General features: G+C 34.1%; 7 protein-coding genes across 18 annotated transcripts in view; 2 read left to right on the plus strand and 5 right to left on the minus strand.

The window, feature by feature from the left end:
* Window positions 1-575: 575 nt before the first annotated feature.
* LOC116340011 (guanine nucleotide-binding protein G(s) subunit alpha) lies at window positions 576-21,044 on the minus strand. 5 transcript variants are annotated; one of them, XM_031766127.1, is made up of 10 exons: window positions 20,797-21,044; window positions 5,591-7,315; window positions 5,418-5,514; window positions 5,212-5,332; window positions 4,930-5,058; window positions 4,678-4,857; window positions 4,474-4,598; window positions 4,237-4,310; window positions 3,984-4,130; window positions 576-3,742 (listed from the first exon to the last, which is right to left on the minus strand). In XM_031766127.1, exons 2-9 carry the CDS (start codon window positions 5,870-5,872, stop codon window positions 3,984-3,986), a joined length of 1,155 nt encoding a protein of 384 aa, XP_031621987.1. In that variant the 5' UTR covers window positions 5,873-7,315; window positions 20,797-21,044; the 3' UTR covers window positions 576-3,742. The 5 variants fall into 5 exon arrangements, with proteins under 5 accessions (XP_031621987.1, XP_031621985.1, XP_031621986.1 ...); XM_031766125.1 differs by having other exon boundaries at window positions 20,660-21,044; XM_031766126.1 differs by having other exon boundaries at window positions 20,605-21,044.
* Window positions 21,045-23,719: 2,675 nt separating this feature from the next.
* Window positions 23,720-26,688, minus strand: LOC116340216 (malonate--CoA ligase ACSF3, mitochondrial). Its single transcript, XM_031766569.1, has 5 exons — window positions 26,525-26,688; window positions 25,759-26,174; window positions 25,564-25,656; window positions 24,066-25,493; window positions 23,720-23,987 (listed from the first exon to the last, which is right to left on the minus strand). The coding sequence occupies exons 2-5, from the start codon at window positions 26,117-26,119 to the stop codon at window positions 23,935-23,937; spliced, it is 1,935 nt and encodes a 644-aa protein (XP_031622429.1). The 5' UTR covers window positions 26,120-26,174; window positions 26,525-26,688; the 3' UTR covers window positions 23,720-23,934.
* A 348-nt stretch (window positions 26,689-27,036) lies between these two features.
* LOC116340084 (THO complex subunit 5 homolog) lies at window positions 27,037-29,982 on the minus strand. The gene is made up of 8 exons (XM_031766297.1): window positions 29,732-29,982; window positions 28,749-29,601; window positions 28,622-28,656; window positions 28,448-28,552; window positions 28,230-28,354; window positions 28,054-28,144; window positions 27,438-27,983; window positions 27,037-27,350 (listed from the first exon to the last, which is right to left on the minus strand). Exons 1-8 carry the CDS (start codon window positions 29,852-29,854, stop codon window positions 27,102-27,104), a joined length of 2,127 nt encoding a protein of 708 aa, XP_031622157.1. The 5' UTR covers window positions 29,855-29,982; the 3' UTR covers window positions 27,037-27,101.
* A 369-nt stretch (window positions 29,983-30,351) lies between these two features.
* Window positions 30,352-33,728, plus strand: LOC116340074 (BRCA2-interacting transcriptional repressor EMSY-like). 2 transcript variants are annotated; one of them, XR_004201056.1, is made up of 6 exons: window positions 30,352-30,842; window positions 30,911-31,085; window positions 31,361-31,598; window positions 31,712-33,012; window positions 33,160-33,259; window positions 33,323-33,347. XR_004201056.1 is itself a non-coding variant. In XM_031766266.1 (6 exons), the coding sequence occupies exons 1-6, from the start codon at window positions 30,782-30,784 to the stop codon at window positions 33,652-33,654; spliced, it is 2,211 nt and encodes a 736-aa protein (XP_031622126.1). In that variant the 5' UTR covers window positions 30,352-30,781; the 3' UTR covers window positions 33,655-33,728. The 2 variants fall into 2 exon arrangements, 1 of the variants encoding a protein (XP_031622126.1); XM_031766266.1 differs by having other exon boundaries at window positions 33,156-33,259; window positions 33,323-33,728.
* A 136-nt stretch (window positions 33,729-33,864) lies between these two features.
* On the minus strand, window positions 33,865-35,750 carry LOC116340141 (WASH complex subunit 1-like). The gene is made up of 3 exons (XM_031766412.1): window positions 34,900-35,750; window positions 34,307-34,821; window positions 33,865-34,241 (listed from the first exon to the last, which is right to left on the minus strand). Exons 1-3 carry the CDS (start codon window positions 35,633-35,635, stop codon window positions 33,978-33,980), a joined length of 1,515 nt encoding a protein of 504 aa, XP_031622272.1. The 5' UTR covers window positions 35,636-35,750; the 3' UTR covers window positions 33,865-33,977.
* A 1,326-nt stretch (window positions 35,751-37,076) lies between these two features.
* Window positions 37,077-59,245, minus strand: LOC116340018 (receptor-type guanylate cyclase Gyc76C-like). Of its 5 annotated transcripts, none has more exons than XM_031766152.1 (20): window positions 59,094-59,245; window positions 53,587-54,627; window positions 44,909-45,156; window positions 44,539-44,813; window positions 44,221-44,418; window positions 43,971-44,036; window positions 43,683-43,892; window positions 43,045-43,199; window positions 42,336-42,552; window positions 41,803-41,983; window positions 41,458-41,615; window positions 40,988-41,156; window positions 40,446-40,903; window positions 39,872-40,347; window positions 39,574-39,802; window positions 39,362-39,480; window positions 39,242-39,287; window positions 39,036-39,168; window positions 38,575-38,943; window positions 37,077-38,478 (listed from the first exon to the last, which is right to left on the minus strand). In XM_031766152.1, the coding sequence occupies exons 4-20, from the start codon at window positions 44,761-44,763 to the stop codon at window positions 37,457-37,459; spliced, it is 4,431 nt and encodes a 1,476-aa protein (XP_031622012.1). In that variant the 5' UTR covers window positions 44,764-44,813; window positions 44,909-45,156; window positions 53,587-54,627; window positions 59,094-59,245; the 3' UTR covers window positions 37,077-37,456. The 5 variants fall into 5 exon arrangements, with proteins under 5 accessions (XP_031622012.1, XP_031622011.1, XP_031622010.1 ...); XM_031766151.1 differs by having other exon boundaries at window positions 58,898-59,245; XM_031766150.1 differs by having other exon boundaries at window positions 58,779-59,245.
* A 7,611-nt stretch (window positions 59,246-66,856) lies between these two features.
* Window positions 66,857-71,278, plus strand: part of LOC116340064 (guanylate cyclase 32E) — a 20,873-nt gene continuing 16,451 nt past the window's right edge. For all 3 annotated transcript variants that reach the window (XM_031766245.1, XM_031766246.1, XM_031766248.1), the window contains exons 1-2: window positions 66,857-67,017; window positions 68,336-68,876. The gene's annotated coding sequence lies outside the window, so the exon portion shown is untranslated. The remainder of the gene's footprint in view (window positions 67,018-68,335; window positions 68,877-71,278) is intronic.

Genomic DNA, 71,278 nt, shown 5'->3' on the forward strand with positions numbered 1-71,278 from the left:
TCACAACAACAACAATAACTGAAAATAATAATAATAATAATAAGAATAATAATAAAACATCGTTCATGTGCTTTCGGCTAAAATAAAATGCTTCCCAATTCATTTTCATTTCGGTTTGAGTTTCTATTATTTATTTCTATTTTGTATATAGTATATTATCTCTCTTTCGCACTCTCTCTCTCTCATTCAATAATAATCAGCGTTAATAGATCGTCTAATTTCCGTTTAAATGTTGTGTGTGAAGTGATATTTATATATTTGTGCTGTTTGAGCAGCATGTAATATGATTGTTTAACTGTCGTTCGTTTGAATATGTCGTTTGTTGAAGGTTCCTCTCTATTAGTTTTTTTTAACGCATCTCTGTCTCATCCACAGTGGTGATTGAGTGAGCGAATGAATGAATGAGTTTGTATATTTGGTGTGTGTCATTTGAAGGGGGAGAGTGTACGATGGATATTACGACTGGAGTTTATTTGTGTTTTTTTTTCTGGTCTTGTTGTTGAGGAAATTATACCGAAATTCACTTTTAAATTTGATCTGACATTGTTTAAAGCAAACGGAACAAACATGATTCATATTTCACTTGCTTCTGTTTCATGTTTTTTTTTTTTAAACCAATTTGAATTGAATGACTCTTTTTCTCTCTCTATTTATTCGATTGAGACAGCTTTTTAATATTCACACCCATCTATTATCAAAATATGCACACCAAGTGCATCAAAATTAATTCATATATATTTGACTCATACTTTTGGAGAAAATTAAAATCGTAGAGCAAACATAAAAAAGAACGACCGACAGATAAAATTTCATTTAAAAATAAAATGGACATTTTGAATTTGGCTATCGTTGAAATGAATGTTGGCCAGAACGATTGAATAATTTCTTATTGGTTCTTTTATGTGCGCACGTTTTTGTGTGAAATTTCAAAAAAATGTCAACGAACTTTTCGGAATTTAAGCGAAAACACATGCCAAAAGTATCTAAAAAAAGAATTGCATAATGTTTGTGTGGTGGTGATGATGATGATGATGGCTGTAAATTCTAGCATTGTTTTCTTTTTTATTATTTCATTGTGCATAGTTAGATTTGTTGTGCGGCATGGACACATTTTATCGGATCTTGAATAGAAAATCAAAACTGGTTCAAGTATACGAGAGATGTATAGGTATAAATTCAAATAAAATTTCACTTCACATTGGCGTCAATGAGAGGTAAATGCTGAATTTTTTTCTTTTAGCAAACCCTCTGACTCGGTTTATATCACATTTTACACACACACCCACACACACACAAGGTGTACAAGCTTGGATATTCTTGTTTTTGTCTTATAATTCCGTGACGACTATTTAAACATCTTTTTTCGACGAGAAAGAAAAGAAAAATTTATACATAAATCAATCAATTGGTTTGGTTAATGATTGAATTAGATTGACGAATGAAACAAAATATATGAAATAGACGATTTGATTGGGGGATACAATTTCGTTTGAAGTATATACGTATGAGTGCATTGAATTTTTTCAAATAACAAATTTTTGAAACGGTTTTTTAAATGGACTAGAATGCATCTATTTTCAATGTCACTGCTAAAACTAAAACGAATAAACAAATTTAATGGCAACGCAACAAGGCATTGAACTTTTTAACATCTTTTATATTTTTACCAGCTCACATTCAATTTGAACCACTTAATACATGCCGTGTCTGGAGGATTCCATTTTGTCAAATGGCCGGCGGGTTTATAGATAATCTGTTAAGTTCCATTGTTTATGGTTTGTGTTGTTTTCGTGGACTATTTGCAATGCTTGTTTAATGGAAACGAAAAAGAAAACTGATGTTAAATCAACGTGAAATGAATTCATTTTTTTTTTACTTTTGAATGAACATTTTCAATGAATTTCACATGAACGGTATGAATTCAGTTTTATAAAATTGACCTTTCTTTGGCGCAATTTAATCGTTGAGTGTCAACTAATTAAATATTTTCGATCATTTTTTTTTACACTGAGCTTGACTTTTCTTGTACGTTTTTGAGTTTTTCACTCCGATGTACAACATGAGTTTTCCGTTCATTTGTGTGTATGTTTTTTTTTCATTATTTTTGCTTTGAATGTGGTTCAATTTGCTGCTCAAACATAAATAAATCTGTCTAAGTGGTTGTGTATCGTTGATTCATATTTTTTTTCTCTTTCTCTTTTTCAAATTCCACATTAAATAATTTTCATGCAAACACTTTTTTTCTGCCTATAAATGTTTGTGAAATCAATATACAAATCGATTATTATAAAATATTGTTTTTCATCTGGATACACCATTCGATGGGTATCAATTGTTGCACATGTAACGTAAAACAATATGATGTTGGTACGGTATTTCACACACACACACACACAAACAAACAAACAAACACACACACAAACTGGAACTCGGAATAGATCGAGAACATTGAAAGTAACGCAAATGGTTCATCATCGTCATCAATTCGGGCACTTTTTACACTAAACATATTTACGAAATCATATAATAATAATAATAATTTAAACAAAAATAAAATTTGAACAAACAAACAAACAAATATTTCTTTTCATTTCTCGTCTGTCTTTGTTTTCTCAATGTATAATTCAATGCGTATGGTAATGCTGTGTATGTGTGAGTGTTTTGTGTGCTTTCTTATGAAATTGAATGCAACTGTTTCTTTCTTATATTTTGTTTTGTGCACTGTGCGCATGGAAGGTCAAGAAATGAAAGATGAAGACTGATTATTTATCGGCGTCTTGTTTAACAATTGATTAACAGCCCGTGTGTATATGTGTGTGTATGTTGTAGGTGTTGGTGTGTTTGTGTCACGGATCAATCAAATGAAAACTGATGAAGAAACTGATTCTTGGTTGCTTTTACTTTTTGTTTTGTTTTATTGCATGCATTTGGTGATTTAAATCTTCTGGTATTTGTTACTACAGCATTTGTCGATGAAAATCTCTTAATTGGTTTGATTTCTTTGATTGACACATTTGCTTTATATTTTATTTTAAATATTTTTTATTCCATTTTCTTTTTCTTGTTATGTTGGTTTTTTTTTCCTTATTGATTTGCAACTTTTGAAGTGGTTGTATATGTTATTTCTCTTTTTTTGATACACCCTGCATTTGTTTTTTTTTTAAATAATTTTTTTTCTCTTAAATTTCTTTAAATATATCTTTTTTGTGTATTTTATTTCTATTTTCAGTAATAATTAAAATTAAATATTATATTGCAATGAAAATTTGTCGTTGAGCGATTACTATCGAAAGCTGTTCCCGAGCCAAATGAGTTTAAATTCAAAACAACACACTCAAGCCGCACATCGAATCCCAAACAAAATCAATTTTTTAATCACACACACGCACAACATTCAAACGTGTCAAATACAATAAAAATTTTCCTAATATTTTTTTCTCTTAAATTTTCGTCCATTCTTGTTTTCCTTTCTGTTTGTATGTGCAAATCAATGTGATTCGTTGGACTCTATCTATCTCTTGGTGTGTGCGAGTGTGGTTTTTGGCAACTCATTTGACGTGAACGTCCTAGAGCATATGCTCAATAGCAATTTTTCACTCAATAACATTCAATGATAATTATAATTTTTATTTATATATTTTTTATTCATTTATTTATAAATTAATTACGATTTTATTTCTTCATCATCTTCATTTTTTTTTCTTTTTTGTTAGTTAAGTTTAGTTTAATGATGTACTTCTATCTGAAATGAAAGGAAAGACCACATTTTACTCTTTTTTTTTACATTGAAATTGGATAAAATAAATTGAATCCAGCCGATTCGAGCATAATTCATTCGATCAAAAACTGTTTTGTTTAAATTTTGAATAGAAAAATTTATGATTCGCTGATATAACAATATCAAACTAAATATTTAGACAGATTCATTCTCTGGATAAAAACCGACATCATTAATTCACATTTTTTTTGAAAATTCAATTTACCTATAAAAGTTCATATTGACGAAGATGCATTCTTTGAATAATATCTCGACAATCATTGAACACCCTTTTTATATTTTCCGTATCAACGGCACATGTAAAGTGTGGGTAACAATAATGTTTTCCATCACCACTGGCTGTCGATATACGCTGAAAGAAACATTGAATTTTATGAGCATTTATTTTTTGTTCGAATACTGAAGAATTTAATTAGGAGCAAAAAAATAAAAATTGTTCATTTTTTTCATTGACTCACCAGAAATTCATCCCGAATGAAATATTTTGCGCGTATTACTTCTGGATCTTCGCCTGGCTCGATCAGTGCATCACCTGTAATAAATGAAATAAAAAAAATTCGTAAGAAAAAACTCCAATTGCACTTTTATTATTTGTTTTAACTATGGATTTTGCTGGATAGCAGACCTAGTATACTCCCCGTATAAATCCAATATTATTTTTAAATAAATATACAAAAAAACTCTCAATGACTTACCGGGAGTTTGATATCTATTAAATTCAGCAAAGTAATCTGATAATTTGCTTTTAGCTGCTTTTATTTTTTCGGCTAATAAATCCTGTTTGTTCAGGAAGAGAATGACCGATATTGTACGTAACCATCTGAAAAACGAAAAAAAGACATTTTGATGAACGATTGCTGGAATTTTGAATGTTTTTGAATTGTGCAAATTTTAATTACCTATTATTCCAAATGCTTTTAAATAAATCAAGGGACTCCCGGAGTCGATTTTGTGTTGGATCTTCACGAAGAACCATGTTATAGCTAGAGCAGGCAGTTACGAATATAATTGCTGTGACATCGTTGAAACACTGAATCCATTTGCGACGCTCATCACGCTGACCGCCGACGTCGAACATACTACACAAGACAAATGGTCATCAATATTTATTTTGCAACCATGAGAAAACTACACAATTGTATCACACTTACTGAAAATTAACTTTATCCACTTGAAATCTAGTTTCGAATATTCCTGATGTTAAAACACGACATCGCAGGATGTCTTGCTCGGAAGGAGTGTAATTTGGCTTTTTCACGACACTGACACGATCTAAGAAGCTGTTTACATCGAAACGAAAAAAAGTCATTAGTTCATTTGTTTTATTTTTTAATGATTATATTATGAAGAATTGACGTGTCCAGTAATTTTGTACTGAATTGCATGAATACATTTTTGCGGTGTATGAACAGTACACAAAACAAAGTACTCACTATTTTGCGCAGTCAATTAATTGATACTCGTTTGATCGTTCGAACGTTTGTTGAACGCCACGATCTTTCCACAGTTCTTCTGTGTGCTCATAAAATTCTGGTGGATAGTTGAAGTCAGGCCCTGTTGTCAAATATACAATGTAATAATGTTTAAAATGATTGTCTCTGTTGCTGGCGAAATAGAAATTGAATTGAAAATACAGTACCTGACGCATAATCCTGAATGTAATCGACTCTCGCTTGATTTTCTGGTTTTTCAAGAGCTATAGGTGGATTGAGTGTGCTCATAGCACCGGTAATTGTCTGTAAGGCGATAATGGAGAAAATGTTATGGATAAAATTCGTCCGCTTTCGATGAATTGATTGAATGTGCACTCACCAAAATGGCATCACGAATATTCTTTTTAATATCTTCTATTTTTTGCTTTCGTTCTGTGTCCGAAAAACCGTTAACGTGCAATATTCGCATTTGCTTGACAATGGTCGATTTGCCCGATTCACCAGCGCCGAGCAGCAATAAACGATGTGTGGCTCGATACACTTGTTTGTCTTTCTGTAATTGTTTTGTGATTGCATCGCTGCGACGTTTTTGACTTTTTGTATCTTCTGTACTACTATTGGTTTCGGTTTGCTTTGATCCGGCTGAACCAAAGCAACCCATAGCAACAAATGGTGTCCACCAACAGGTGGCCGCGTTTTCAGGTGATGTGTCGGGAGACTCGGTCCCCCTCGTTTCACCGTTACGAGCCAGCCTAATGTTGCTTTATTGCGAACCAAATCCTGGGGTGTTAGTTGATGTGGAGTTATCCCTTGTTACCTTCACTCTCACTCAATGTCTCTCTCTTCCTTTCTCAATGCAACACTCTCGCTCGCTCTCCTCGGCAAAAACACTGAACACGTAATCGAATCAATGCGACGGAAATCGTTGGAAACCGATTCAATGATATAAGTTAAACGTGTTTCTCCTTCTCTTTTTTTATCCCGTACAATTTGTCGTTTTCCAAAAATCCAATCACATTCAACTGTTGTTTCACTTGATCACTTGGTCCGGGAACAACGAGTTGCCAAACAATTAAAATGTAAATATATAAACGCACGTGCGTACACTGTAAATGTGCATAACACACACCAAGGAAGATCCAAAAGAAACGTTATTATATTGACTTATTTTACTGTGATGATGACGACAAGTGTGAAACGCAATTGTAATTTTGAGCTATCGTTTTTCAGCTAGTTTTACTAATAATTTCTTTTTCTTTTTGTATTTCTTGTTCTCGTTTCTGCCTATTGTTGTCGATATTTGTAGTTCGCCCGTTCGTCGATTGGTTGAAATTGGTTATTTTCTTAAGTAGATTTGTACATTCATTTAGTTATTGGTTTGTTTTATATATATATACTTTTTGTTTTAAATTCCATTTGGGCTTCAGTTAGCACTTGTGATTTGTTTTTAGCTGCAGAGCTTGTTCCATTTAATCATATATCACTTTGTATATTTTTTATGTTTCGATTCTTTTGTTGTCTGTGTTTTACTCGATCTCAAATTTGAATTTTCCTTATTTTTCTATCTTGAACACACGCACGCACACACACACAGAGCTTTCCGTCTTGTTCGCAGTAGCCCGTCGTCAATCGATCTTCTGCTGATATACTGCCACTGATCTTCGATGACCACGTTTGCTTACTTTCGATTCATTGTGTTTCTTATGTAATTTATTTTTGTTTGTTCCGTGTTCTATATGTGCCGTTGTTAGTTAATCGTGGCCGTACGGCGGTTAATGTGTATCTATAATTTGTTATATATGTCTGTTGTTGTTGTTGTTGCTATCTTCGTGTTTCGCCGCGCACTGTGTGTGTCTCGACAAATAGTAGATGTGCGTATGCGTTAATTATTCAATGAAAACGCAACAATATTTGCCGATATTCTCCAAACTCGTGTTTCTAGTTTTTTTTTTTTCTATGTATATAAACCAAGACTCAAGCTGATTCTAGTGCCAAATAATTCATAGTTTCAAATGTCAATCCAATCATTTGCCGCATAAAAATCAATGTCAATTTATTTCTCCCGTCTTGTTGTTGCTTTTTCTATTCCAATTGCTTATCTGCCCTGAAATGGAAAATTGCAATAAAAAATGGTGTGAAATTATTGCTTTTTTTTCTTCGTCGTTTGAAATTACTCATAAATGAATGTCGATTCATTTTTCTATAAATGTTAACATCATGAAGCAACAGAAGGAAAAGAAGCATTTGGTGTAGGTGTCAATGTCAATTTTTTTTTCATCTAAGGTTTTGATATCGTAAGTCATTTGAGAGTAAAAAAACCGCTATCTTCCTCTTTATTTAAATAAGAAGATATTTTGCCAACATTTTTTGAGTATATTTTATACGAGATTTTCGTTCCTGATCACTGTATCTAATTGAAACTGTTTATAATCGGTGTGTTTCTAATTGGAATTTGTTTTTACGTTGTCTCCCTATATTTTCACGAAAATGTCACACAGATATACATACAATCAAGTCAAAAACATCGTTGTTCACACAGAATAAAAATTTCTTTAAAATGCCGAGAGGAAAAAATGAGTTGAAACCAAACAAAACGCGGACGTGTGTACAGAGTTGTGCGTGTTTCACTCAATATGATGAATGCACTATTGAAAGCGAAAAAATGAGAGGGAAGAACCACACAGTCGAAAATGTAATATGTCGAAAGATCCTCTTTCGCTTCTAACTGTAATATGTGTACAAACAGCAGCTTTTTTTCATTTTCACCTCAACTCACGCTCATTATTCGTTTTGTTGTATTTCTCACATTCGCGCACTCTTTTTCTCTTGTGCTATTGATTTCGATATACAGTCTTTCCATTCTCGTCTTTTTTACTTTATTTACTGTAAACAGGGCACAAACACACAATCAAACATTTTACGGTGTTTTTTTATGTACTATATAAATTGATTCAAAATTCAATGTATCTATACTCCTGTTATTGAGACAATGTGTCAATAGCGCACAACGCTATTTGGAGTATTTTATTTTTGTGGCAAATCAGAATGAAAGGAAAAAAAATCCACACGGCTTTTCTTTCAATGAGATCGCAAAGTGGACATTTGATTTTACAACGTTTATATTCCTTTAAGCAATGATTTATGCAACAAGACGACATTCTTGGTAAAAATTGTCGAATCTCTTCAGAAAGTTCGCTAAGTACATTTGCTGATAGTTGTTGTGACAGGATCAATAAATTCGATCTTCTGTTTGAGTTTGCTTTGAAAAATGGCAAATGTTTCAATAACTTATTCGAGCTTATGATGCGAGCTAAAATAAACTCTTTCAAGATATATATATAAATCGATGAGTAGCATTCCCACAAACTGTCATAATCGAGAGTATATTCCACCATAACTAATTTATATTGTCAAACGTGACTGTTTTATCTCGTCTCGACCGCTTCTTTTTTCGCTTATTGTATTTTTGTTCAAATTTGCCTATTGTTTTCATTTGTCAGTTGATTTTTGATCTCTCTGTCGTTTCAGTTTGAAATGTTTCAAGTAACAAATTACTTTGGCAAAACGAAGGAAATTTGCAGCTTTTGATTCAAATCAAACAACCAAATGTCAAACAGACGTGCACACAAATACGCACACACATTAAACATTCAATTTTATGGCTGGCATCGTATGCGATATACGATTTTCTAGTCAAAATATTGTGCTTTTTCATTAAATCATTTCGATATTTTTGTAGTGTAAAGAAAAGTTTCATTCGGATGTCATGTCATCATCCTTAACATTCATTCTATCCGAGCGAGTGTTACATGTTCTCTGTGTGCGTTTTCCCTCTCTCTCTCTATCTCGTTTTATTCATATTCATCTATATGGATTTTCATTTTTGTTGTTGTATTCTGCGGTGTGCGTACAGCCGTCATTTGCACACATAAAAATAGAAAGCCACACCGAACGATTTTGACGTGATGCTCTTCTGATTCATTATACCGAACAGAAGAAGGCGAGAAAAACAAAAAAAAAATTGAAGGAAGTTGACACAAGTCAATCCTTTCAAGTCAGTTTCTCAAACCAATTCCAAAAATAATACGCTATGTACAACTTAATAGATGCGAAAGATGGCCCTTTTTCAATTTTCGTTGAATTTTGCTTTTGTCATACACGCATCAAACGATTTGATCACGCATCAAACGTCAGCACCAGTACAATGATCCTGAAGTGTGTGTGTGGGGCGAAACATTTCGAATCTCAGCACTTGGTTGTGTGTCACAATTGACAAAAAATATGCGTATCGATCAATGGAATGATCAACAAGGAAATGATTGAGATGAATTCAAAAAAGAAAAACACATAAAAATTAAATGTTATTTTCAAATCCATTACGTTGCCCGCTTTATTTATTATTATTTTTCGTTCGTTTGCTCGTTCATCAAAATGAATGTGGCCTTTTGTTTTAATCAACACAAATCGATACTCATTCAGAATACATTTGAGAAGCAACAACAAATGGAAACCACCAATGCGAAGCAAAAAAAAAAAGAGAACTATTATTATTATCGACGATATTCGATGATGTCGATATAATATTGTGACTGAGAATGAGTATGAATTGTGTCGCCCAATATGTTGGCATAAAATTTGCCACTTTACACACATTTGTTTCGCGAAATAATAACATTTTTGTCGTTGCTGTTATTGGTGCGCGAAGTCTTGAAATCGCTTCGGTACGCCAAACAGAAAGGAACACACGAGAAAAAAAAACATGACACATATCAACCATTCATGTTATATTGTACGATATGTGTGAATAATTTGAAATATATATTCGATTCATATGTTTACGAATAATTGGAATTTTTTTTTTTGATGAACAATAGGTTTGGTTCATTTAAATTTTAATTTACCATTGCAAACGGTTCGCTTAGTGATACGCAAACATTTTTGTATGCTTCTCATTTCCATCGTACTGTGTATGCGTTGTGTGTATTTTTTTCGCTCTGTTCTCTTTTCTTATTTCATTTTCATTTACCGCATTTTTCCACAATACGCTTTTTTCAACATATATATATATATTTACTCTCTCAATTCATTGGCGCGCGAAACTTTTTTTCTTTCGAATCTCTCTTTCTCTCACTCTCACTCTCTTTCTGTCATCTTTTAACTTATAGCAAAAATATTTTTCACATGAATTGTTTTGCAAAGTTTCAAGGAAAATACAACAACAATTTATACGCCGAAATGAGAAAAGAAAGAAAGAGAAAATGTGTTTTATGAATATTTTGTGTGTGATATATAGAGATATAAGCGTATGACATATGCCATATGAGCGATCAAGAGAGAAAGAGTGTGAGAGAGATAAAGAAAGGGAGATACACAGAGAGAGAAAGGAAAAAAACTCAACTCAAAACAGTGGAAGCCACAGCAACAGAAATTGTTTTGTGTGTGTGTGCTTATTTTTTGTCGAATGATCAAGCAGATCGTGGACGTTTTAGACAATTGAGCGATGTTCGCGCGCACTCGCTCCCATTTGATCAACTCAGACATTTTCTATATTGAGCTATTCAACGTTCCGAAGCACCGTTATCGTAATACATTACACACAATATTTCAACCAAACAAGACGCCAATAAATAATATGAATTATTATCGATATACATACGTACACAAATAGCGAACGAACGACAACAAATGACAATATGTATGTATCGATTACATTGCATGAAATTATCAAATGAATGCGGGCGTATTTCTTTTATATATATGCTCAGTGTGCAATATTACCATTTATTTTTTTATTTTTAATTACTATTTATCAGGGATTGTTCCTCTGAGGAGGAGGAATGGTGAGGAGGAAAATGAGGAGGAGGAGGAGAGCGAGGAGGATCCTCCTCCTCAACTGAGGAGGAAAATGTTTTTAGCTAAAAATGATATTTTTGTGATAAAAATAGCCCTTTGAGCAAAAAAAACTTTTCCTCCTCAGTTGAGGAGGAGGATCCTCCTCGCTCTCCTCCTCCTCCTCATTTTCCTCCTCACCATTCCTCCTCCTCAGAGGAACAATCCCTGCTATTTATCAATCGATTCGAAATGACAACACACATCTCGACGAAGAAGGGGGAGGCAAAGAGCAGTGAATTGTTGTTACTCTTTTTCTATTGATATGAAATTTTTCGTCCGCCAATGTGTGTATGGGGCCCGATTCATTTTTGCATTTAGTACATTCCAAACTGATTTATTTCCCATTTATATTTAGCCATTTTAGTTAGCGACAAGGATACAACACTGCATATACGGTTAGTGTGTGTATTTTTTTTCTCCCGCAATCGCTCTGTGTTCTTTCACCTAATCGCATCAATTCACTGAATCGCAATTCATTTCGGGCCAAAAGAGTCACATACATACACACACACGTACATAATCAATTATGAATTCCAAATGGTTAATTTTCCACTTTAGGATATTCTATACAGACATATAAGTGTGTGTGTGTCTGTATTTTTGAGTGCGGATGAAGTGCTTTCAAAGTCGAGATAGTAAAGCCTATCAAATGGAAGAAAATTTTAATTTGCAACTTGGACAAATGTGCATTGCATAAAGCGGTTGTAATATATGCAAGTGTAAATGATATGAATGGTATCCGAGTGCATAACAAATTTTTGTATGTATGTGATAATGGTCGTGTTGCGATGCGTACTGTTAGGCCGGTACATTGAAAATCAAATAAAAAAATTGAATTCGGTAAGTTTCAATCAGTATTGAAAACCTGATTAAAAAACCGTTTCAAAAAATATCAAATCTCATTGTCAACACCCTCTATCGACACCATTGCTATGTTTGTGTACAAAAAAAAATTGTGTTATTTTGAGTAATCACAAAATGTTTCTGGTTCATCGTGATATGAGCTTACCACCAACGCTTTTAAATGAATGTATTTTGATTGAAGTGAGGCAACAAAATGGAAAATCCAATCGAGAAAAAAAAATGAAACATGGAAAAAATATATATGATGCAACAATATCGATGGATACATGAATAGTAAGAATATTTTGTATGATGCCTATGTGGCATTGCTAGAATAGAATTTTACTGGAATCGCTGACCCTGTTTCATTTCATATGCTAGACAAAGTGATATCGATTGAAAGCTCTTGAATTCCTTATTTGATGGATACGACCGCTGTTGCTGCTGCTGCTTCGATTCATGATCGGACACTGCATGTATATTATGTGCACATCTCAAATCGATTGCCGTATGCAATTCCAGTTTGTCATGGATTTCGGCAGCTAATTAGAAGCTAACCAATATACGTACATAACAACACATGTCAAGTGTCTTCATTACATTTTACTTGCACAAGAATTTCATTGTATGTGTCTTTTGTAATTTACTAAACCATGCATGAAATGCAATGTCTAGGCAGAATTTTTATGAAATTCTTGGAGACATTTTTTGAATGTTATTAAATCGCCATTTGGTTACAGTGACAGCTATCATCAGCGATGCAACAGCGAAAATAGTGAAATCGAAGTGAATCTTAACAATTGTCATTTGCTTTGAATTTTTTTTTTCAGAAATAAATTCAGGCATCGAACGAAACTCCACAGAAGAAAAGAAACTCATAGAATCTTTGTATGGTAATGAAATTAGTTGCCATAGATCAGCTTACAAATTCATATCGATCAATACAATGTTGCTAAAATGTTCAATGTATGATATTCCAAAAAGTATTTAGAATGGCAAATCAATTAAAATTAAATATCAAATTCGAGCAGACTCAGCATTGTTCAAACTCTTTTTAAAAGAGTTCAGAAAAAATCTACATCACCAATTGATAAACAGTGATGCAAAATTCTGTTCGCTAATATTATGTTTTCATTCGAATTGAAGGGTAAAACCGTTCGATAATAGAAAAAGGCAACAATGTAAAAACATTTGAGTCCGTAAGAATAAATATGGCAATACAAAAACGGAATCTGAAGAGCGTTACATAATTTTTTTTTGTATGGAGTTGTACTATGTAAAAAAAAATTATGTAACGTTCTTCAGATTCCGTTTTTATATTGCCACTTTTATTCCCATGGACACATTTTTAGCCTAGTATAATTAAAATGAAGCAACAAAAAAGAAGAAGAAGAAGAAGAAGAGGCGAAAAACAGGCTAGTTGTAAAGGGAAAAGCCAGTTGTAATAAGAGAGGCCCCATATTAGATAGATGGATATATGTTTATGAGTATATGTCGATGATTCACTTATTGATCGAACGGTGTTTGCAAGTATATTTCAACGACGATGGTCGTTGTGCTATCGCACAGGGTATTTCTAAGCCCTTTTACCATTAGCTGCGGTTTTCCCAAAAGTGTGAACACTCCGAGCCATGGGGAAAGAGCCATTGTTAGACGCGTACATGGAGCACATCGAATATCCATGTCTTACCCGAAAACTGATTGAGACTCTCGCACCGAATAAAGAGCAGCACAGTAGTAGAATAACAAAACTGGAATTGCGAGAGAGATGAAGAGAGTGTCCATTGCTATCGCAGATTAAATAAAGCAAAATTTACTATCAATCTATGTCTACCTGAATATTGTACATTGTACAGCATTGTGTGTATTGAATGCTATACTATCGAGAAGAGAACATAGGGAAAAAATTGTCACTTTGCGTGTATATTTAAAAAAAAATGTTTTCTTCACAGACTTAGTGACTCTTTTTTTAGACACTTTCGTACCGCAACCGATTCTCCAAGAATCTGTGACTTAAATGTGCTCTCGTGTGTGGTGGCTGCAGTAGCAACAAAACGTATATGAAAACGCGACGGAGAAAGTGTGATACACACAACAGCCGCAGAGAGAATGAAAAGAGAGCTCATTTGTATGTGCGCGTTTTAGCCTTTGTAGTCGTATTGGTGAGACATAAAAAACTTGACTGTCAAATTGATAAAAGTGCCTATTCGTACCATTTTGGAATGTTCGTAATATATGACGACAAGCATTGGTAATTCCAATACATTTGTGTTACAATAGACACAATACCTTATAATTCTGCACGTTCCGTGACAACAAATCCCCGTCGAAAATCGCTCAGTACACATGTATTTCGTTCGATTCGGTTCGGTTCAGTACAGGGTGTTGGTCATGGTTACGTGATTGTATTTACAATATCACCTTAGCGAAATCGGTTTTTAGCTTCGTTTTGCGGGCGGATGGATTATGCTACAATTTGAAGTGAATGTGAATGTGAACCAGCTGCGGGCATCATTGATGAGAATATGAATTTGTGGATGATTATTATATCAAAACACCCTATAGCATTTAACGTTCTCAACCATACTCATTCGAACACCACATACAAGCACACACAACACACACTTATTTATATATAATATTTCGAACTTGATTCTTATATTATCGCACATACGGCGCGCACTGAAAAGCAACCGATTGCCAAGAATTGTTAGAAAAAGAGATGGAGAGCAGGCAGTCTAAACTAGAGAGCGTAGCGTGAAAGAGAAAAAACATTTGGCTCATTAACATTTTATGTATATTTCTTCTTCTTTTTTCTTCCTTTCAGTTTATTCACTAATTTTTTCCCAATTTCATTCGTTTGCTTTGGCCATTCAAATGCCGCAGAAAGCACCAAACTTTTCACATTTCTTTTTCTTTCTTTCTTTTTCACGCGAAAGAAGTAGAATAGGACGATGCGCAAGTGTTTATATAGCTACTGCTCATTTGAATTTCTCTCTCTCTCAATTAGAATTTTTATGTTCGGATGATAAGAGTGAGAGAGAAAGAGAGAATTTTTTTCAGAGAAAAAAAAAACTTTGCAAAACAAATCATATGCGGGAGTTCGAGCGAGCGCCAACTGTAATATGAACCGTAATATGTCAAAATATTTACATGTTTGCGAAATACAGCAGAACTGTGCAAAAGAGACCGCACGATACGTGCCGTGTTAAGGAAGTACAAACAGGCACCACCAAGTACTAACTAGTACGCCGAATATGATGACAACCATTATGATGGCATTTATTCAACTGTTTTAATATTGCTACGGTTGTTGCTATACATTGCTTTTGTGTTTTTTTTTTGCTGCTGCAATTGCCCTTTTTCATACCATTCATTTTGAACATCTTTTTTTGTGGTCATCTCTCTGGTGTAGCCGAGCAATGATACATTTTCCTTCTCTCTCGCACACACACACCTGATTTCTGAATCATTCAGTTCATTTGCTCAAAATTCGCTGTCACTTTTGTGATCTGAAACGTTTAGTTACGCTCCTGTTGCTTAATTCTTGTTCATTAATTGCTTATTATTCCTTCATTCCATTTTCTTTGTTTACACAATTTCGTATTTGTTTTATGAAATACTATGAACATCAGCTTAAATATAAACACGAGCAAAAAGATGAGGTAAAGATAGCAAGGAGAGAACGACCAAGAAAGAGAGAAAAAAAACTTTTTGAAGATAGCGAAAGTGAGTAAGAGCAAACAAATTAAACTGGCTTACCACCTCAATTCATCTCTCAATCCATATTTAACACATTCATTGTCTTTTAAAGGAAATAGTAGAGAAAAAAAAAGACGGATGCAAAATGACTTTTCATTTTCATTGCACTTTTGAATCATTCTAAATAAATATGCGCTCCTCTCACTTCTTCCTATCTCTTGCTTAGTCATTTACTTTCTTTTACATTCTATCGTTTGTCTATTTATCATCAATGAAATTGTTCGTGACATTTCGAATGAATGAATTCGGTCGATCGATTGAACGACAGTTCTCCAGTTACATATGCACATATACAGTGTTCATTGCTGAAATGTCATGCATCGCATCGTGCATATGTCTATCTCATTATCTAAATTGCAACATGTTTCATTGAAATCTGTTCAACTATCATTCTGTGACGCGCTGTCGCACTTCCTCTCTTTCTCTTAATTCAAAATTCCACAAAATATCTCTTTTTTTTCCTTCTCCTTCTTCAGCAAGATGATTTGGTGACTGTGCACCGGCATGAATAAAAAAAAATGAGTGAAACTAATTGGCAGCCATTATTCACCTCATGTGACGAACTGAATTAACAATTCTTCAATTTTACATTTTCAAGACTATTTATGAATCGAAAATCGGTGTTTATAATTCAAATCACTTTTATTTCAATCATCTTCTTATGTCAATAAATTATTTATAACACAACAGCCATTATACAAATGCGCACACATCAGCATATGTGATTAAACGAGCGTAGGAGTGAATTAGAAAAATAGAGAAGGACAGAAAGAGAAGACGCAAGTAAAAAAATTCCAAAATCGTGCAAATTTGAGCAGCATGCAAAAAAGATGATAGTTCATTGCTCTACACGCCGCGCTAATGTTAAACTGGACCTAGAATTATAGTTAGTTGGTCGTCTTTTTTTTTCGATTGAATTAAACTATAAACTGCATAAATTGAGCCTATAAAATGAACAATAATGAAATAAACGATAACAATCAACAACAAAGTTGGGCCAACTCGGTTGGCATTAATGGATTAGATTACGTGTATGTCTTGAGATATGAACAAAAAAAAAATAAATTTATAAAACACCAAAAAAACGACCAATCATCTCTCTTTCTCTGTTACTCATTCTTGGTTATATCGTAATGAACTCTGAATGCGCCAACATGAGAAACGAGCACAGCACTCGATTCTGGGCCAAAGCGCAAATCTCTTTGGATTGATTCACGTTGAGGGACAGAATCATTCACGTTTCCAGTCAACAATTTAATGAGCTGCGGTCGGCTTGAAATAGCGCAACAACGTCTTTTTGCATTTCACCTAATTACATATGGTCAACCACAAACAACGACGGATGCAACAAAGTCTTCCTCTATTCACACGATTTTCCCGCACAATTTGAACTGCATGAAATCGTCAACGATTCTGTGAATGGATCACGATGTAATGGCAAATCAGCATTTTTGTTTGGAATTCTTTTTTTTCTTCTAGCTCAGCTCAATCTAAGCATCTTAAATAATACCAGAAAACACCACGCAATGTGTATGTGTGTGGTGTGAGTGAAAGTGAAAAAAAAAGAAGATACCAATAGTACCGATAGCGCACAGAAATGTCACGCAAATATTAAACATAGACGATAAAATGGATTTTCTTCGGTCAGATTTATGGGTAGTTTGCTGTTGCCAGCACACGCTATTGTTGATCTGTTTAAAAGATTTATTTATGTTGCGTTACAGGCAGTTTCGCTCTCTATCTCTCTTTCCTTCTATATATCGTTTTTATTTTTGCTTTAATTGATTTTTTTCGGTCAGTTCCAATCAACGTATTGTTCCATTTAGAACATTTGTGAGTCTAAATTTGCAAGCCTCGTGATGATGTTTTTGAGCGTATAAATATGAGTGAGTGAGTGAATGTGTTTGCATGTATTAGTTTTTATATGACAAAGAAATAGAAAAAAATACACAATTTTAGGCAATATCTCACTCTTATTCTATGTCTTTCTCTATCTATCTACTTTTTACAAAGCAATTGGGCCCGTGTTCGAAGAAATTTACTCCATTTTCAGATAACATCAGCACATATAATTCTCAAAATAAAAAAAAATTGACGAGAAGAAAATTTACAATCACGCACACGCACACGCACATACACATGGTCGAACGGTTCGAAACACCACACTTCGTACACAGAGAGTACACGATATGCTCGCCTCGCACACAGATATCTATGTTACGAACAGATTCCCTCTCAGCAATGCTGCTGATGATGATGATGATACTGTGCGCGCGTATAAGCATGTCAATGTATGAGTACATGGATATGATTGTGGGTGTGTGTGTGTGAGAGAGAGAGAGAACGAAAAATGAGTTTTTTTTACTGTTCTGTTATTGCTGTTCTCCTGATCAGTTTAGTTGAAGAATTTAAAAGATAGTATTTTTTTTGCAAGAGAAACTGAGAACTGGTGATGGGGCTATTCATGATGATTTGCAGGAAAATTAAAATGGATAAGAGTTCACGGTATTTTTTTTTTTTTTGGTTTCTATTTGTCTCCTTTTCAATGGTTACACACCTACATGAAGACGACAGAGCGAAAAACTGCTTTTAACGATGGTGCGCATTTTTCCAATGCGCTTTTGCAATTCAGAGTTGTATCAATAGTAGAAAATGCTTATTGACACTATTGCAGGAATTACATTCATTGATTGCTTACTGGATCCATCGACAGGATAGAAAGAAAAGCTCTATTAAAAAAACCAGTCATATACATTGGGCTATTTTGTAGGACATAAAAATATTTACTATTTGTTGCTAAATAGCTCCAATATCCTAAAATCTTCTCCTATTTGTCGATAGGTTACTATTTAGCACAAAATAAGAGATATTTTTATGTCTTATAAAATACCATGAACTTAGCCCAATGTAACCACTGAAAAAAAAAATGAAATTGAAATAAACTCGACTGAATATTTTTGCTCGGATGATTGTTTAAAACAATCAACAAATGTTTGAAGCCGTTGATAAATGTAAGTGATTTTGGTGAGTCGGCACATTGGCCGTGAATCCCTTTTCACGAATTTCTTTCTGTCTCTCCGCACACATTCTTTCCGTTTGACTACTGTCACCTACTGTGTGTATCGATTTAATGGAAAGGGTACTCGGTTGCAGTCTAATTTTGTTATTCGAAGGAAAAAAAGAGAAGAAAAACCGAAAAAATGATGGAAAAGACTGAATACAATCGAATCAATCCGAAACAATAGCTGTATGATATCAGAATATAACATCCAACCAGCTCAGTATGGATTGATTTTAGTTTTCGATTTGTTTTTGAGATAAAGAAGAAAAACTGAATAGGGTTGCATATTCGGAAATACTCTAGTTGGATTGTCATCAAGCTTTTTTAGTTGCATCCAAATCTTCAAATAAATATGAGGTGCATGTGGTGGCATCGTAGTAAGCGATCGATGGCTTTAAAATCCTTCAGATAAGTGCAAACTACGAGCCAAGCCGAATTAAGCCGAATAACATCTTAAATTCCAATACTTTTCACACAAATGACTTTTTTCATACATACACACTCTTTGCTTCACTCTCTCCCTCTCTTTTTTTTTGTTCTTTTTCGTTAATTTTTCATTTTGTACAATCACACGGGTAATGATATGTCTCCGTACACGAATTTATTCATGCACAAATGTGATGTTGAAAATATGGAACTATAATCAAATGAATAACACGCCTTTCAAGAGAGAATCGCAACAAAATCGAGCATTTTTGGGAGGTTTTTTTGCTATCGCAATTCGGTCTCTCTTGCTTTTCTTTCTTTTGTGCCCACCGAATTTTCTAACGAAAAATAATTTTTTTGTTCCTCTTCCTTTCTCTATGTGTTTTATTTTCCTTTGATTGTTTTCTCACTGTGTTAGAGCCGATGACTTTTTCTTGCTCGCTCTCTCTTTCTTTTAATCTCATTTATATCTTTAGCTCCGTAGAGAAGATTTCTTATTTGATTTTTTTGGGTACACGTATATCAGTTCATACAAAATGTCATACATACTATTGTACATTTTATTTGTCATTTTAGTCTACGTATAATTTGCTTATTTGTTTCTTACAACTTCGTTGTGTTTTTTTTTTTGCTTTTTTACTTTTTTCTCATTTTGATAAATTGACACCAACACGCACCATACACAATTTCCCTTTGCTTCACGTTAAATCGTCATCGACGTCGTAATTCATTTTGTCGTCGAAAAAAAAAAACTAGCTGTACTTAGATAATTTCTTTCTCTTTCTGTTCTGTGCTTTTTTTTTATTTCTGTACATTTAATATATATGTATGACTTGTTCATCACACCGTTACCGATATATTTTAAATGAATCAACTTCCATTGACTTTGTGATGCAAATAATTTGTTGTGTGTTCGATGAAGATAGAAGAAAACCCGAAAAATGTCAATTCTATTATAAATTTTTTTTCGCTTTGATATGGATATGTGTATGGATATATCGATGAAATTTTTGTTTCATGAACAAAATAGTGTACTTGAAAAAAACCAGAGATTTTTTTTCAGGCAGATTAAACAATGTGAACGAAAGAGTACAATTTCACTGTATAAAGGCAAAGGAAAGGAAAAACTACCGATAGTATCACACATTCTCCGAAATGAACGAACGGAACGGAATGAGCAAAATGAGAGTGAGAGAATAAAAAAAAGAAGAACTCTGTGTATAAGTCAAATCGAGTAACAAATCAATGTTCGCGAAATCGAAATGTATGTATAAAAAGGTGTTTACTCTATAAATTGTTCGTTTTTTCTTCTATTCACTCTCCGAAATTTTTGCTCGACCAATATATAAAATATTAACAGAATAAAAAAAAAAAACGAACAGAACTTGAAAGCACACTTGTTTAATTACTTCGTAAAAATCGTAATGTCGTTTCACTCTTCTTTTTTTCTTCTTTCTTGCTTACTTTTCTTTCCGTGTGTTACTGTGTACGAATTCTCTAACTTTTACTTGATTTTTATTTATTTATGATTATTTTTTTCAGCTTTTGAAATCTAGATATTTTTTTATATGTATATTATATATTTTTTTTCTCTTGTGCACCTCTTTTTTGGATATGACGATCGTATCCGTTGTCGTCGTCGTCGTTGTTGTTGAAAAAAAAAAAACTTCACACGACAAATTATAACCAATTCTATGAACAATTTAAATTTTTTTTCGTTTGCTACTTCGTTCTTTCGTCTCTTTTTTTCTTTAACTTTACGTTTTTCACTTTCTGCAATCGGGGAAATTTTTGTTATAACATTAAGAGAGAGAAGTTAATATGGCGGCAGCAGACGGACCGAATATTGATGAATATTGGTATTAAGTTAGTTGCAATACAATTTTTCGCCACCATTTGATTATACACGGGTATATATCGTTGTGTGCGTGTATACATGTGTTCCCGTGCCCGTGTCGTTGTCGAGAGAAGACCACACATTGATATCTACACACTTACTTACTCAATCGTTCTCTCTATTCGCATATAAATGGCGCTATTCACTTATACACTCTGTGCCACTGCATGTGTGAATAAAACACACAAAACTCACACGTTCATGCTCACTCACTCACTCATACGGAACATTTTTAGCAAGCAGGCAGGCCACACGGTACACAATAAAGCATTGATTCATGTTTCTCATCTGTGGAGTATAGTGTAAAAACTTTAGCTCGGCCAAAACATTCTGAATGATTGGAAAAAAAAATCAGCAACAACAACACATAACAGAAGTAAAATAGGCTCTTTTTGTAAGACTGTGAACAAAATGATCGCTTGAAAGTTATGTCGATTTGGAATTTAAGTCAATTGAAAATCCAGTACCACACAGTTAAATCACACTTTTAAGGTGTGATAAGAATGTTCATTCATGCCATCAGCTGGGAAACGCATTCCAATGCTTTACTTTGACAGATAAACGAATAGAAAAGAGCAAAAGAGATAGATACAGTGAACGCCATTTGAATCTGGCTTTTTGCTCATTTTGTATGGGTATCTACATTGGTGGTCGGAAAAATCTTATTCTCCACATAGAACGAAGCCAGAATGAAAAAAAAAAACAACAACTCACATAAAATTCTTCAGCTTTTCCAAAAGGAAAACCTTGAAAATGAAGAAGTATGAGCAATGGTATTGGCATACACACAAACGAATGGCGCCGCACACACTCGCACACTGTACAATGAGCAGTGGTGCCAAATTGAGTGTTCTTCCATCCATATGTGCAGCCATCCGCATGTGAGTATTTGTGTGTGAAACTTTTCCATGTGTGCTTTATCATTTACATTTGTTGATGAACATGAGCTAGGGGTCTATGTGTATGTGTGTGTGTCTTTTTTTCTCTTCTCTTTTGATTTGTGCTTGTTTGTGTGCGCTCTAAGCACCCGATTTTATATCACAATGCTTTCATCGCTGAACTTGGACAGCGAATACACTTTAACACAGGAAAATTCCCAGAATCTATAAGCTGAAAATTTAAGCTTTAAAGAGCGGAAAACCGATGACAATATCAAATGATATTGATGGATATGGTCTTTCTCGTTGTGTTTTTTTTTTTCGCTTGAATTTTATAAATTAATTGAGACTTTTCGTTACAGAAATAACCTGCAACTTTAAAAATCTTTTCAATTTTTCATTCTCTGATTTTATTTTTTGGCTGACTAATAAATCTCGTTTGCCGTTTTTTTTTTGTGTTTGAATTTGTAGCGAGCGCAATCTCTATATGCCAAAATTTTGGCATCGAATTATTTTTTTGTTGCCTTAATTTTTTTGTTTTTCGTCGTCCTTCTCGTTTTCTTGCTCGTTCACTCTTTTTGCTTCGTTTCAAAGCTGGCGCGCGCACGCAACATTTTCAAATTTCATTCATTGCAATGTATTGTTCTGTTGCGGTGTTGTGCATGTATTTGTCATTGCTGTCGTTGTCCCGATTCTGGAACAGTATTTGTATCTTATATATGTTTGCTACATTACGGTTCTATTTGTACGATTTGATTTCAAAAGATAGCATTTGTTGGTAGAATCTGCACTTGACGGAACACAATAAACCCATTCAACTGGGCAACGTTTTTTTTTTCTCTTCTGTTCTCTCTTACTCGTTCGTTCTCTTTTCCGTTTATTTCATCTCGTTTGTTCGTCACTGTTGCTGATGTTCGATTGCTGCCAAGAGCAGTTGCTTGAGCACTCCTTTGCCGAGGTGCTTTTTCCTTACTTCCTTCTTCTCTGTGTGTATGCCAACAGTATTAGTTGTAGTGGAACATTCACAGCTGATGCTTACATATTTTAACACAGTTACTATTGACCCCATGTTCTATTCTACCATTGATTCATGTATTAAAAATGGTAATGCCATGATACGATTGCAAACAGTCGAAATACATAAATGCATAAACAGGTTTTATGATTTTGTCTGTCCATTTTGAGCTTAGACATACCAAACAAGAAAAAAGCGAGAAAAAAAGCAGCGACGACGACGGCGGCATGCATATAGAAATACCAATCGAGAATTTGTCGCAATGATAAAAATAGCGCTGACGAATATTTTATCGAATGAAATTGAAACGAAAGAAGCGAGAAAAAAAATAGAAAGAGAGGAATAGAAAGAGTCGAATCGGTCGCATAATGAAATGGCCCGGTTGGAAACATCAAGCAATTACGCATGCGTACGCCCTTTCTTCGAGTACAGAACAAAAATGATATACACACACACAATTATGAAAACATTGTGGCACACACAAGTTTGCACAAGTTGGCGCCAAAATTCCTAAATTGCATTTTCACACATAATTTCATTTCTTTTCAAGTTGTGTTGTGGGCCATTTCTTTATTTTTCTTAGTCTACTTACCCGCTTTGCCGCCAATTCAACGATACCACACCATAAATGCATACAAAACACACATTTTTTTTCATTTTATGTTTTCTTTATTATCTTCAATAATAATAATAATGAATATGCGAAAATAAATGGAAACAAATTTAATGTACCATTGAATTTGGTATTATTCATATGCATATGATTTAATTCTAATAAACTGTGTATATGTTTTCTTTTTAATTTTTAATTCATTTACGAATCACGATCGATTTCATATCATGACAAGAATTTATTATAGATCTGTTGTTACAGTAAAAAAATGGTTTGTCAAAAAACTTGTTTGGGTTTTCCTCCTAATTGCTCGATAAAATCAATGACTTGTTATGTTCAATCTGTTTTCGTAAAATAATCACGAACGATTTCCTTTTTGTTCACCTTACCTAGGGATGATACAAAAAAATGGAAATAATGTAAATTAATCAACATGTAATGTTACGTTGGAATGTAGCATTTCTTACCCATGGTATTTCGTGGAATTTCGTCCATTAATTTTATAATTGATGGTATTTGATACGAAGCTATGCGTTCTTCACACCATTCGCGCAACTTTGGCAATGTTAATGCATCGTCTGATTTATCTTTGCACACAATGACAGCGGCAATTTTTTGTCCCCATGTTGGATCTGGTACACCAACAACACACACATCGCTTATCAATGGATGCTCTAATAAATGTGTTTCGATTTCCAATGCGGATATTTTATATGCGCCGGATTTAATAATATCAACATTTGATCGACCCAAAATTTTAAAAATGCCATTCTCATATTTGGCCACATCGCCTGTTTTAAACCAGCCATCATCATCGAATGAATTTTTTGTTTCTTCCGGTTTTTTATAATACTCCACAAATACTGATGGTCCTTTAACATACAACTCGCCAATATTCTCATTGTCTGGTGTTTCTGTTTTCGGTGATTCAGTAGTCGTCGTTGATTGTTGTTTTGGCGCTGTAAATTTAATGTCAACATTTTTGGACGGTGGTGCCCACAAACCTTTATCAAATTCACCGGTCACCTCGCATACCACACGTTTATCGTTTACTAATCGAATTCGTGTTCCGGGCAAAACACTTCCAACTGTGCCCGGTATGCGTTGCCGTTTTTCATCCATGTAATATGGATTCGACAGCACCATTCCAATTTCCGTCATTCCATATCGTTCGAGCAATTTATGGCCGGTTATTCGATGCCATGTATCAAATACCTTTGTTGGTAATGGTGCCGAACCCGAAACCATTAATCGAATATTCTTTTCGCATAATTCACGTATGTATTCGACCATTCGATCATTTTTGCCAAATGCTTTATCATATTCGGCAATCAGAAGACTGTAAATGGTTGGAACGGCCATAAAGACGCTAATACGATCTTTTGTCGGTGTATTGACATTTAATAGTTTACTCCATACAACGGTCGGATCGAATTTTTGATGCATTATCACCTTTGCACCAACGGACAATGGGCATAACAATGCATTTACAGATCCATGCACATGATTTAATGGCAACACATGCAACAGTTTATCTTTTTGGTTAATATCCCAGACTTTAGTCAATGTCAGTGTTTGTGATTGGATGGCATTGTGTGAAATGACGGTACCTTTAGGCAAACCAGTAGACCCCGATGTATATAGTATCAGTGCATTTGAATTTCGATAGAATTTGCCATTAGAAAAATGATCGTTGATCTCGATTACGTTGGGGTCAAAATCGATTTCACATGGAATGCAACTATGATCCAAACAAATAACTTTGCGTCCCAATGCTTCGGCCACTGGTCTCAATTTTGTTTCGTATTCCGGTGTGACGACGATAATTTGCGCATCCGAATCACTAACAAAATACTTCAATAGTTCTGGTGGATGACGTGAACTCAATGGCACCGCTTTGATTGTATCGAAAATAATGAGAATTTATATTAATGATGGAAACAAATTGTATTGTTTTTGGCCTACCAGTTTGGCCTGCAATCCAACAAGCCCATTGCACAACTGAATTTACCGCCGAATTTGGGCATAGGAAGGCAACTTTGTTTTCATTTGCTGCCTCTGAAAATAAAGAAAAATTTGAATGAAAAAAATTGACAGAAATATGTTGAAATTCACACATCCTATGATTGCTGAGAAAAATTAATTTGCATTGATTCTCACCGGAACATTGTGATGATAATTCAATGGATAATTTTTGTGCGGCTTCAATTAATTGTCGATACGAATATTCGCCGGTTTCGTCTTTGATTGCAATTTTATGACCGTAGAGTAGAGCCCGTTTGAAAACTGGAACTACATCGCCCTTTTTTATTTCATTGTCAAAGTGTTTTTGTAGTTCATCCGTGCCAATTGGTTCTTTCAATTCGACTTTTCGTTGTGATATCGATGCTGCAGCGGCGGCTGTTGCATCCGCTGATAAATTATCGGAACGTGATGCAAATGTTCGATTTATTTGCTTTATGATATGCCATCTCGGCACATTTTTTACACAAAAACTGAATCGCAATAACGTGGCAGACATTCTCTCATTTGATCAATTCGTACACCAATGCTGCTGATCCACTTGAAAGCTTCGACTATTTTGTACAAGGAGAAAATTTTGATGTGACCAATATGCCATAAAATAAAATATGTGATCGCATCAAGCCAAAGAAAAGACGGAAATTAAAATCACATTTAGACGATTGAATAAAAAGAGAGCAATTAAAATTTTGTTGGCGCCACTCTTGCAAAATATTAACAACGCAAAAATCACATGAACTAAAAAGCAAAAACGGCGACGACGACGATGACAACGAAAAGCAAAAAACAACAATTTACGTCAGTGTCGATGTTTACTGTTTGAAATATTCCGATATTGCATGCAAAATAGACTTTTTACATCATTTTCTTTTTGTTATTTCTCAATGAGGCGAGCATTTCTCACCTTAAACAAGAATTTGTTTCCAATTTCTTATCACAATTCGATCCAAAATTTCGGCAAATTTTCGAATAAATTACTTTAAATAGAATATTTAACAAAATATTTGCAATATACTCGATAATGCGTTTTGCCACAATCAACTATACAAATTCCCGAACAGCGATTGACACTCATACAGAGACCTCACTACTACGACAATTTGCACTGTCACGAGTCTATTGCTAATATTTACAGAGTATGTATATGACAACACCAACATGCGACAACACTGACCTTTCGCTTTTAAATGTGACTTTTTGAAACCGAAAATAAGGCACAACGAGATTAAAATTCACTTTCGTTGTTTCGAAAGGCCATTCTCGGAAAGAATGTTTGATACAACATCGAAATTACGTTTATTGCGTTATTCATATGTATTTACACAATATGAAATGCAAAAAAGGAAATTACATTTTATGCTTTGTCTTATTTTTTCATTTTTATTTTTGTTTTATCAATTAAAAAAAAATCTTTTCAAACAAAAAACAAATGTGAAATAAGTTGGTATATAACATGATGCCAATCAATGTTTTGTTGCATTTTATATTTGAGTATAAATAACAGAACCACCATTCTGAATGACTTTGTATGGACGTGATCGTGCTCTTCCTCGAAATACATTTAAGAATGTCTTTTCAGCTTTAACTTCGTTTGAAGACGACGATAATCGTATCGATTCCGTTTCAATGAAAATATCTAACGAAGACATCGCACGTTTCAACTGCAAAATTAATACGTTCGACACATTTCTCTTGAACGATTCAATGGAATTGATCCAATACTCCATCTCCTGTAAAATGAATTAGAATAATTTATTTATTTTTAATTCGATTAAATTGGTATTTATCAAAAAAAAAAAAAAAAAACCCAACAAGACCTTAATGTCATTGCTGTTCGATGAAAGCAATCGAGATCCGTTCACGTTGAGTGTTATGGCCCATATTGGACATTCAGCTGGGAAATTCGGCGAAACACTAATAAAACCATCCATTTTGGCCGAACCACGAATCAATACAGCATGATACAAGAGATGGTTTGACGTGACCAAATTTTCATCAATAAAACGACTTGTGGCCAATGTACGTTCAGCGTATTCAACAAAAGTAATTGGTGACCATTGTGCTAATATACAAGATGGTGCATTTGTACCGGCGCCTTTCGAACCATTTCCAATGAGTTGCTCTAATGCCAACACTTGCCGATACAATTGATAACGTGCCTTCAATCGTGTATGCATTTTTTCAACAATTTCTGGTACCGTTTCTTGCGTTTGTTCATTATTTGAAAATGTTGATACCGTCGATTTTGAACTAACGATAAAATTCAAACCGCACAAATTTTGTGCCCATGTAAAGGGTTTGCCCAATTGATGTTCACCCAATTTCATGAAAAATGTGGACGGATCCAATGACAAATGATGCAACTATGGAAAAATGATTTTTAAGAACTTTTTTTTCTTTGAATTGAATCGATACGACCAATTTTCAACTTACTGTGTATTTGGTTTTTGGATGAAGCACCTCGTTATCGTCATTTTCATTCGTCAATAAACAATTCATAATTTTTGTTGGATCCAATACATCTCTGTGGAAATAAAATAAGCCCATTTGAGTTTGGAAAAATAATTTCGGTGTATATTTTTTCAAAAAATAAATGACATCAAAATTACCTGGCTGCAACACCTTCTGTTTCAAAATCAACCAATTTTGTTTGTACAGTCACAAAACGTAATGCCGGAAGAAAATAGAATGTAATTGACAACGTTGGTCCGTTATTTGATGCAGCTGCTGGCAACTGAAATTAAAAGAAAATGTAATTTTTAGCAAAAAGAAAAAAAAAGATATTTAGATTTAAAATGATTAAATAGAAAATTTAATTTTGTCATACTTTGAATGTAATCGATAATGGATGTGGTTTGTATACATTAACTTCAGTCGTCACGGTGCTCAATTGGCGTCGATGGTGATGTTTTTTTGATGAATGTGGTCCATCCTGGTTTTAATAAATTAGAAATTGTTCACAATTCAGTTGAATAAAATTGAAAATTAAAAAAAGTCTCACATTTTCCGGATCGTCATCGTCATCTCCTGCGTCATCTAAAACCAATGAGAAAATAATCATTATTGTTGTTCTTTAAAGATACCTTGTCATATTTAAATAAAAAAAAAAATACACAAGGGTCCCTCACCTGATTCATCGCCAGCATTTTCACCTTCGTTCTCCACTTTATCGGTGCTTTCAAGTTCTTTTGCTTCATCCTCATCACCAACGATGCGTGTATCGATAAGTTTATTGCTGATTTCGGCATATGCACTTAAATTCACGTATGCCACATACAATGGTCGCGGTAACAATCGTGCTATTTTTTCCGTTTTCCATTCTTTTTCGATATTAATTTCAAGTGCATCTTGTAGCGGTCGTGTTGACTTTAGCAATTGATCCAAACAAGGCATAAGTGATTGCAGTCGATTTGTTTTCGAATCAATTTCACGTGCAACACTCTCTTTGGCTGTTTGTAATGTTTTACACATTGCGGCCAATTCCTTGCGTTGATGTAATTCCCATTCAAGTCGTGCCAAGCGGCGTGCATGCTCATCGTTTTGTGTTTTTTCCGGTCGTGATATCGTTTCCGGTGCCTCTTCATAGAATTTTTGTTCGTCAACCAAATCGATTTCTTCGTCTTGGCTCTTGAATTGAAAACATTGTTGCACTTCTTTTCGCAAATGATCGGCTTCATACAGTAGATTTTGTAATTGCAATTTATTACTATCGACCGTTAATTTTTCCTTATGCAATGCATCACGACCGGCACGCAGCCGCACCTTATCCAATCGACTAAGTTTCTTTAGTTGAGCAAATAGAAATGAGCCGGTAATTCGTTTGGCTTTGATTTCTTCTTGTGCTTTGCTGGAATTTTGCGTTTTAAGTTGGGCAATTTCAGCGAAAATTGTTTTCAATTTTTCACACGTTTCTAAAAATAAATCGGCATCCACATCAGCCGATCGTTTTTTTGATTCTTCCTCTTCGAATTGAATGACATTCTGAAAATTCAAGCGATAGAAATTCTTATTGTTTCGGCTAAATACTTTGTTGCTCGAAAATAAGAGGTTATGTTTGTTGTCCGTACAACAAAAAAAAAATCAACAACCATCACAGTCGTCAAGTACTTACCGCATAAACATCAACTTTTACTTGCTTGGCTGGTACTTCGGTTGAATTGCTAGAATTAGATTTTCGATGTTTTTTACTATCGATCGATTCTCGATCTGACTCTTTTTCGCGTTTGTTTACCATCGTTGATTGGAATTCTTTCAATTCACTTTTAAAATTTACTATCGATGCTTATTCGATGTAGTGGCAACAAAACTATGAGTCTGACTTTGACATTCCAGTTGAAAAACTCAACTGAAATGAAGAGGCAACACACACACACGCACATATATAAACGTACGCTTGCGGTGAATTTTGAATGGTGTATATGTGTGCGTTAAATTCTTTACGAAATGTCACTGAACCTAATTCAATTCGAATGGTTCGTTCACACTTAATTTTCATACGTTTTGTTTTGTAGAAAATTACAAAATTGTCAACTATTTGCGCAAAAATTCAATCGACTTCCATCAAATGCTTTTAATTGAATGCATTTATAGAAATATTTTTATACGATTAGCGACCCGTTTTACATCGTTTCCAATTCGAAATTGACGTTCGTTCAGTGGACGTTTAAATGTCTCTATCTGAATGAATATGAGACGCCGTCGCAATGCACGACATTTCAATCTGTCAACTGAATTCTAAATTGAAACATTTCAAATTTACTAAATGTGTGAAAGAAACAATATATTCGTGCTTTACGGACGGAACTCTTGAAGTATCGAAAAAAAAAATTCTCATTCTTTCGCTCAATCAATTTAATTACTGATTCTACATCAATTACTACAATTCTATTTATGGAAAACCATTTTACATGAGAAAAAACCGCGATCATTTTCAATATGCGAATAAAACGAATCAGTTCAGATTTTTAGATTAGCTATAGAAAACAAATTGTTAATATTACTGTGCATGATCAATATATATTTCTTAAAACGGACAGACAAAGACACAAGACCGACAAAATTGTGTGGTTTTTATTGACGATAGCAAAAATAAGACAATTTAAATAAGGTGTTGGTAATTAAATTTACAACATTGGACCATTGAGATTAAAATAGCCAAATAATGTGGCCAAAACTTTTAGACTTAACACATGATGAATGCCGAGGTGCACTGAGGCGTTTGGGTAAGCGAACCATCATGATTTTTAAATTGTATAGATATTTAATGGTCGATTGTTTTTCACATTTGCAGAATTAGAGTCCTATTCGAATGTGGTTGGTGCATTCCGTGCTCAAGGAACATTGAATGAGAATAAATTAAGAATTTTAAAAGATTTACGAGAAGCATTTCATATATCTGATGCACGACATAAAGCCGAAGTTCGACGGGTCGTTAACGATGAATCTCTCTCAACTATAGCAAAAACGTATGCCATTTTCAATTGACATTTCATTAGAGCTATTATTGATATCGGAGAAGTGCGGACATTAGTGAGTGACCGTACTTATTCCATTCAGTTTTTCAAGTGCGCCACATGAATACAAGAGAGATCAGCACTTACAAAAAAGAATCCACACCTTCGCGGTGCCTGTAACGGCTCTACATTACATTCTGTTTACTCGAAATTGACATTGCAGTTTGATTGCAATTTATGCATTCTATTTATTCATGCTTTGTTTGTTTGTACTTTATTCACATCAGGATTTATGGACCAAATAGTGAAATCGAATGGAATAAAGAAGGTAGTCGAGGTTTTTTGATAATTAATCGCAAACCATCTCAGACAGCGTTGTCAGTTGTTGCTGATAAAGCCAGTGAATTGGGCGCAACACTCAATAAATACTTACAACATCCCACTGAGACAACGAGAGATCGTTTACTTAATGTAGATAATGATGTTAGCACAGTGGATAAAATTGTGACCAGCGATCCAAGTATCGTAAGTATCTTCAAAATGGGATTTCCCTTGTTTTCTTTTGCGCCTAATTTAATGGCATTGAACTTAAACTTTTATGACTAAATTTCGATAACTATTTTTTTTCTTAAACTCAGCCAAAAGTAAAGACTAAACAAGAGAAACCGGTTGTCATTCCGGCAAAAAAATTGGATGGAAATCTTGTAGAAATGAGTGCACCGGCAGTATCAAAAAAGAGAGATTCAATAAAACATCAAACTGTCACAACAGAGCATCCAGCCTTGAAAAGCCCTTCCAATGCACCACCAGGAACAACTGGAACAACAGTAGTAGCAACAGCACCAGCGCCAATTGAAAGTAAATCAATTCAATTACCGAAAGTGGAACATGTACAAATGCCCAAACCAATAACAGCAAATAGCCGTCGACGCAAAAGTACAACGTCATTGGTAAATATTGATGGTTCACCACAGCCAAAAGCCATTCTTATCACGAACCGAAGGGACACAATAACTGAAACAAACTCAAGATTCCTGGAACCGCTCGAACCACAAGCTCTATCAAAACTGACGACACCGCTGTCGACACAGGCTCAACATCAACTACAACCACCGTCACATCAACAACAACGACAACAGCAACAACAGCAACAACAGCAACAACAGCAACAACAGCAACAACAGCAACAACAGCAACAGCAGCAACATACAATAAAATCCATATCAAAACCGACGATTGTAAACGAAGTTCGATTGATTTCAAAAGAAACAGCGGATAAAAGAGAGAGTATCATTCGTCAGACGAAAACACAGAGTCCAATATCGGTGCATCGAACGCTACCATCGAACGAACCCAATGTACAAGTAATCGAAGCGATCTTACCATCAAATGTGGAGACGATCAAAGGTACACGAAATGTTTTGGATGCAATAAGCAAAGGCGCCCAACTCGTTAAAGTCATCGAATCAAAAGTAGTTGTTAAACAACCACAACAGCAACAGCAAAGGACGGTCACAGCAACGATACAAGCTCAACCAATGATCAAAGCATCTCCAGTTATATCAACTTATATGCCAGTTAAAGTATCTGCTGTAGACTATCAAACGCCCAAGGCGCATAAATTTCAGGTCATTGCAACAGATACAGCAACAACAACAACAACAACCACACCGCAAATTGTAAACAATGTAAATGTAATTCAACATCAAAAGCAGCAGCAGCAACAACAACAACAACAGCAACAGCAACGGACGGTCACAGTAACGAATCACAAAAATGACATTATCTCAATACCGACCGCACGTAATCCAAATATTGTAAAAACCAGTGACAAAATAATGCATATAACGTCGCCTCATCTGCCTACACAAAATGTGCAACAGAAAAATTATATTAAAAAATCGATAAATGTTGCCAATCTACAAGGGCAGAATCTAGGGTATACTTACTTTAAAAATTACTATTCCATTATTGAAGAATGCTATCCATTCTTTCGATTATTTTTCCATTACTTCCATTACGTTCCATTACATATTGATTAATTCCCATTATTTCCATTCTTTTCTTTGTGATTAACCCTAGGCAGAATCTTTTGAAATATCCACCAAAGCATATTCTTCAAATGTTACAATCAACGTCAAATCCGCGACCGGTGAGCGTTTATCCAAAAACGACCATTTTAAAAGGTATGGAATTGCTTTGTCACTTTTTTGTAAAATAAAAATTATTAACTGAATGAGTGTTCTCAGCCGTTCCAGCACAAATGCCAACAATCAACGAACTTCAGGCACAAGAATATGTATACGAAGAAGAGGTAAACAATTGGCAACATTTCGATCCAACGCGCATCGATCAACCCAATGGCTATGTTAAAATTGTACGAAATCAATCTGTAAACAATGGACGAGACTATCAAAAGCATTCAAATGTTCTAGCCGACAATGTAATTTACGACGAGGATATTATAACCGAAGAATACATCACCACTGAAGAGTATGACGATGCCGACAATGTCATTGAACTAGACGAAGATGAAGATGATGATGTTATTTTGGTTAGTGATAATCTCAGAGCATCATAAAATTACAAAAAAAAAAAAACACTCACACAGATGACGATAAAACGAGATAAGGAATAAAATTGATAATAAATAAAATGCAACTTTGTTTATTCTTTTTGAATTGTACTTAATTACGTGTTTTCTTTTATTGTATTATTATTCGAATAAATTTTTTGCATGTTTGTATATATATTCAAATTCCGCATGGCATTAAAAAAACAAGTTAACAACTTTCATTTCCAATAATAAAATTTTCTATATATATTTAACAATTTGATGGAAACTTTTTTATTTGAACCAAAATGAGATGACATTAAACTATAAGTCTCAATTTTGGTAATGATCTATTCCCATTCAGAATCATCATCACTGCGATCTGTATTCGATGCGTCTAGTTTTGGTGGCGCTGGTATCATTGACGATATGCTATCCATTAAATTCGAACTTGAGGGTGTTTTCGATGTGGCAGCCGGATTATTTGATTGTTTCTCATTTTCTTTGGCACCAGATATTCCTTTGCGACGCATTGCCAACTTTTTGTGAAGATCTGCCATTAAATCGCCGGATGGTGAAGCAGCAGCAGCAGCAGCAGCAGCGGCAGCCGGTTTCTGAACAAATTTAAATTATTAAATTAAAAAATATCCATTCAATGAAGTGAACCACAATAGCTTACCGGTTTCTCTACTCTCAATGAAGTTGCTCTTAGCTTTGCCTTTCCAAGACCACCCGCCTGTCTAATGGCTGACATAAGAGTACTGTGTGGATTTTCTTCTTCAAATCTTGGCTTTGGTAGTGGTTCACTTTTGATTATTTCCTTTTTGACTTCTGTTTTACTAGGTTCGCTTAAATTGACTGATGGAGGTGGAGGTGGAGGTGGAGGTGGTGGTGGTGGCAGTGTTGAAGTAGGCGGAGGCGGTGGAGGTGGAGGAGTTGCAACAGTTGTAGTGATGCTTGGCTTTTCCATCGATTGAGATTCATCCTTGGTTTTATCCATTGCTTTTACGTTAACATTTTGTATTGGGATTGGTGGCAACGCGGAATAGTCTTGTGTTGGAATAAGATTTGTTTGTGGAACATCTGGAGAAGGCACTGGCGGCAAATTAGGTACATCAATTTTCATCGATTGTGTGGGTACAATGAGCAAGTCATCAATATTACTTATATTAAATTCAATATCACCAGCAATACCTGAAATATAAAATTGGTTTAATAAAAAATTGCAAATGCTCATCAGTTGTAGATTCATTCAAATTATTTGTCGCATACCAGGTAAATCAGGCAGAAATTGTGGCACATCCAATTCAGGTGCATTCGTGATATGCGGTGAATAAAATAATTCGTTCATTTTTTTCGTGCTCAGATTTCGATTCAGCACTGGCAATGGAATGTTATCAATTTTTGAGCTTGGTCTCTCTGGACTTTTGATGTCCGACCTGGGTGTTGTTCGTGGTTTCGATGTTGATGTTATCATGCTACTTCTGCCAAACATTATTTTCGGTTCGTTAAACAACAATAGATCATTAATTGATTCCGTATAATGTGGAAATGGTCGTGGTCCCATTGGTAGCGATTTTGTGGTGGGATTTTTCTTTGGCGGTTTTCGCACATGATAAAATACCAATTTGTCATCGATTAATCGATTTGCAATCGTATCCGGTTTACTTTGGATTTTATAATCGATGATCATTTCAATTGGTTTACGATTCAATGGTGAAAATGTTGCCTCAAAGTCTTCGGACACAGTTGAACCGGGATATTTTGCTGGTGAAAATATTGTAATCGCTTTATTTATACCAACTAGACTGTCGATTTTATTCTTTACGGCAGCCGTGCGATCATTCAATGAACGAATTTTTTCATTGTTTCGCTCGATACGAGCATCAATTTTATCAAACACTTCATTCACTACATTGCTCAAGTATTCAAAACAGTTTGCTGTCTGCACTATGGTTTCTTCATGTCGTAAATCTGGCCGAATTAAAAACAATTCATATAAATACATTACTTTAATTACGATTTTTATGAGTTTTCAACTGTTTCCTTCCTCTTTTTTTAGATTTTGCCTTTGAACCAGTATAATAATCATCAAGTTGTGTTTTGACATATAGCAATGAATGAAAAAATAGAAGAATAAAAATTTATTGAAACACACAAATACATACATTGAGATGACACTACGATTTTGACAGTTCAGAGTATACATGTGACGTAATGATTCCATATGTCATATCGACGGACGATTTTGAGTTACAAATAAAAAAAAGAATGCACCAAAAAAGCTTTTGGTAAAGTGCTTTATTGGTAATTGACAAGTAACCGTTAATACTGATAAGTATTTTTCATTTATAAGCGAATCTTGACATTTCACATTTTATTGTAAAAAATTGAGTTTTCTCATTCAAATTGAGAAAAAATATCTCGTAAATTTATTTAAATAAAAAACAAACGTTTTTTATCGATAAGATAATTTAAAACAATATTTGATTAAGCAGTTATCAATTGACAACGAAGTTAAATCAATAACACAATAATTCAAGAGAAATAAGAAAGACGAAGGAAACAAAAACGTGTTCTATTCGTTGTGTTCGGCGACTTTGTTAGAGAAGAGGAAAGTTTAGCAAGGCAATATACAGTGTAATCAAGTCAAGTAACGAACAAAGAATTTTCACTGTTTTTACCACATATTCAAAATAACTTCAAGAAATGTTGTCAAGTACTGCGATTCATTATTATTAATACCATCCTCATGACTTTGAAATGAATTCTTGAGTTTTCGCCCAAGAAATAATGAAAGGTTGACACAAAAACACTCACAACAAATCCATCTCATAAAGAAATCAATAGAAGCATTCATATAAAATTTTGACGACTTTTCGCCCCATTACTTTATGCAATGTTTTCACTTTCGCGACAAAAACTATAAAAAGTAGAAGAAGCAACTGTCAATAATGGCTGATGGTTATAAAACAGTAAAATTTCAATCTAGAGCATAATGTTCATCCAAAATTAAAAAAAAAAAAAACAAGTTTGAATGCATTTTAGTATTGTCATCAGCGACAGTAAAAATGCCCATCATATAGAACAAAAAATATACAATAATTCCGCGGAATGTAAATTCAAGAGTCTCGTTTAAAGAATAAAACATTGGTCATAAAGAGAAAAAAAAGAAGGAATCGTACAGCGTACATTTGGGCTTCATTGATAATATAATTTAGTGTCAGGATTTTTGAAATCACCAAAACAACATTCAATATTTCTTTAGGTTTATTTATTTACAGAATCAAAAAAATATCCCATCGAAAAGAACATTTCCATTGTTATTCTTTTTGTTTATACATCGCAATTCTAAATAGCTAATTAATCTCTAAATAGAGCTATTATTTCTTTGTAATTTTTTTGTTTTTAATCAATTTATTATAATCTTGCCATTGGTTTTTATTTCATTTTTTTTTTTTTAATAATATTTGCCACTTTTTCTTCATCATCTTTTTTGTTTTATCAATTTGAAGACATAACAAGGCACTTATTACATAAACATTGATTTTTTCAATTGACGTTACAAGAGTGTTGTGTGTATTTCTTTCTTTGTTTGTGTGTGTGTGTGTGTGTGTGTGTGTGAATTTGTTTAATGTGTGTTTCGACATCATCAAAAAATTGACTTGAGTACTTGCATTAGACAAACAACATTCCAAGAATAATAAATTGTGTAAATAACGTTTTTTTTCTTCTTTTTCATCTTGTGTACAATGTGTATTTAAAATTGATTTATGTTCTTTCTACTTTCAAAATGATCTCAATTTGCCAAAATAACATAAATAGATGCTCAAACGATGCTTTCATGCTCGGGTGCTGGTGGTAGTTCACCAAATCCGCTGAATCCTTTAACACGATTCGGCACGACTGCTGTTTTACGAAGTGATGCATCGTTGAAACCATTGCCTTGAAATATATTGACCAACCACGAACGAATCGAGCCACGGTTTACAGTTTTCTTTGGTGCTGATGCATCGCTGTCGCTGCTTCGATTAACTTGAACTGTTTCCAATGAGCGCCATCGTTTTTGCTGCAATATATTTTCGTCCTGTGGATTATTTAATGAATTTTGGCGATAGAGCAACGGACAATGGGCATCTTCGCCTAACAATGTTGTTGTTGGTCCATTACAATTATTGAGTCCTTTGTATGAATTTTTCGCTTTTTTTACATTTTTATCTATGCTAACCGTTGAATCATGTTCCGGCGCACATATCATGCGAGTGCTGCCAATTTCAAAATTGCAACGTAAATTATCTAAATTAAATGGTTCGGGCATTGGATCTCGGCTGATCATTGAAACACCAGCATCCAATGAGCATGCGCTTCGATCGATTTTTGCCAATGGTAAACGTTTCGAATCAATACGATTACGTAGTTGATTACTTGGTATGATGATATCGAGTGATTTACTTTCACGCAATCGACTTGCCACATTTGAATTTAAATCGAGCGTACTGAGAAATGAACGATATTTATCATTCATACAGGTTAAAATGCGTTGGGGTCGAACCATTGCAAATGGTTTTTTCTGTATATAATCGAATTGTTGCAATTGATACTGGTTTATTGAATCGTCGTCTGCTTGTTGTTTAAAACAATCATTATTTGTAAGTGATTCGCTTTGCTCCAGGGTGGTTCGAGAATTTTCGCTTAAATACAATGGTGTACGACTCAGTTGTTTTCGTTGACTAGACTTTGGCGAATATTCTACTACCCGCTTTAGAGATCCCTGCAGACTTGACACACTTTCACTATCATTACACCGTGGTACATTCGATTGACGACGACTACCGGTTGTTGCGTTATTACCTAGAAAAGCAAGAACCGAGAAAGAGAAAAGACGAATTTAGAAAATTGTTCAGTTGTTTTAGCTCATTCGAATTTGGCGTCCATTGAAACACTCACCAAAATATTGGGCACCAACATAGCTCGGCTGCCGTGAATCACTGAATTTTGGACTTCGTCGTGGTCGACAGAAGAGCGGTGGTAAATCATTCAAATTAACTTCTCTTCGTTTGATTGCTTTATCTGTTGCACCAGTCAACCAATACGTTTTCACCTTGCCTTTCCCCTTAAGTTCTATTTGGCCACGTTCTTCAATTTCATAGCCGCCCAATCGCTCTAACAGCTCTTTACATTGTCCTGAAATGTGAATTTTTAATGCTTCACCTGTTGATTCCATGCGAGAGGCCGTATTCACTGTATCGCCAAATAGACAATATCGTGGCATTGTCAGTCCAACAACACCAGCCACCACTGGTCCGGTATGCATGCCTATAATAAATACACCCAAACACATATATGCCAGTGGTTAACAAAAATCACAATGAGTATTAAAATAAATCACTATCAAAATGCATTCATACCAATTCGCAATTTAAGCATTTCATTTGGTCGATGCGATATTTTATGCTGACGCACTGCACTTAAGAGATCCAAAGACATTGATGCAATTTCCCCAACGTGACGTATATCATTTTTGATCGGCAAACCAGAGACCTAAACAGAAATACACATTATGCTTAGCTCAACTATAATAATAGAGATAATTTGTGATGGATAGTCAACATACCACCATGTAGGCGTCACCAATTGTTTCCACTTTGTACACGTCATACCTAGGAGAATCACAAAAGAAAAATAATAATAGAAATAATCAAAATAGAATAATAAGAAAGCGTCGACGTTATACCCTTTGATTATGCGATCAAATACTGTGTACAAATCATTTAGAAAATTGACCACTTGCAGCGGTGAACTTTCGGCCGACATCGCTGTAAAACCGACTATATCACTAAAGTAAATTGTTACCTGAAATTTAGTGACAATTTTTTGAAGAGAAAATGAATTAATCATTGGTGTTTGACATTTTTGTTTCGATGTTATTTCAATTTCAATACTCACCGAACTATATGAAACGGGCTCAACGCCATGACCTTTCGTTAGATTTGCTGCCACCGTTTTCGGTAACATTCTGTGTAATAAGTCTTCCGTTTTTTTCTTTTCTTCGCACAAAAGTCGCGTTCGTTCATTTACTATATCTTCCAAATTGTTTGCATACTTTTCCATCATTTCCATCATTTGATCCATTATATTTTTGGACTTTCCGCCTCGCATTTTCTTTAAGCGACTCCTATCGAATGAAATTAACGCAAAAAAAAAATTCAATAAATTTGTTATTTATTAGAGACAACAATCTTACCGAATTGTTGGGAAATCGGGTCGAACTTCTGGATTTTCATCCCAGCATTCTCTGATACAATTGATAATATAATCGGCGCAATTTCCAGAATCTTGAATGCATTCAATATCCGGTCGAAATGGATCCTCATTGAAGCTCGGAACATGCTTTACCATTTCGATAATTTCTTTTGGTTCATAGCCAACTTGACCGAATGGTCCTTTTCTACCAATTACTTCATATAAAATGATGGCAAACGCATATGTATCGGCTTTTTGTGAACCGTACACATTACAATTGCGTAAAATTTCGGGTGCTTTCCAAAATTGATTTCGATAGTATTGATGTTCACCGATCGATTCATTTTCGGCACAATGTCGTAAATCATGCAAACCAAAATCGGTTACTTGCAATAACCAACGTGATGTCACAACACAATTTGATGATTTTAAATTGCCATGGAAGCATAGGGCTGAATCATGTATGAAAATCATTGCCTGAACAAAATGAAGAAAGAATAAAAAAGGAGGAGCATAGATAAAAGTGCAATTTTATGACAGTGAGTGATATTGACATCTCTCGCCCTCACGCTCACCTTGATTAAATCGTGTATCAGTGACGCTATGAATAAGTCATCTAATTTTATATCCTCGTTTTCGATAATATCGTACAGACTGCCCTTGGCACAATAATCAGTGACTAGTAGTATTCTCATTGGTTCAACGCACGCGCCAATAAAACTATTTATATTATCGTGACGTAGATCGCGCAACAAACGCATTTCTTTCATAATATCACGTGAAATGTCCCGTTTGCGAGCGAACTTTAATTCCTTGATGCGAACAACAACTCCGCGAAATTTGCCCGTTGTTGTAAATACTTGATTTGAACATCGTGATCCAAACGATGCAGCACTGACTAGACTTAATTTACTTGGTGACGATACAATGTCGTTATTGAAATAGCCCTTTATTTCAGATGAATCGATTTTCCACAGCAAACCTTCGATCTCCAATTCGATTTTCCACTTGCGATAAATGCTCAACATCACCACTATTTCGTACGAATGCAGGCGTGATGAAATGAAACAAAAATTAGAAAATGTTTGCCAAATGAACACGATGACCGTGTGCTTACCAGTGCTGCAGAATAGCATGAGTGCTAAGGCGCCGGCAATAACCATTGACGTAATATGCGTATCATCTTTTGGACATAATTCATTGTTGAAACCACACGTTGGCTGATCGATTGGTTTCTCATTTCCCGGCCAGTCAATTTTTATGGATGCATTTATAAGTCTATATACCTACAATAATACATATAATCATTAGATCATTCAATTTTTCATCATTCATAATGTTATACTTTTTTTTTCATCAAATTTTTTTGTTCTCAACATTATATAAGAAAAAAAACACGTGAAATATCATTCTATTGTTTAATTTGGTAATGCACACTACGGATTAAATTGATGACATTGTCAAAATGAAATTTTTCCATTCATGTTTTCCGATTCGAAGCAATTCGGAATGGAATTGTGTCCCGGAATACAGGCACATAAGAAGAAAAAACTAATAATCACAAAACGACAAAGACGACTCACTCACTGGAAAATTATCGGCTTGCTGAAAGTATGCCACTGGAACCATGTAAAAATCGCAGGAAAAATTCTCGCGCGTCATTTTATATGGTTTGAGCGCCAGTACAGAGAAATTACCTTCAGAATCACCATTATGATCGATTTTTATAGTCGAACCAGTTATACCTGAGAGAAATTAAATTTCAAATATAATCAATATATAAATATAATGAAGGCATCAAATGCCCATCATTCCACTTAAATTCAGAGTCTGAATAGTTGCTTTTAGAACCGTTGATGTTCAATTCACGAAAACTTTTTATTGAAAAAGTATTTTACCAAAAGGCGAGAAAATCAACGAAATAGTGCTTACTTTTGTAAGTGCGGTTTTTGATGATGGTCTCAATGATTCGTGTGCCATTGTTAGCAACATCTTGTATAACTTTGTCGGTGAGTTCTCGTCCCTCCTCCTTCTCCTGTTTCAACGATTGATCCAATGCCCATGCATACAATCTTACAGAATCGTACAAATATGCTGCATAGATCGATACAAACTGCGAATAAATGTATTCAATTAAAAAAAGTGTATACTTTGCAATTTTTTCCAAAGATTTTTCGATACATTTTTAAACTCCATTAAAAAAATGTATCGTTTCAAAAAAAGCTCTTCTTTTCACATCTCGATTTTATTCAAATATCATGCATCCATCTTTTCACATTCTCTCACGTTCTCTGACGCTCTTACAGAAACACACTGAATGCACAGCCTCATTACGAAAATTGATTACTGCCCCATTTCCATTGAAAAATGTTCATTGAATTTAAAATATTTTATCGTACATACAAACAACGATAAGGTACAAAAAAAAATAAACGAAAGTGCAAAAGGATACAATATTAAAATACCTTGGTATAATTGTTGAACAGACTGGGTAGCAAGAAATTGAATGGTGCTTTGGTATTGTATTCACGAACTTTTTCCGTAAATTTCTCATAGTTTTCGCTCGGTGGTGTTGCAACAACAACAAGTAAACTGCGTCCGCGATTCACAAAGTTTTCGATTTCATTGCATTTTTGCAGTTTCGTTAATTGATCCGGTTTATATAGGTATTGATGTGCTTCTCTATTGTGTGATGTAACACGCGATGCAATGCCATTAGCCATATTCGATGCAACATTTTGTGTGTATATGCGTAATGAATCGCAAAAGAGATAAAAGAGAACGAAAAGATGTTAATTAAATTTGCCATGCAATGTCAAAAAGCGATCGATTGGAGCAGAAAAAAAGGAAGAAGAAAAACGATTGAAATTTACGTTAAATAAAGCAAAACTTGATAAAGCTTAGATTTTAAATTAAAAGATAAAAATTGGAATTGATTCGGAGATAACCGTTCTACAAGACTTTGGATATGCGAAAATATTTATATATCTTTTTATTTTAATTTTTCAATCAACAAGTAACGCGAAATCAAATGTATCGAAAACTAAATAAAAGGAAAAATAAAAGGAAAACTAACGAACTACAGTTAACAACAACAACAAAAACGAAACGGTTAAACAAAGGATAAAAAAAAGAATCAATTAAATGCTATTTAAAATGTATTATTACAAGTACCTTGGTGAATAGGTCATCATATCAACAAAAATTACCATATATTCACCTTTCGAGAATAATTGCATTGTGTCCATAGATAGCATCATGTCGTTAAGTGCGGGTGCTGTGCCAAGAAACACATAGATTCGAGTTCCGTTTTTCGTGTTTTGTATGAGCTAAATTCAGAGTAGCAAAACGAAAATAACAACAAGAAAGAAAACACAACACAAAGATAGAGAGAAGAAAAAAAACGAGAACAAAAAATGCAGAAAAAAATGAGAGAAGAAAAAAAACAAATGAAATAAAATAGAAAGCAAAACGGTTAAATAGAAAACTTGTCACATAATTAATTATAGTTTTATATTTTGTTGTTGTCGTTTTTGTTTCGATTTCTGATATAATCTTTTAATTACTCTAACAGATTTGAATTTAATGGGCCACAAAACAAGTTTCATCTTCTACTCGTTGAGATTCTTGCCACATTTGTTTTCTACCTGTTTTGTTTTTGTGTTACTATTCTTATTAGTATTATTATTATGACTTTTTTTGCACACGTGTATTTTTTGTTTTTTTTTTCTTCTTTATTTTAGTTTTGTGTGCACGATTAATGTGATGATTATGTTATCAGTGTCGATTAATCTACGATGTGACACACTAACCTGATGCCAGTAACTGCTACGGCAGCATGCCAGATTATTTTCACAGCATTTATGATTGTCGATCACTGTTTTGCAGTGATTAATTGTCATATTTTTTGACTTAGCTTGCTTTTGTAGCGATTTTGCTACAGTTGTCCATACTTCTTCGTGAATTATTGAAAATTTCTTCCAACCATAGTAACTGAGTAGAGATATCACCGATTTGGTTACCTATTGGTATGGAAAGGGGAAGGAATTGCAAATAGAATTTTGACGTTTTTTTATTTTCATGAGATTGACTCTGTTTACCTGAGTGTCTGGAGGCTCGGTACGAGCAAATGTTGGTATGGAGGTGGTCATATAATCTGAACATTTCTGAAATTCAAAACAATTTTGAATCAATTGAGTGTTTTGTTTTATCACAATATTCAAAGATTGAAACCGATCGAAATTTACGATTCATCCTTAATGATCGTTTACATAATGAACACAGTTTGATATTCTTGCGAGAAAAAATTCTAACTTTTTCAAAATTATTTTTTTTATATGTGGTACATACATAGGAAATCATTGGGATATTTCGACTCTGTGAAACGATGGCTTCGACATGACAAGAGCCTTCTGGTCCGAAAATTGTTGCAACACCATCACAGATCATTTCAGTTATGGCACGTGTAGCTAATACGGTGTCACCGCGTGTATCATTCCATCGAAGAGATAGCGTTACATTTGGTAGTAAAAGTGGATCATTGTTTACCTGAAAGAAAATGTCCAACGTTTCAATTTAAAATAAATTGGCTTTTGTATTTAAAAAAAAAATTGAAGACAAAATCATCTCTCAAAAAAAGATCTTTCAAAAATGTTATCAAATATATACCTCGTCTAAAGCCATTTGGATTGCACCTGATATGGCAAGGCCTTGTTTATCTTTTATGTCACCTTTAATAGCCGTTAAATATCCAACAGTAAGCACAGTTTTTTTGTAGATATATGGTTGTAGCGAATGATGATTTCGTGCGCCGTCCGTTGGAATTATGAAAAAAACTGTGATTACGATCCCTATCAATGCTAGCAAAAATAGCTTGAAGCGCCAACGCGTCATGACCCCTTAGAATGGGGCCGTTCGGCGCGTTTCCTCACGTTAGAAATTACCTGTAAAAACTTACTCAAATCAATTTAAAATTGTTAAAAATTGGCGACATTGTAAAAATCGTCACACAGAACTAATAAAACCAAAAATTGCTTACCATGTGTTAATAGGATTCGTTTCTTTGATTTTTGTAGGCGCATGACTTCCCGCCAATATGGCAAAATCACTTTTTCGACAGCATTTTTGGTGTCCAAATAAAAACCAAAAACTAACTAATCTTCAATATATTGAAACCGCAAAAACGAAGTCAATATCAAATCTTGTGCGGATCACTAGATGGTTCGCGACAAACTATACGCCTCTCACATTCGATAGGCTGAACTTTCTGGGCCTCATAAATTTCGTCTGAAATCACCAAAAAAAGAAGAAGAAAAAGAGAAAACAAACGAATAAAATATCATATGCTTTGAAGTTTTGTAATTTATTTCTCGCATAATCTCACTTAATGATATTGACGAATGGTTCGACGCCACAAATGTATTATTATATTGGTAAAACATAAAGAAATTACCATGTCTTGCCCAACAGTACAAGCTAGGGGCTCGGAACTTAAAAAAAAACATCAAATAAATACGGTTTTGTATGAATTTGGTATATAGCGACAAATATTACAAATATTCATGATTATCGTAGTTTTTTGTAATTATACAGCTCGTATACAGCAGCGATTTGAAACACACACACAACACAAAATAAAATTAACAATCATGTTGCATTTCAGGCTAAAAAATGATATTTCTTCAACAAAAAAATAATTTGGGTGAAGAACTTCAAAAGTGTGTAATTAATATTCTTATAGTAAGCCTTTGTGATTTTATAAATGAAGTTCCACCAAATGACATGCACCATTTGCCGGCATTTTGGGTATTTAAGATAATCAGGAATAATGATTTTATTCACGAATATTCACCGAAAGTGAAGTTATTCGTGAATATGCATGGTTTTTCACGAATAAAAAATACTTCCGAGCCCCTAGAGCGCAAGTGTTGTGTATGTCACTGTTGCGGGCGGATTAACATATGTTGGTTGAAGCTAACGTTGCTTCAGCACACGTTCTATTCACAAAAGTAACGTAATGAGTAATGTCGCGAATTAAAATAATTAAAATAATTAGATAAATAGACGGAATCGAGCTTAGGGACTAAACGCGATTGGAATATGACTCGCTCTAATTATAAGATAGCCTCGTTACAATTTTGCTTTATGCTCTTTCTAGGTACTTTCGTTCGTTCGTTCGGTTGGCTGTATGTTTTTCTTCTTTTAATTTTACGGTGGTCACGAGCGCGCGAACGCGCACCACACACAACAAATGTGATGTCTTCGTCTTGCATGCTTAAATGCATCGCTCTTATTTCTCGCATGTTACTTTCAATGTAATTGAACATTATTCCCTGACATTTGCCACTATATCCTGCGGTAGCTTTCTTTCCATTACGCAAACATACATTGAACATACCTCCACCATGCTCTCACCACCATGTCACCATATACACATATCGATAGAATATTGACACAGAACCATGTTCAACTTTGTTTGAAACATTTGACTTTGTCGAACAGTTTGTTTGCTTTTTCATTTTCTTCATTTTTCTTCTTCGTGCCCATTCTCTTAGGTTCTGTATATCTTTTTGTCGATTTCTATTATTCCCCATAGACGATCAACGTTTTTTTTTTCTCGAACGACAGACTGTTTTACAACTCAAAAACATTGTTTGCGAACAACGAATTTGGGTGCGTCGAAAATTATTATTTTTATATAATTTATGAAATCCGACCAAATATGTTTTCTATATAATTTGTTTTTGCGCAGCAAATACTGTCGATTCTGAGATAAATAGAGAAATGTTTTTTTAATTCACTATTTTTCGTCAATCTTTTTTCCAGCGTTCAGTATGTCTTTGATACTATGTCGGTTGTCGGTGTGTTTATTTTGCATTGTGTGTGGTTGTAACAACATCATAATTTGATGCACATGCCAAAATAAATGAACATGCTGAATTCTCGTTCACACTTTAGTCATAATTCAAATTCATCTAGATAATCGTTTCCTTTTAATCGTTGCAACGAATATGCAGACATCCTCTACTATCTATTTCAATTACAGTTTTTTTTATCCTCTCACTTCAAAACTCACTTCCGTACACATTCACAACGCTATTATTAATTTATGGCATAGAAAAATGTTGAAATGACATTGACATTTATATCTGTTGATGTTGATTGAAATAACAGTTGATTATAGTGTGAAAATAATTAAATATACGACAAGAAAACCGAATCGAATGATGCACCATTGAAAATTTCCAATCAATTTTTGCTGCTGCTGATGTTATTGCACAGCTGAAAAAATGCCGTTTGATTCACACAGAAACTAGTCAATTTTTTCTTCCACTCTTTTTACTTGATTTTCCGTATTGTTGATACAAAAACCCCACTGACAAATATTATTATTCGAATTTTTACACCATTTTTCTGTGCCGATACAAATTATGTTGTATAGAAATCAAATATTCTCTTTTGGATTTTTTTTCACAGACAAATTTTCATATGGAAAAAGATCCGTTGGAACGTTCAAATGTTTTTTTTTTTCTTCATATTTTTAGAAATATTTTGGATGTAATACAAACCTTTTGTCAGTAGGGAAACGCAACATAAATACCATTTTATGAACTGCACAATCGAGATAGAGACAACAAGCGAAAAAAAACCGTACATCCTTTTATCGTTCATTTTTCTACACCGAATCGATAACTGTACGAGTGCTGTTCATTCTCTCTGCGAAAGAGTTCGATAGCACTTGAAGAGCGCGCGCGTTTATAGTTTGGTGTTTAGTTTATGCTATTTTATCAAGATTCACAGTGTGAAAATGCAATTTTCGAGAGCGGTTATGCATTTTCTGTGTTTGCTGATAATGTTTTACTAATGATATGTGGGGCTATTGACGTTATACATCAATCTTACAGCAAAAAACATTTTATATATATTATGTGTAGAACATCTCACTTTGTGGTGCATCAGCAGCGTCTTGCATATGACAATCCAGTCAACCGCATTCATTACGAAACGTAAATGGAGAGATGGACGCAAAGAAACGTAAATGGAAATTTTGATTTAAGAAATTTGATCATTTTTCTTTTGCGATGCAAACGATTTACATCTTGTTAATCCATCAGTTTCGAAGCGAACGCAAAACGTTGAATGCGAAGTAAATGGGTGTTATGATTCATTGCACTTAGCCCGTGGCAAAATTTTCTCTTCCACTCTTAGCTGGACTAAACTATTTATCATTTATCAAAATGATACATCTTCCGCCACAGATCCTGTTTATATCGGCATCTTTGAAACACCTTGCCATTTATATTTATTATATATGTCTTTATATTTTGCACAAAATCATTTGCTCGAGAATTCAAATGAACGAATGTATGAATAAAAACTTTGGTATTTTCTCAAGCTCATAACTCATCATCATAATTATTAAACTTCGCCATTACATTTCAATCAAATGAATTTGATTCATTTTGAATCTATACAAATATAAATAAATTCGTTTTCTATCGATTCGTAGTCGAATTTCACAAAATTGCCTCAAGTCATGTTCAGTTCGAACGAAACAATCAAATCGATCGAAAACTGTATATCTTACTCTACTAAAATATGAAACAACAAAATTGTCGTGTAATTTATTACTCGTTGTCAATGGTGGTAGTTTTTCGTTAAAATTTGCATCATTTAACTGTGCACACTGTATTTGTATATACATACATATATTTGCCACATGACAACACGATAGAACTAAATATCAAAAAAAGTATTTCAACGTCAGCAAAGAGCAAGAATGCATTACACACTAAACAACGACAACGAAAAGCTTAAGTTGCTTGTATTTTGTTTACTTAAGCAAAATATTGCATTTATAATGACAATTTATGGTGATGCATGTCCAACTGTTGACTCGAATATGAACGAAAAACGCATACAAACAGACGCGCGCGCAAGCGATAGAGAAGTCATAAAGGAAAAATTGCCGTGTGTACTTGAATGGTGAAGTTCAGAATTGACCGATTTTTCGAAAAAAATGCCGATAAAAAAGAGAAATCATCTTCGTTTTGCAAAAAAAAAAAAGCTTTAAATCACGTGCAATTATTATTTCAGACAATAAGAATAAAAGCAATATTACATATTGTTCAAACTACGGAAGATAACCGAATAGAACATTTTAAAATTGGCAAAATGACGTTGGATCCAATGCAGGAACAAATCATTGTGATTTCCTCCATTGTTGAGGAAATAAAATACAAATTTAGTGGAAAAGCGTTTTTATCTAAATGTTTGCATAGCATAAATCGTGTTTCACGAATGCGTGCAAGGGCGCAATTGGCAAGCGTATCGCTTCAGTGACACTAGTAGTGCATGTTGTAACAGACAATGCAAAAAAAAAAACAATAATGGATGAAACAAAAATTAATTTTATCTAAATGGTGAATGCAACGATCAGCTCGTTTATAACTCACACAGAGAACAACTTGACGAAGAGAAATCAGAAGATGGAAAATGATTGGAACCATAATGTTTTCAAAAATTACATGCGAAAATCTACTGACGACAAGCTGAAGCAAAAATTACGATAAGGAGCGAGCAATAGATAAAAATGCGAGACTGAAGTCTTAATCATATATACATGTATGGCATACATTGGCTGTGCACTCACTTTGATAAACATAATATTGAAATGTAAACACTTTTATTTATGACACAACGATGATGAAATTCAAGTTCAGTGTTTTCTATTGATGCACATTTCGGTCTTTGTTTTCCTATCGTTTTATTTTATTTTCTCATGAAAATTCCTCGATTTCTGTTGGCGTATATGTTCTTTATTTCCTTTTTATGCTCATTCACGCGTAATTTGTTCAAGTTCAAAAGTGTGAAAAAAAATATTGTATATTGACATTTTCGAGTGTCATAATTTTGAAGCATCTTACTGTTGTGCATGGTTCGACAGAATTTGAGTTGAGTCATTTGTACAAAAACAAAACAAGCACTATATTCATTGAAACTTTGAAGTAAACACAAATAAAAATCCAAATTCAATGGATTTTATTCAAGGAAAAAGGTGATTATATTGAGGGTTTTCTTCATCTAATCAGATATTTGAATCATGGAACCCGCCAATTCATTGCCGTTATTAATATATTATATGTGTTTTCATATTTCGGTTTTTAAAGAAGATACTTTTTTATGAGTTTTTGAATGAATTGTTTACCCGATTACGATTTCCGATTTTCTGATGACATTGTCACAAAACGTACATTTACGTATGTTACATTTCTTTATATTATATCTATAATCTAAAAAAGTCGTCTATATTTTTGTTGAAGTAAATTTAGTGCGTCTTTCTTTCTCGATGATACTGTGGAAATCGACAAAGATCAACGCCAGCAAACAAACACACATTCATATCTATCTACAGTTACAACGCGTTCAATGCTGTTGTGCTGCTCAAGAGCAGAGATCTCTTTGCATACATAATTATTTCAGAATATTTATAGCTCTTAATTTAACAGTGTGTATTTGTGTAGTTTTCAATATTTGTGTGTGTGCTGTGCTGTTTTTTTTTTCGTCGTTTTTCATATCATAATATTCGTTACTGTTCAGTCATCGTAGTCGTTGATAATGTTGTTGGCGTTGTTGTTGTTTTTGTTGTTATTTCTTCTTTTATTTATATAATTTGAGCTATTTATAAACCTCTTTTATAGGTAATGTATTCAGAGGCGTACATTACAACGTCATAGTAAGTAGAGTTTTGTTGTTGCTGTTGTTTTTGTTGCATTGTGTGCTGATATTTAAATGTACTTTTCCTACAATATATGTAGATATTTATACGACATTGTGAAACAGGGTGATGGACTAATCGGGTGACCGAACTGGTTTCGCAATGGACAATGGCATGGTCAGTGCTCCTTGAGATGAGATTCACCTAAATCGCCGAATCAAATATTGCCTACATGCATATCAAAATACATACAAAAATAAAGTCGTACCCATTCCAAATATAAAAAAAGAAGCACGATGTACCCTGTACGATGGGTACATTGAATCTTTGGGTTTGAGAGGTACGTGATGTGTATGCGCAATTACTGTATGAGCTTAATAAATGCTGTTTTTTTGCTGGTATTGCTGCTGCTGTTGCTTGATTTCAATTCATGTCCAATATCTCTATTTTATTCTCTTTTTTAGGCTTTTTGTTTGTCGTGTTGTTGATATTTATGTGCCGTCATCAGTTTGGTGTTTAAAAGCAAAAACATAAAAAAATAGAAGAAATACCTTAAACACACCCGATTTGTTTGTCGATCGTTTCATTAAAATATCGGCACAAGAGGGAGATAGAGAGAGAGAGAGAGCTAGCGCGGGTGCGCACATTCATGATATTTATTGAAAAAAAATATATCGCATAATTTGAAAGAGCGTGTGCTGGCATTTATACTCAATATTTGATTGCGCGCGATTTCGGGCCAAGCCGTGCCGATATCGCATTTCAAGTGTGTGTCCATGAGACATGACGAATAAAGTTGTGCGCGCGCTCGCTCGCTCGTTCGCTCACTCATAAGCTTTTCAATCGACACTTCGTAATTGATTTCAGGTGGATAACACTTTGGTTGTCGTTGGGTCTTTTTTTATGTGTTCTCTTTTCCATTGCGCGATCAATTCAATTCGGACATGATAAACTGAAAGCAAACAAATAACGACACAAAAATACCAGTAATTAGCACGCGTACAAATACATATCATTCTCTGGCTTCGCGTACATTCTTTTCTTAATTTGCTTTGCGCATAATACAGAGAAGGAAGGGAAAAAACAACTTCAATGGTAGATCAAATAAACAACACATTGGCAACACATGCGCCTAATCGAAAGATTTCAAGAACATTTTGAACATACAAAAAAAAACGTACCAAATTCCAACCAACAAGTGTGGAAAATACATATTTATCGGGTTTTTTTTGTGCGGTAGCTCTGTAATAATTCGTCATTTTTCCTCTGTTACTGTGCGTCGTTTGCGGCTGCATCAAAAACTTTGTATTTAAACGAACGAAAGGCATGCGTCCAGTTAAAATCAAATATGGCACACATATTTATCAACGATTTACATGCTTTTTTAATTCCTCTTGAATATCTTGACTGTGTAAAGAATATGTGCGCACATTCGTCAAAAGAAGAACAAACAAAGAAAAAATTGTATAGACACATTTTCTAGTCAAAAATATCTTACAAGCGCAAACAATAACGATAATGACGAATATTAATTATGATGCGTTAGAATTGATGTGTCAAAGATGAAAAACGTCAATTTTATTTATTTTATTAATTTTTTATTGTCTGACTCTTTTCTTCGTCATCGATCGCTAGCTAACGCATTCGCTCTATATCGGAATGTTGTTTAGAGAGATCGTATATATACATGTGTTAAAGGAATGTTGTATGTAAGCGTTATCGCTTATAGGCTTGCTCTTGGATTTTTCAGCGCTGCAAGCATTTTTTTTGTCTAATAAAATATTTACTCCTTTCATCTTTCTCTTCCCATTTCTTTTATTTCGAAGCAATGACTTGACAATTTAATGGCTTTATAAATTGAATCGCATTTTATTTTTAACATTTGGATTATGTTTTATCAAGACATCATAATTTGTAGAGAATGGAAAAAAAACTGTACGTTAATAATCGTGTTTATGTTGAATTTGTATGCGCGTAGGTGATTAAAGTTATTGGCTATTAAGAAAAATCGTTGAAAAGGTGAAAACATCCTACATGCAGGTGTACATTTTTTCGATTAAATAAACAAATAAAATGCATCGTCGGCCCCGAGCGCGAAATAATGTATAATGAGTAGTAAAGGTTATGAATCCATCCGTTTTGAAAACCCATTAACACCAATATTGTGCGCTGATGTAAGTACGCGCTCGCGCGCGCGCGCAACCACGTCTGTTGTTATTTCATTTTTGTTTTGTTTTAAATCAACCTCATAAATTGAACCAAAACTCAAGCAGCTACCGCATCAAGTAGCATTACTCATCTTTCCAATTATAGATCGCACATAGATAATAATAAATACTTGTGGCATTTGGAACAACGGATCAACAGTTTAAAATTATGTTTACGGTGCGGGTTGCATTTTTTTTTTCTCAATTCGATCATTTCTACTCTATTCTATCTATTCATTTTCTCGATCTTCCGTATTTAACCGAATGTTCTTCGTTGAATTGTTTGTTTTTGTATCTAAAATACATATATGCCGTCACGGTTCTAATTGAATCGTGACATAAACAATCTTTCTGTATCATAAACAATAATCGATCTCAATTAACTTCGACGACCCGACAAACCGTCTAACATCTAAATTAAATTGATACATGTTGTATATTTATCACCAAATCATTTCTAATAATAAAACACAATGCGATCGCGCGATCAAATTATAAAAAAGAAAAAAATCGAAAAATCTCAAATTAGTAATAAAATACACTATATTGACACAAATATGATTAGAATCCGATTTCTATAAATGTTTTAATTTCCAGTACAAAAAAAGCACACCATCACATACATAGAGGCGACTATGTGTTTAAATTATCGGCAAATGTGTGAATGTGAGAGTGATCATGCATAAACGAGACATACTAATCAAAGTATTGGCGTCGAACCAAGTACGAAATGTGTCTAAAACTTGATTGAATGTAAACAATAAATATAGAATTTAAAAAAAATTGTTGTACCTTTTTCTCTATCAATGGCTCTCTGTCAAATGGCGACTTTTTTGATCCGTAATTTCTATTGGGGGGAATATTTTTGTGCGTTCTTTTTTTTTCGGAGCTGTGACGTTTCAGAAAACCACTTTAAAAACTTGTGGAAATCATCGATCGGTATGTAGATCACGCCAGTTGATAATGTCCCGTATATCAGTCTATTGCGTCATGTGAAGTGTGTGCTGTATAAGTGTAATTTTATTCAGCTTTTTATTCACTGTACTTTTTTTCCTCCTTTCTTGCCCTTTTCTTCTTTAAATATTTAACTCAGTCAACAATTTCACCGTTCGTTTTGTTTGATATGTCGTCGTCGTCGTCGTCGTCGTCGTCGCTTGAATGTTTCACAATGATGTTTTTTTTATTGTTTTATTTGCACTAATTTGTTTGCTTTTCTCTTAATGGTTCAATGGCACTGTCGCTCTTATTTTTCATTTCTGTTCCTGTTTCAATTGTTGTCAATAGTATTTTGGACGTATCGCTACATTGATGCTATGTCCATCTCCGTTATTTATATGATTATATTATTAAATTTCAATTTCATTTTTATACGAACGATTTCTCTTTTCGTGTATCTCTTTTTTATCGCACAAAATACACATTCTCATTCTATTATTTTTTGATATGTGGTTTTAAGACCTGTACGACTTTTTCTCTTGCTTCTTCTTCTATTCTTCACTCCGTTTCTCACTGTATCATTTAAGCGATATCACATTCTTTTCAACACGGTATTTAATTTATTGTATTTTTTTTTAATGCACACACGGTTCACTTGCGATGAATGATGATGATACGCGCAACCGATTGCGTCTACAATATATTATATCATCGATGCTTTTCCCCTCTATATGTGTGACATTCTCTCCATTCTTATTCTCGATCTCTGTTCATTTTTTTTTGTATTTTGTTGCATTCACTATATACATTATACAGTGTTTCGATTAAAGACGTCACGGTGCCAAACACGCGTTACAAAAAAAACACTCGCGCTTTCGTTATGGATTTTCTGCACAACTGCAAGGAACAATAAATTCATTAATTAAAGTGCGCTGTGATTTATAAGCCAAAGAGTAGTATATGCGAAATTCCACGAAATCATCATTTTCAAGTTTCCGTCTAGCAACGGGTCATTGAAACAAACACATTCAATAAACTATGGCTAATGTATTTAATCGTAAACACACACACACACATTTATATATTTCAATGTGTATGAGAGACAAACTAGCTACTATAGCTACAAACTGGACGAAATATCTTGTGCCTTACAATGGAATAAACAGCACGGTCTTTGAAGAGAGGAATCATAAAAATGAATGTGCATGTGCTTTAATAAACGGATTTGAGTTTAAGATTTTCGAACGGTCGGACGATACTAGATATGGAGTTTTGTTTTTGGAATAATGATTGAGCAATTCAATGGAAAGAATCTTCTTTGCTCGCTCTCTTTCTCTTTTATTCTCATATTCTTTCTAATGCGATTCATTTGCAATCTATAGTATGCGCAAACACTGTCACAAATACGAAATGCTTCGTTAGTCAGTGAGTGAAAAAAAAATGACGTTGACGGCGATGAAAATACATACGCATTATTCAATTCAATCAAATCAAATGATGTGAAACAAAAGAAGCACTCAAACAACAACAACAACATCATCATCATCATCATCACTATGCAAGCACATATGATTCATAATGAATTGAATCGGCAAGATAGTAACATCAACATTTTATGAATAGTCAAAGAACGGCGTAAGAGTAAGTATACTTAGCGATATGACGATAAAGACAAACGGTCAAAATATATAAATCAAAGCCCCGGCTAGCAATCAAACATATGCAATACAAGCGCGCGCACACACAAACATTTCGATCGAAAAGAAAAGGAAATCATATATGATGCGGTTTTAATGTGTGCCTCTTTATTGCCGCGATTTTTAGACATGTTCCAGTTCGCAAAAAAATGTGATCATTTATCAACACATACACAGCGAGAGAAAAAGAATGACGCTAATTTTTTTGCATTTTATGTGCGATTCACCAAAATCGTTCGATGATTCAGCAATTGCTGATTGAAATTATATGGGATATTCTGGGACGATTTGCGTGCATGACTGAAACTGTAAACAGGAACACAACAATAACACCAACGAATCATCTCTCTCTCTCAACTCCATACAGATTTTATACGAACAACTGTAAATATTATTGCGGCCAACTGCAAAACGTGCGGGTATGATTTAACGTACGAAGAATTATGAAAGACATTCATTTGCGTTTTGGGAAAATATGTTTTTGAAACAAAATGCGGTTATAAAGTTCATATTGGCGTCTTGTTCTCTATATCTATCGTACTCACATACACACACACACCCATACGTGACATCTTTTGATCTCTTTTGGGCCAAAAAGCCGAATAATTCTTTTTCAGTGCATTGAAATTAGCAAACAAAAGTATGTACATTAGAAAAAAAGGAAACAAATGAATACTGTGGATGAGGGTGCAGAAAGACAGACCGACAGATAATAGAGGCATAAAAAGATGCAAGAGTAAAATGAGCGTTGACTCGACACAAGCGCAACAAACGACAATGGCAGAAACGCGAATCAAAAACGAAAAATATAGCGCGCATATACTGGATTCTCCATATATTGGGATTGAAAACAGATTTTAGCGTTTGTTTTTTATTCTCTTAACTCTCTGCCATACACGACAGATTAAGCTTATTAATCGTTATTTAGAAACTACACTTATTATCAGAGCGAAAAGTACAACAGCGGCAACAGTTCGAATCATCGTTTGGTTGAAGAGCGGGAGCTCGTGCGCGCATTCGGCAGCACACATTAGCAAACGCACATTGAAAAAACAAGGCCTATGCTATGTGATATGTTCTCACTCGAAATCAAAATCAAATACACACCAAAACCGACAGCCACAAGATCAACGGCAAAGCAAAAAAAAAAAAACAGAGAAAAAAATAACAACAATCAACACAGAAGAATCACATACACAACGTCGTCGTTGTCGAGCTCATGAGCATGAGCACACATCGCGCGCGCACTATGTACAACGGTGCAGTACACGGAGCGAATGAATGCCAAACAACGAACAAAATGAATAAAAAAAATATAACATACAAAGTGAAGAATTCAATTTCAAAGATGTATTCGTAGGCAATAGTTAGAGCAGAAATACGCTTAGTGTGTGTAATATCGTTGCTGTTGTTGTTGTTGTTGTGCAGAGATAACGAGCGAAACCCGATTAATTTTATTTTTAAAACATCGTTTCGCCTAAGTATATTTTTTTCCTTATTTCATCGTGCGCTTTTTTTTACTTATTCCTTTGTGACTTCGAGGCTTCAAAAAAAAATTGATTCGCACAACACACGAATAGCTATCTGAAAATAAAAGAATATGTGATCTGTTGTGTGTTTATTTTGCCTGTCGGGGGCTACTGATTTTCATCGATTTTCGGTTGAAGTCAAATATTGTGTACAGCCGCTTAAGCGTGTGAACGAATATCAGAAAGAGCACGACCATGCGCGCACCTTTTCACTCGTGCCTTCGCACATCTAATATTATACAAAAGAACATATTTTACTCTCTATGGTTGTTATTGCTCTCGATCTTTATCTATGTACTCCTTGTTTTTCTGACTCACTCATAGCAATTCTAGAGATTCAATCGAATCGCTGTCTCTCTCTCTCTCTATCGATTTTATGATCGCGTTGCCAATGTGTCTATATGGATGACCATCTCATATTTATTATTGTCTTTTGTCATGGTCCACGTAACTCTCAATCGTTTCCCATCTCAATGTGACAACTCTTTCAACTATTACCACTTCAATTGACACTTGAACAATGAATAAAACAACAACCAACAAAAAGACGGTAACCCTTTGCTTTATTTCGAATACTAATCACATTTCCGTTCTTTTAACTGTATTTTATGTAAACGACTTATTTAAATTGTGTTGTTATTTTTTTTCCTCTTTCTCATTTCAATGCTTTACACTTTGCGCTATAGTATTCGGCATTTTATATTGAAACAACAACAGTCTAGAGAGAGAAAGAGAGAAAGAGAGAGAGAGAGAGAGAGAGAGAGAGAGAGAGAGAGAGAGAAAGAACTGTGTAAAAACGGACTTTGGGCTAAATGGTTTCGTCGTATGTGTGGTCTACAAACAAAATGGGCAACATCGCATTGTGATATTGATATGAATTCGTTCCCGATCGAGTGGCTATACCGAACAAATGTTTTTCTTTATACGAAACAAAAATGCCAATCGAATGTTCATTTAAATTGTCAACATTGCAATTGGTTGAAATTTAAATGGATTCATTCAGAAGTATAATTTATGATCAAATTTAAATCCAACTGTGAACGAACTTGCCATTTAAACGGTTACTTTCATTTTCGTACGACAAAAAAAAAGTGTGCTGATGAACCATGATCATGAACTCTGGTATGTCAAATCGTCAGACAGAAAAATTCGGTCACACATATTAACACGTACACACACACACACACACACATTCACACTGAAACACATGCAAACTTCTTTCACTATCACTGCTTTAAAACAATTACGATTCTTTTCTTTGCCTTTTCCATTGTCTTATGTTGACAAACTTTATACATTTTTTTATTCATTTCGTCGATCTTGTTCGTTGACAAAAAACAATGTATACAATTTCAATCTATTTCCAAATCGTACGATATGCGTGAGCTGCTCACCCTTTTTTTATTCATACGTTTGATTTTTGATCTGATCATCGTTTTTTTCGTAAAAATGAACGAAATTCAAACGCAAACTACATATGACAAGAACAATATGCCTGCATTAAAAGGGCCAAAAACAAAAACATAAGAAGCAAAAAACCTAAACCATCGTCGTGATGGAAAATCCAGTATTAAATTGTTATGTTTTTGTTTCTGTCCAATGAACACACAAACAAAATAACAAAATTTAACAAATACTACATTACACATAGAGCAAACTGAGGAAATTGTTTTTTATGAAGAAAGTGATTTGAAGCGAAAAATAAAAATCAAAATACATACAAAAACACTCGATCGCACGCACACTTTATAGCTCCCACTTAGATGGAATTGTTTTAAGTAATAATAATTTTCGTATTTCGGATTTGATAGTTTTTGATTACTGTTGAACTGTACTGTTTGACTTGGGTGTACAATTTTCAGATGAATGGATAATAGTCTTTGTTTGTAGTTTTTTTTTCGAATTTTCTCAATGTTGATTTGCCGTTGATTGGTGTGTTACCATTTCAAACTGTTAAACTGTTATGATCTTTATTTAGTTGTTGGTTTTTTGTGTGTTGTTGCTCCTATAGCGACTTGTTTTTATTCTTTGCCTCTTTTAATTTCAAATTTCATTTAGTTTAGTGTGTGACAAGAATTGGTCGATCGTCGATTTTCTTTAGAAAACAATCAGTGTTCAGTGTTCACCATTCGAATACATTTCAATATGTTGTTTTTCTCTGGTGACTTCTCTATCTCAGTCTGTTTCTATCTCTTTCTTGCGTTATTTTCCCTTCTTCAAAAGTGCTTGTGATCAAATTATATATAGGCTATTTTCGGAAACAAAATTTATTATGTACTGACGGTTTCGAATACGAAACACAACTGAACAAAGTCGAACATGAGAGAACTAATACTGGTGTGTCGACGATGATTATTGTTGTCACATAAAACCAGTGATGGCCATATGATTCTCTCTCATCACACACACACACACACATGCATATGCGCACACATGCACACTTGAGCATTCACGAACACATGTACAACACACATACACATAAACGTACTTCAGTGATTTGTGGACTAATAGAAATCGTGCAGTCACCTGATACACGCTCAATAGGTTCACAGATCAACACTGTGCATGGATCATTCTATTACTCTCTATTGATATTGTTTATTGTATCGGAATTTACCTTACCTGGAACAGAACAAATTATGATAAAATTAAATTTAAAAAAATGCCTCAATCGAAAATAAACAAGCCCCTTTCCGTTCGCAGCTAGTACAATAGTAAGAACGTTTTCTTTTTGTTTTGTTTGAAAAATATGTGGTATTATGAATAGTACGCATTTGAGCCCATCCTTGGTTTGTCACCAAACACAACATCAATTGCTGATCATTTTAGTCCAACTCACATGTGCGCTACACGAATGTGTGTATATCTCTGCTCGAGTGTTGTGTATTTGTCGTCAAATGTGGACAAAAGCAAAAGACACATATAAACCAAGAGAGCGAGAGTCAGAACACATACACACACGGACACGGACACAGACACGAGCAACAACACAACATCAAAAAGAAATACAATCAAGAAAGAAAGACGAAGAAAAAAACATTGTACCAGAAGAATAAGAAAGAGCGCGCGTGAGACACGAGAACTTGTCAACACATGTGACCGAACGAAATGCACAATAAATATATTCAATCCAAATGGTTAATATTTATAGTAGTAGTAAATACATATCGAATGAAATTGCTTCGGTCTTTGTTGCTATTTGTTTGTTTGTTTTTTTTCTCTTCTTTTGCTTCTTCTCTCTTTCTCTCTTCGCTCTTTCTTTGATTACATTTCTGTATTCATTTGGTTTGCCTTCTTTGCCCGTTTCACACAAAAAAAAACACACTGTGGTGAGCGAATGTGCGCGCGAGCGTTTACGTACAATATCATCGTCGATGCGAATACAATGTATTTGTGCCGTCTATTTGAGTAGTGCGCCTTTTGCAAATAGGCCCGCATACACACTGCATATATTCACCATACATTTCTCTATCTCACTCCGTCTTTCATTATCATTATCAGGCGAGAACAATATAGGCTCTTCAATTCGCTGCAACGTTATTTTCATTCAATGTTTGCAGTATGCGTATGTATCATTTCGTACAAATACACACCCATGCTGTTTAAATACGTTGCGATTACCATTTATGTATTATAATGTTCATGATTGTAAAAATAGTATAAAAGAAAATGATTGTGTGCACACAAACTATGACAAAACAAATTTTTCCGTCGTCTTCTATTTCTCTCGTTTACAACATATACACCGATTCCACCGAGACACAGATACAAAAATCTGATTTTTATTATCAAAGAGAGAAGAAAAATAAAATGCGAATAATAAGAAACAAAAATTGAAACATTCACACATACAATGTTCGATCGTCATCGTTTTGGGGCACCGCTGATAAGAACTGAACACAGTCATAAGCCAAACTTATAATGCCATGTGTAGTGAGATCGATTGTACACTGATTTCGTTTTGTTTCCGTTTTCAAGTAATCAAAGAAAAATTCCCTCTTCAACATTTCAATATTAACCGTTTTGCACACGATTGTACACAACAACAAATTAGCGCCTTCATTTGTTTTTAATGTTTGCGTTATCTTAGACGTAAATTGACAGCCAACAGCGACGGCATTTAAAACTCTTTCGCGAAGTTTCGTTTCTATACAAAACAAAAACGGTTTTGATTATGAGAAATAAATGCACATATACACAAGCATAATATAATTGAAAGCGAAAGTTTTAAGTTGCAACAAGCAAAAGCTCCTCTTGACCGTCAACTGACGCGTACATTTTTCTCCTTCTTCTTCTTCTTCTACGTCTCTTGTCTTTCATTTGAAACATTTACACGAGTGCTAATTAGCTATTTTCCGAATGTCGATCATTTCAACAGGTTGTCAAAGCAACAAGTTCTTTTTTTATGCTTGACGCAATGAATTCTAACATTGGTCATGCACCTCAACAACTGCCTATGCACCCAACGGAGAATGATAAATTGAGAAGGCAAATATATGCGCAAAACCTTGGATTTATTACATTAATATTGTTGATTTTTTTCTCTCTCTCTCTTTTTTTGAAATTCTTTGTATTTTTGTCATTTTTCACAAGAATTCACAAGTTATACGGTATAATTTCAATCAATGTGTTTATATTTTAGAAATCATATGGTGCAAAGTGAATACGACGAATTCAGTGGCATTTATGTGGCAGAAATACGAAGAAAAAAATATTATTTCCAAGAAAAGAACATGAAAACCCTACATAAATATAGTCTTTTGCGACTTTTGTCGTTAATGGAATAGAGAGACGAGAAAAAACGGGAGGTTAATTAATAAGAGTTTTGGAAGTTTTGACTAACGATGAAAAGCTCAATGTTTTCAATATTAATAAAATGACTGCAAAATGATTGCTTTATTAATTTGCATTTGTGGTGGGCGTGTACTCGGTTTTATACGCATTGAGAAAAAAAAACAGCATGTTTAAATTTTCTTGCCACAGATAAAATATAACCAATGACATATTTTGTAAACACTGCTCTTTAAGAAATTATTCAATTTATGATGAAACAAGTACACTTTTTTTCATTCATCGCTTCAATGTATTTTTTTTTTATTGTTTTAATCCAAAGAGGAAAATCAAATTATGGTAAAATAATGTAGAGTTTTCGAAGTAATTTCAGATTATCTATTAGTTTACAATTTATTATGTTAACTTCTTTTGATATTTGACCTTTTGCATATTCGATGCGTGAATGTGATTTTATGAAATTGAATAGTTTTAGGAATTTATACAAATTTTACGAAACGGAACAAATTATCTGCTTAATGATCGTGACCCATTGTTTCGCGCAAATTTTGAATCGACAAGTCGAACGTTTTAAAAATGTGTAAATAAATAAAACAATCGAACTACTTTTCGCAAAGAAAACATTTTTTATCTGTATTCAAAGCACATATTCAGAGCTGGTATTTTCACTCTGGTAGTGCGCGCACAGACATAGAAGTTTGACAATTCAAATATTAGTTTTGAATTTTTCGACAACTGTGAAATTTCTATGTAAATGTACATCGAAAATATAGACATTTTGTGTACCGCACACAGTCTGTGAGTGCAAATTCTACTGTGTGCGCGCACTACTAGAGTGAAAATGCCAGCTCCAGGGTATACCGTCCGCTAATGTCATCAGCGCTGATAAATCTATCTTGATATTTTAACAAATATTTCGAATGCGTTGCGTAGAAAGTTCGCATAAAGTGTATGTTACATGGTATTTCTGCAGAGTCTCTGACCAAAATCAACTTGATCTATATGTCACATACATTTTTTTGGTAAAAATATTGGTGTTGAAAAACAAGTTAAAATCTTGGTGAAATAAAACTTTTTACAAAATGTCAAACCTGTTGATATTGTAACTTTTGAAAGTTTTACAAAGCTCTCTAAAGTTTGGGTCAATTTTAAAAAGTCTTCGTATTTTTTGATAAACTGGATCACATACAAATTCTCATTGAGAAAATTGGTGATTAAATAAAAACACGACGATGTATTGTACAAAAGCAATAGAGAAAATCGACCACAATTGGTGATTTGATTGAAATGAGCATTATAAAAAGCAATCAAATAACTATCGTATTTTTCACATTTATTTGTGAATAGTAATTGTATGTGATTACTACTGAAGGACTATAATATATACAAAGCCTTGACTTTGCTGCAAATGAAAAATCGATCACAATTTAATTTTGCACTCGATACTTTCAAATATCATTATCCATTTGAAACACAATCGCAGAAATCCATTTCAATTGAATTGAAAGAGAAAAGCACATTCAAATATCCTTTCAGACATCTCCATAAAAATGCGTTTGTTGGAAAATGTGCAATTTGTACAGCATTTTTGAATCGTTTGAATGGATGAATGAATAAGTTTGCGCGTCAATACCCAAATGTGGAATAATTTTTTCTGGACTGCAGCATCCAAAAAAACTTTGGAAGATCATTTTTATATCGATTTGCTGATGCCAACTTGTATTCCTGGCCTTAAATCGGTAAGTCGTTGTTCCAAAAATAAGCCATTATAATCATTTCTGTATCTCATCAAATTTCATCAATGATTATGGCATAAAGCTATGTTAAATTGCATTTCCATATTGTCTAAACATTCATTTAATATTTTATTGATTAATTTACAGATACGTCGTGTAATTTCAATAAGCATGTGATACATGCAATGAATGGAATGGAATGAATCATCGTGAAAAATTGAAGTATTCTCAATTTATCTTTTTCTTTCTCATTCTTTCTCTCTCTCTCTCTCTCTCTCTCTGCGATTCGTGCCATAGGTAATAATTACCACAAACTAAATGTTGTACGTTTATCAAACCGACAAAACGATAAAAAGCGATAACCGGTCGTGGTTCATTGTGCACATCGAAAGCGAAATGTTGAAGCGTCAAGTTCGTTTATGAAGACATTTCCCATGTTGGCTGTGAGTATGAGTGTCCAGTGTCCACGCATTGTTCGTCAGAATGAGAGAATGAGAGCGCGCGCGAGAGAGAGAAAGATAGAGCCACACGACCACCACGAATGTTTCTGTTGCTGCCATCGTTGCTCTTATTGTGCATGATGTAATAATAATATGCGATATAAACACGCATTTATACTTAAGCTGCAATCTGTTGTTTATTTTCCACATTTCGCTATTGTTGCACACCGTTGTCCATTCAACACAAATTACAATCGTTCATTCTACATCTACACACTCTCTTTCTCTCATTCCAATTCGTTTCTTTTTTTATTGTTGTTGTTGGTGCGTGCGTTGTTTCTTCTTCTTTTTCACTGTTGTCGTTGTTTGCTGTAATCCACCCTGAGCTTGTTTCAATAAACTTCACTTTTATTTTTATTGGATGCTGTTTGTGTGTTATTATATTGAGTTGTAAGCGCGATTTCTTTCTTTCTTTGAATTGAGCGGCAGTTTCTTTTTCGATCTGGTCTTCTGTGTTTCTGTCTGCTGCGGTCTTTCCTCTTCATTCAATTTGTGCAGCAAAGTTTTTTTTTTTGAAAACCATTCATCTGAAATGTTATTATCGATTTGAGTTTCTTACAATACATTTTTCTTCTTCTTAACATTTCGCGTAAGTAAAGTAGTTGTATCATGACCAATTCAAGCAAATTGAAATGCTCATTGAATGAATTCAAAACAATCGGAATGTGCTTGAGTTCACATCAAGTGTGTGTTTCGTGCTCAATATATTTCATTATTTCGGAGACTTATACATCTTCGACGAATGAAAGTTGGAGCAACCGAGAGAAAATAGAAGACAAAATCCATTTAATTTATGAAATTAAGCAATTGATTTATGCTTTGAATGTGGAAAATGAAATCCACTACTCTTCCGACCAATTTACAAAGTACTGTCACCGAAAATTGCGGGGATGGAAACAAGAATTATAAGGATGCGACACAGATGAGGGATATACTTAGCCGAATTTATAAAATGTAACTTAAGTCGTATTCTTATCGGAAACGAGGCCCTCGGTAAAGTTTTTTTTTCTTATCCTTCTGATCTGGCTCACACTTTTGAATTAATTACATTGCTCACAATAAACGTTTGTGACTACATCTCGGTTATTCAAACGGAAAAATTCGGCTAATCGACCATATCAAATTTATTAAAGTTTTTGTTTCTCAGCAAAACGATATTTGAATTCAAGATTAAATAAAATCAAAAGAAAAACTCCATATTTCATGTTTGCCATGTTATTTTTCTAATTTTTCTTCTTTGTTTTTTTCTGCTTCTTTTTCGCGTACTTTCTCTTTAAAAAGAATTTTTCCACATTCTTTATCTTTCGTCAACTTTTCGAGAAATTTGACGTTTTTTTTCTTCTCTCTTCTTGTTATTTATTCCCTTTACAGTAGCTCATCGCGGTTTAAAATCTCTCAAACTCGGTTAAATCTAGAAAATCAATCAAAATCTGTTGGAAAATAAAAAAAACTTTCCATCATTCTAATGAATTGTTTTTTTTTTTTCTTACTTTGGTTTCTGCAGAGAATCAATATTTAGATTACAACCAAAGAGGAAGATTGGTTGAGGAACAGCAGAAAGTAAAACGAAAACCAGAGTCAAAACATGAGCAAAGCATGTAGCTATCATGTTTTATTTGATAAGGGGAACAACAACAGCAGTTGAATAGTGAAAGAAATCCATGAAACACAAAAAGTTGGTGTCATTGCATTGCAACAAATCGTGTGCGAAAATGTATCAAGATAACGGAAAAAGGCCAATTACACACAATTGGCAAAAGCATAAGCATTGGAACTGTTTGGTATTTACATTGATAAGGCTGTACAATATTTAGCTGTGTAATCATTATGCTTGAATTGTTCAATAAGCAAAAGTAAACATTGGTTTGAATGTAGCTTTTGTTGGAGATGGCGAAGAGGGAGTGAAAAGAAACAGAGAGAAAACGAAAAAGAAATGTCAGTATGAATCACGGGAAAGCACAGGCCTGCAATATCCACCAATAACAGTAGCATGATGAGGATGACGGCAACGGCGATTTTATAGATAGCCAGCGGCATGAAAGGTTATACACAAATTCATGTGCTCCAGTACTTATTCTTCACAAAGGTAATGGTGATTCTTCTTTATAATGAAGTCTATTTAAAATACTAACACATAAAATGGCAAAATCTGATGCGATAGCATTTTATTGCATTGCAATTAAGTGCATATTAGAGACAAATTGATACGGCGATTTAAAGAAATGTGCTCTATGGCTATAGATATTCTACTAGTTGTATGCATATAACCGAATAATAAAGTGGCAAACAGCTGATAAAAAACCGACAACCAACAACAATGACAACAAACCACAAAACAGGAATAGCCAAAAAAAAGTATGGCGCGATTTATTGTGCCAAAATAATGAAAAAAAAAAAACAGGCAGCAAAAAATCGTATGAAATATCATAAAATGCAAGCCATTGCCGAAACTGCAGAGTGATGGAAGAGAGAGAGCAACAGACTCGGTGAGACCAACGTGAAAAAGAGCGACAAATTGAGTGTTATATGTGGTGGCGAGAGAACAGCTGCCTGAATGAGATATTTGTTGGGCTGTTTTTTTTTTCGTGTGTGGAACGATAGTTCGCTTCGATTTGCTTTTTGGACGAGCGCGTCATGTGTATATACAGTACAGTGTGTAGCCAGTTTCGATACACAACAATTTTGTAGCACTGTGTGAGCAAGCTAGCAAGCATGTAAGCAGAGTAACAGTAGCAACAGCAACAACGTTACGCCGTGTAGTATAACAAAAACGATGTGCGATTTGTGCTTATGAAATTGTGTGTGCTGTTGTGCTTTTAAATGCCAGTCAAGACGGAGCGCTTACATGATTTTCCTCACAGTATGACAAAATTTCTTGACGTGAACGGATGCACATCATCAGTCGTCATTCGAAGTCGAAGCTCATACACGAAAATCGCGATTTTTTTTTTCTCCTCGTCGATTAAATTGAGAAAAGACAACAACGACAAAGACGACAACGAAAGACACTGTCTTTTTCTATATATATTTGCAAGTGAATATCGATGGCATATTGCAAATTGTGAACTGTAATCAATTGTGTATTGTTGCTTGTATATTTTCAATTTTCAATCGATTTGCTTTTGTTGAATAAAAATTGTTTCGTTTTGTTTGTTGTATTTTATTCAAATATTTTATTGAACGCGAGAGTTTACTTGCTCGCTGCTCAATACAGTCAGGTGGAGAGCAAAAAGAAGAAACACGAAAAACGTTAGATATATGAAATGTGCAATGCCAATCATAAATCGATTTGCAAAGAAAAAAAAAATAACGAGCATTTTAAACACAATTTCAAATTTATTTCATTGAATGAAGAAAAAAAAACAGACCCAAAGAGAACAGATCAAACTACAATGTTCTAATATTTAAAGTGAACGATTGAATGTTGTCGGTTTTATTCATGAGCTTCGGAACTCCGATTCCTTTTGCTCATTGATCAAACAAAAAACGGTAGATTTTCCACTCTTTCTTCCCTTTTTCGAAAACGATCAATTAGTTTTAGAATATTTCGGTGAAAATCGCACCGAAAGCGAACACTTTTTTTTAGTTGTGACCAAATATTCATATATAAATTAATTAAAACCTGTGTAGATTTGAGGCCGATCAAATTCAAATACAAAATAGAAAATCTGCGAATTGAAACGAACAATTCGAAAAATGATGAGTGTGCAAATGAGTGAATAGTTGACGACCGCATTAATTTGGCGTACTTCATCATTTATTACATTTTTTTTTGTTTGTTTGTTTTGTTTGTATTTTGTATTGACATCATTTGATACTGATGCCATTGCTGTCAACTCTCCGATCTCATTCAACAACAACGACAACGAATTTTTTCGAAAAGTGATAGACAAAAACGCAACAGCACACGAGAGAAGAAAGAAAAAAAAATATTACCGAATACGCACACACACACAATACAATAATCAAGACGCGTTTTTCATTTAAACAAATATCTATTCTACAGTGTGAAAACTTATGCAAGAGATAGAGAGAGAAAAACAAGCATACGCGAATTTTGCGCTGAACAAGAACAACCAAGGCAAAATGAATCGACAACCAATCGAGAAAGAGAGAAAAAATAAAATCGAATCTATCGTGTGCGTGTATGTGCATGATGAATGAATGAAAAAAAAAAGAAGTAATAACAATAATAATAAAGAACAAATCAAATACACAAACCATTCATTCGGTCCAATTGTTTATTATTGACATTTTATTTATTTCAATAATTACCTAATTAAATGTATTATTTAATTATTGTGTGTGACTATTTGTTATTTTGTACATAATTTTTTTCGTTGTTTTATCAGTTATATTGTCTGCTGTTGTTTTCTTTTGTCGTTTCGCATATTTATAACTACGAAATCTTTGAGTAATCGACGATTGTCTGTGTCTCATCGCCGCTGTCTGTCCGTTTTGCGAACATACAATTCAATTCGGCGGGGAGTTACGGTTGTGGCTTTGAGAGAAACCATTTGAATTTCGAATTTGTTTTTTCGGCGTGCGTTCGAACACATTTTGTTTTGTCTTTTCGGCGTGATCACGGTTTCTCTTCCTCTGTCTCTTTCTTGCAAAACGCGACGACATTTTTCGAAGAAGAAAAAAAAAAAAGACGAAAAGAAAATTTTACGCATCACACACACGACCGATCATCAGTTTTACTCATCAGTGCTGTGTTGCAAAAGTGGAGCAAAAGAAGAAGAATAAAAGAAACGAATTCGTTTATGAGAAAAGTGTAATAAAAACGGCTGATTTCGGAGTGATCGAGTGATACATGTGAATGTCGTAAATCAAACGCACGTTTATGCAAATCAAAGGGGAACACCTGAATTTAAAATAAACGCAAAAAGGGTAAGTGTGCTTTGGAATATCTTTTGTTCCACATTCGCAAGAATATTCGGAATTTGTCGATCTGGAAAATTCTAATTCGAGTTACTTTTGGAATTTATGTTGTTTTTGGTCAAATTTAAATCGAATCGATTGATGTTAATCAATGCAAAATAGCCATTTGGCCTAGCAAATTCGGTTCACTCATTCAAAATACAATTCATTTTGACAGAAAACAATGTGCTCATTTCTCGTGTTTGCATCACATATCACACAGTATCAAAACTGCAACATTTGACCGTGCTATTGCTTATGTGTATTTACAGACTACGTTGCTTTGTAACAACAACGAACGAATGAGAAAAAAAAGGAGAATCATGAAAATATTATTGAAAACAATATATATTTGTTATTGATTTATGCATTTAAAATCGTAGAACATTGAACGTTCTTCCATTGAATATCATATTTTAATTTGATTATAAATGTGCAATCGCAATCCCGATTACGCTTACACTCTCTCGCACGTTTACACTAGATAATGACGACGACAACGACGACGACTGCGATCACTACACCCATTCACGCTCAATCTAGTGTGAAAAATGGCTAAAAAATGAATTAAAAAAAAAAACGGCGACGTGAAAACCGCACACGCACAAAAAAACGGCAAGAACGTGTGTGCGGCAACAAATTTAAACAAAGCAACAAATTTAAGTCTAATGCGTTAGTATGAGAATGCAATAGCATTGACGTGTATGCGTTAGAATTGTGAGCAATAACTTGCAGGCAGTAAGCGAGTGTGCGTGAGACATAGAGAGAGAAAGCAAGCGCACAAACAAATCTATTTTCTGATTTGATTTGTGTTTATTTGTTTAAAATCATCATTGCAATTCGAAAATTTAATGCGATTATTATCTGGCATTCATTCAACATACATTACACTACTGTCCGTTCATATATAAATAAATGCATGCGTTTGTTGCATACACTACATTTACGGCAACTTAATTTTTCACGGGCTTGCATATAGCGGGCGGGCAAGCGCTCACACACATGCTTTGGAGCTCGTTTGCGATTCAGAAAATTGTCAAGAACATCAGTTGGCATGGGATTTAAGCCAAAAAAACACACATCAGAATGAAAGCGAACATTTTCTTTGCTCAGTCGATAATGAACGTGACGAAAGTTTGAAAATGATGCGTTTGCAATTAGTAGTCCATTTTAAGAGAATTATTTATTCTTTTGAATTTAAAAATAAATTCTTGCGATAAAGAAAATGACTTAAGGACAAACTGGGCAAACGATTGCCATTGCAACGCAGAACTTTCAACAATGACATTAAATATATAGTCTATTTTAGGTTTGAAACAAACGCCCTTTATACAACTAATTCATAATAGAAAACAATAAAAAAGAGTTACAGATTAAAGCTTTTGTTGAGCATAGACACTCTATAATTACAAAAATGCTTTTTTATGCATTTGTATACGACTATAGAAAGATTTAATCATATATAGGATCTAACTCATTTATTCAATTTTCGGTGTTTTTGTGGGATTTCCTTTAAATGTCATACAATCAATGCATTGATCACCAAATCAGAAGAAATAAGGTTTCAACAGCTTATATAATGATTAACTAATAGTCATTATAATAGTTGAACACCATAGTCAGTGCTGCTAAATAGCTGTTGTATGATAATATTTAAAAACAACAACAAACATAATTGCGGTAATGTTTTGTTATACACCCATTTTTTACCTATCAAATCAAGTCATTTCAAATGTTGACTATTTTGCCAATTGCTTTACATTTCAATTCGAATGGTTCTTGTATTTCGTTAGCAATTTACTTCATGAAACATTTATTTTGGACATACTTCTTACCTCACTGATTCAAGCGGACATTTATCAGGATTTTTTTTTTAAATATCTGAACAAGAATGTGCAGTACTCCATTGGTCATTTTTACGCTTCGTTTGATTCAATTCATTAATTTTTCAACCAAAAAAAGATAAATTCAACGAATGATAGCTAGTAGCACCAGGTGAATTTCCAAAAACCGGAAACGATGCGTTAACAAAACCACTCATACACCTTCCTAAAAAGTGAATCAAACCTTCTGCTTTTCATAAAAAAAAATGTCGGATAAAAAACTATGTTCGAAACTTTACACACTCAAAACCAATCCATAATCGAAAAATCCAGTTCATACAACGTATAACTAAATTACGGTTTTATTCGCAAAAATCTCTATTCGCCTCTGTGTCATATACACCCATTATTAATTAACCTGAGTTAAAGTGACTTTGTTCGTACAAAAAACTATCTATTTGAAATGTTCTGATATCAACAAATGAAAAAAAAAATGGTGCCGTTTGAAAATTGTACAATCTGAATTACAAGTAAAAGAAAATTGCACGC

The sequence above is a fragment of the Contarinia nasturtii genome, unplaced genomic scaffold (assembly GCF_009176525.2).
Source record: "Contarinia nasturtii isolate CC-2019 unplaced genomic scaffold, AAFC_CNas_1.1 Cnas_scaffold_630, whole genome shotgun sequence".
Lineage (NCBI taxonomy): Eukaryota > Metazoa > Arthropoda > Insecta > Diptera > Cecidomyiidae > Contarinia > Contarinia nasturtii.

Bases quoted from the DNA above. Each gene is read 5' to 3' on its own strand.
- LOC116340011 (XM_031766127.1), bottom strand. From the start codon at position 5,872: ATGGGTTGCTTTGGTTCAGCCGGATCAAAGCAAACCGAAACCAATAGT. The intron at 5,333-5,417 runs GTACTGTATTTT...ATTTGACAACAG, and splicing joins CATTCAGGATTATGCGTCAG to GGCCTGACTTCAACTATCCA. The intron at 4,311-4,473 runs GTAAGTCATTGA...CATTTATTACAG, and splicing joins TAATAGATATCAAACTCCCG to GTGATGCACTGATCGAGCCA.
- LOC116340216 (XM_031766569.1), bottom strand. From the start codon at position 26,119: ATGTCTGCCACGTTATTGCGATTCAGTTTTTGTGTAAAAAATGTGCCG. The intron at 25,494-25,563 runs GTAGGCCAAAAA...ATACAATCAAAG, and splicing joins TTGGATTGCAGGCCAAACTG to CGGTGCCATTGAGTTCACGT. The intron at 23,988-24,065 runs GTAAGAAATGCT...TATCATCCCTAG, and splicing joins AATTCCACGAAATACCATGG to GTAAGGTGAACAAAAAGGAA.
- LOC116340084 (XM_031766297.1), bottom strand. From the start codon at position 29,854: ATGGTAAACAAACGCGAAAAAGAGTCAGATCGAGAATCGATCGATAGT. The intron at 29,602-29,731 runs GTAAGTACTTGA...TTGAATTTTCAG, and splicing joins TAAAAGTTGATGTTTATGCG to AATGTCATTCAATTCGAAGA. The intron at 28,145-28,229 runs GTAATTTTGATG...TTATTTCCACAG, and splicing joins ACAGAAGGTGTTGCAGCCAG to AGATGTATTGGATCCAACAA.
- LOC116340074 (XM_031766266.1), top strand. From the start codon at position 30,782: ATGTGGCCAAAACTTTTAGACTTAACACATGATGAATGCCGAGGTGCA. The intron at 33,013-33,155 runs GTATACTTACTT...GATTAACCCTAG, and splicing joins CTACAAGGGCAGAATCTAGG to GCAGAATCTTTTGAAATATC. The intron at 33,260-33,322 runs GTATGGAATTGC...GAGTGTTCTCAG, and splicing joins AAAAACGACCATTTTAAAAG to CCGTTCCAGCACAAATGCCA.
- LOC116340141 (XM_031766412.1), bottom strand. From the start codon at position 35,635: ATGTATTTATATGAATTGTTTTTAATTCGGCCAGATTTACGACATGAA. The intron at 34,822-34,899 runs GTATGCGACAAA...TTTATATTTCAG, and splicing joins ATTTCTGCCTGATTTACCTG to GTATTGCTGGTGATATTGAA. The intron at 34,242-34,306 runs GTAAGCTATTGT...AAATTTGTTCAG, and splicing joins CATTGAGAGTAGAGAAACCG to AAACCGGCTGCCGCTGCTGC.
- LOC116340018 (XM_031766152.1), bottom strand. From the start codon at position 44,763: ATGACGCGTTGGCGCTTCAAGCTATTTTTGCTAGCATTGATAGGGATC. The intron at 43,893-43,970 runs GTAAACAGAGTC...CCATACCAATAG, and splicing joins CCGAGCCTCCAGACACTCAG to GTAACCAAATCGGTGATATC. The intron at 38,944-39,035 runs GTATGAATGCAT...TATTTATTATAG, and splicing joins AATGCTTAAATTGCGAATTG to GCATGCATACCGGACCAGTG.